A 71,227-nucleotide genomic window follows, 5' to 3' on the forward strand; every position below is an offset into this window, starting at 1 on the left:
GGAAAAAAAAGTGGGGAATACCCTTGAACTCATTGGCACAGGAGATAACTTCTTGAACAGAACACCACCGGCACAGTCTCTAAGAGCAACAATCAATAAATGGGACCCCATGAAACTGAAAAGCTTCTGTAAATCAAAGGTCACTGTAATAAAAACAAAACAACTGTTGAAAACTTTTACAATGAATTTTAACCTGGAGAAGAGATTCTCCTAATGGAGGGCCGAGTTTGAATTTGTAAGGCATGCTTTACAGAAACTCATTATGTAGCAGAGAATCTCAGCCATGACCTAGTGGTTACCCAGATACCTTGGACCTCATGAGCTCAGGTGGCAACCCTCAACAAGCAGTCCTGGCAGTAGCACTATGTTTGGAGGATTTGCCTAAAGAACCATTGAAGGATATACTTCTGTTTTTGTGTCCTAGGCATATAAGATGGATATATTTCTCTGTCGTGAAGGACTAGTTTGAATTGTAAACTGAGATAAGGAGAATTGCTCACTGATGACTGAGTAGGATGCAGCTCTCTTCAGCCAGGTCAGCAAAGGCAAAGCTGCACATAGAGGGTTGATAACCCTAGTGTAAAACAGCACCAGCTGTCAGAACGTTTATTGCCCATCAAGAATAATGATGTGGAATATGTATAAATGGATTAGATAAAGGCTTCTTGGGTGTCACAAGAGAATGTCACTTGTGTTAAAAGGATCAGAATTCTATACTGGAAACAGAGGTTTTTTTTTGTTTTTTTTTTTTTTTGTTTTTTTTTTTACTCAAATCCATAGAAACCTCTCTAGAAACCTCTCAGATGCTGATTGGCTGAGAGGGAGAATGATGTCATGAAACAGGTAAAAGCCAGTTAGAGTTTCAGGAGCCAGTAATTAAAAGGGCCAAGTGGACAATTTGCTTGCAAGAAAGTCTGAGTGGCCCTACATGCTTCAATCTGGTCAGCTGAAATCACACAACACAGAGATGACAGTTCCTGTGCCCAAGACTCTTAGTTTAGGAAAATGGTGACATACAGCTTTCAAGTATTCATTAATAAAAGTTTCCTGTCCTTGACATGTAACTTTCACATTATCAGATTCCTTATTATTTGTTAAATGAACAGATATGTCCTCAGTCAGTGTATTATTTACTGAGCAAATGCTCCCTGACCAAGGCCAATCTTTGAACAAAAAGTGTTTAATTGGGACCTTGCTTATATATTTACAGAGACCATCCAGAATATCAAGTTGGTAAGCAGCCATCTTGTTGTAGTTCTTCAGCAAAATTGTGAATGCTTCATATTGATCCACAAGTTGCAGGCAAAGAGAGGGTGACAGAATGAGAGACAGAGACAGAGAGAGACAGACAGAGAGAGAGAGAGAGAAAGAGAGAGAGCTAGAGACACCAATTCAGAAATAGAGAAACAGACATCAACAAAAACAAATATATAACGTGACAGAGACCTAGAGACAGAGAATCCATTCTGTCTGGTCACTTTTATTGGCATATCAACCATCAAGCACACCCTCCTATAACTTGAAAAGAAATTATTTTTTTAATATTTTTTCATTTTAATTTTTATTAATTACTTATTATTCACTTTATATCAACCCATATTCTCCTCCCTCTTCCTCTCCCAATCCCACCATCACTCCCCCTTGTCCACTCATGCCCTTCCCCAAGTCCAGTGAAAGGGGTGTTCTTTCTCTTCTTCCTTCTGATCCAGTCTATCAGATCTGATCAGGTGTGGCTGCATTGACTATGTCTGTGGCTGTTAAACCTGATCCCCCATCAAGGTGTGGTTTTCAAAGAGCAGGCCAATAATGTCAGAGGCAGACCCTATTCTCATTATTATGGAACCCCCTTGGACACTGAACTGCCATGGGCTATATCTGTGCAGGGTTTCTAGCTTATCTCCATTCATGGTACTTGGTTGAAGTATGAGTTTCAGGAAAGACCCTTGTACTCAGATTTTTTCATTCTGTTAATCTGCAGATCTTACTATTTCCCACTTCTTTCATAAGATTTCATGCACTCTGCCCAACAGCTGGCCATAAGTCTCAGCATCTGCTTTGATAGTATGCAGAGGCCCTCTGTGGCAGTCTCCTAACATGTTCCCTGTTTTCTCCTTCTGATGTCCATCCTCTTTCCCTTTCTGGATGGGGATTGAACATTTTAGCCAGAATCCTCCCTCCTGAACATTTTCTTTAGGTGTACAGATTTTAGTAGGTTTATCTTATGTTATATGTTTATATGAGTGTCTTTCTGCTTCTGGGATAGCTCACTTCCAGTTCCCACCATTTACCTGCAAATTTCATGATTTCCTTGTTTTTTATTTCTGAGTAATATTCCATTGTGTAGATGTACATCAATTTCTCTATCAATTTTTCAGTTGGGGAGCATCTGGGTTGTTTCCAGGTTCTGGCTACTATGCATAAATCTGCTGCAAACATGGTTGAGCAAATGTCCTTATTGTGTACTTGAGCCACTTTTGGATATATGCCTATGAGTGGTATAACTGGTTTTTGAGGAAGCACACTTCCTAATTGTATCATAAAGCACCATTGATTTCCAGAGTGGTTGTTCAAGTTTATATTCCCACCAGCAGTGGTAGAAGTTTACATTCCCACCAGCAATGTAGGAGGGTTCCCCTTCTCTACAACTTCTCTAGCATGAGTTGTCATTTGAGTTTTAATCTTGGCCATTCTGGTGGGTGTAAAGGGAAATCTCTGGGTCGTTTTGTTTTGCATTTCCCTGATGGCTAATGACATTGAGCATTTCTTGAAGAGTTTCTCTGCCATTCAATATTCCTATAGTGAGAATTCCCTGGTTAGCACTGTTCCCCATTTTTTAATTAGATTACAAAATTTGCTGCTTTTCAATTTCTTTTGTTTATATATGCTGGATATTAGCCCTCTCTCAGATTTTAAGGGTTAGTGAAGATTCTTTCGAAATCTGTATTCATTTTGTTTTGATGGCAGTGTCCTTTGCTTTACAGAAGATTTTCAGTTTCATGAGGTCCCATTTATTGACTATTGCTCTTAGAGCCTGTGCTGGTGGTGTTCTGTTCAGGAAGTTGTCTCCTGTACCAGTAAGTTCTAGGGTCTTACCCACTTTTTCTTCTAACTGATTTAATATGTCTGGTTTTATGTTGAATTATTTGATCCAGTTGGACTTAAGTTTTGTGCACGCTGATAAGTATGGATCTATTTGAATTTTTCTACATGTAGATATCCAGTTTGAATAGCACCATTCATTGAAAATGCTATCTTTTTTCCATTGTATGGTTTTGGCATCTTTGTACAAAGATCACCTGGATTTATTTGTGGGTCCTCTATTCAGATCCATTGATCCACCATTCTGTTTCTATGCCAGTACAATGCAGTTTTTATTACTGTTCCTCTATAGTACAGCTCGAGATCAGAGATGGTGATACCTCCAGAGGCTCTTTTATTATAGAGGATTGTTTTACCAATTCTGTGTTTCTTGTTTTTACATATGAAGATGACAATTTTTCTTTCAACTTCTGTAAAGAATTTTGTTGTGATTTGATGGGAATTGCATTGCATCTGTTTATTGCTTTTGGTAAGATGGCCATTTTTACTATGTTAACTCTGCTAAGCCATGAGCATGAGAGATTTTTCCATCTTCTGATATCTTGTTCTAATTCTTTGTTTAGAGTCTTGAAATGTTTTACATACAAGTTTTGACCTGCTTGGTTAGGGTCACACAAAGTTACCTTATGTCTCTGACCAAATACAAGAACATGTCAAAGATTTCATCCATTATGACCAAGTAGGATTCATTGCAGGTATTCAGGGATGGTTCAATATATGCCAATCCACCATATTAACAAACTGAAAGAAAAAAAAAAACATGATAATCTCCTTAGATGTGGAAAAAGCATTTGTCAAAGTCAAATATCCATTATTGATTAAAGTATTAGAGTGAACAGGGATACAAGGCTCATATCTAAACACAGTAAAGGGGAATATAAAGTTAGCCTTTAGCCATTAATTAACTGAACTGAGAGAAAGTTAAAGCAATCCCACTGAAATCAGAAACATTACAAGGCTGCCCACTCTCTCCATATCTCTTCAACATAGATCTGGAAGTCTTTGCTAGTACACAAAGTAATTTGAACAAGATAAAGTAGATAGAAATCAGAAAGGAAGGAGTCAAAGTATTAGTATTTGCAGACTTCATGATAGTGTATCTGAGTGACCCCAAAATTTTCACATGGGAAATCCTACAGCTGATAAACACTTTCATCAAAGTGGCTGGATACAAAATTAACTCAAAAAACAAAAACAAACAAACAAACAAAAAAAAAACAAACCAACAACAACAAAACAGTAGCCCTCTTTTATACAAAAGCCAAAAGAACTGAAAAAGAAATTAGAGATAAAAAAGATATCATCCAACAAGGACAGAACTCCTAACATTTCCCAGACATTTCTTCTCTGGGGACTCCAAATGTAAATAAATTAGCTATAAGTTGCATTGCAATTCAAATCACCAGGAAGTCAAATAAGATAGAGAGACTTCTGGCCTAAAATAACATAATTATTCTGATAGTTTGTAATTCAATACAATGATTAATTTCACAGCCACTTCTAAGGAAGAAATACCATGACTGACAATCACCTTTAGGGAAAATGTGGAATATTTTCATAATGGAGTATTATTCAGTGAGGATAATGACATCATGATATATATTCAGGCAAATGGATAGAATCAGAAAAAAAATTATCCAGGGTGAAGTAACTAAAATGCAGAAAGAGAAATATGGTATGTATTCACTTATTAGTAGGTCTCCTAATAGTGGGGGATAAAGTTCCCATAGGCCCTCTATTGTGAGCAAACCAGTGTACCAGGGGGTTTAGATGGAAGTTACTGGAGTTGTTGGGCAGGGCATCCTATGGAAATTTTCAAGCATGCCAGGCTGTTGTTATTAAAATATGTTTGCTTAAATGATAGATAACTGATAGATAGACAAGTTCATGGATGCACAGAAATGCTTCCTTCTTCATCAAATGGAATTGCATAAAGAGACTCACAGTCTGATACTATGCACAGAGAGATCTTAAAATATCCAGCTTTAAAAGGGATTTCCCTATGAAATTCACCATCCCCTCAGAGCTCTGGGAAGCCTGCAGGAGAAGAAGCAGGAAGAGTGTCATAAGTATACAGAATTGAGGACACAAGGAGAACAATGCCCTGAGATTCAGGCAACAGATGGAGATAATAAAGCCAGCCATGATGAGATCTGATAACTAGATTCAGAAGAAGGGTGGGGAGTACCTCTCCTATCAGGGAACTAGAGAAAAGGTATAGCTGTAGAAGAAGGAGGGTCGGTGGGACTGGACGGAGAAGAGAGAGGGGACAGCAGGTGGGATACAAAGTGAACATATATTAATGAGTACATAAGAAAAACTGTGATCAAGGTGATAAAGTATAGAACTATTAACGATTGATGGCTACTTCTTGGGGGTGATTCCAGAGTGCAGCAAGGATGAAGTCAGTTTTCTTTAAGGACTTGGCACTGAGACTCTAATCATGTTCCAATGAATACATATAATATTGACACAATATGTTGATAACTTTTACACTGAGTTTTAACATTGAGGAATTAATCTGCTAAAAGAGGTCAGAGTATAAATTTGTAAGGCAAACTTTCCAGGAACTTATTATAGAGCAGAGAATCCTAGTCATGAACTAGTGCTTACCCAGCTACCTCAGACCACATGAGCTCTGTTGGCACTTTTGCACAATCACACCTGGCACTAACACTACATTTTAAGTGTTTGTCTGAAGGACACAGTTGCTCTTGTGTCCTAGGCCTATTACACAGACTGATTTCTCTGTCCTGAAGGCCCAGGTTTAAGTATAAACCCCAACACCTCAGGAGGGTTTCTTACTGACCACTAAGTAGGACACAGCTGCTAATTCAGCCAAGTCACCCCAAGCAGCATTTCTGATAGAGGATTGGCAAAACTATTGTGGAATATCACCAGCTGTCAAATAATATCTTGAACCTCAGTTCTCCCTTTACAATCACCTATCATTCTCTTTTTCAGCCAAACCAGTCCCAGGAATTGTCTAGTTTCCTTCTCTTTTCCCTTCTCTTAAAGACTCAAATTCCAGGGAAACCTAGACTCTGCAAGCCTATGATATCAATAAGAGTGTGAAGGTAAATTTAGTGAGTACATGAGTAATTGCTCAGTTCAAAGTCACAACCTAGGGAATTTCAGATCCAAGGGTACATTAGTAAATCACCTTGCCATTCAGTACATTTCCCTTGATCCCACATCACATTGAAGCTTCTCTACTTAGGAACCTGTCCAATTAAATACACATTAAAGTTTCATTTCCTACCAGACATTGTAACAGAGGTAAACAGGGGAAATATATATGGGAAATGGATGAAGGCATTAGAAATAGGCTTGCTGAACGTTTCACAAGAAAAAGTCAAGTGTGCACAGGATCAGAGATACTGGATACTGAGGAAAGTTTGTTTTCATATCTTTATGGAAACCTCAAGATTCTCTCAGGTGCTGATTGGTTGAGAGGGATAATGATGTCAAGAAACATGTGAAAGCCAGTAAGAGTTTCAGGAGCAAGTTAATACAAGGGCCAAGTGGACAGATTGCTTGAGAGAAAGGCTGAGGAGCACTACATGCCTCAATCTGGGAAGCTGAAAGCACAAACTCAGAGATTACAGTTCCTGTGTCCAAGACTCTTTTTTCAGGAAAATTGTCACATATTTCTTTCAAGTGGTCATTACTGAAGTCACCTGTCATTGACATGGGACTTTCATGTTAGAACAGATTAAATGCACAGATATGTCCTAAATCACTGAATTATTTACTATGAAAATGCTCCCAGACAAAGATTACTCTTTGAGCAAAATCCATTCCATTGGCAGCTTCCTTACATTTTTACAGAGACCATCCAGGATGTCACATCAGCAAGCAATCATCTTGTTGTAGTCCTTCATTATTTCTGAGAGTGTTTCACAAGCCACAGTCAGAGAGAGGGAGACAGAGATACAGAGATAGAAAAAGCTAGATAGAGATTCAGATGGAGAGATCGAGAACAACTGAATCAAAGATAGAAAGTGATAGAGACCGGGAGACAAAGACTTCATTCTGTCTGGTCACTTTGATTTGGCATATCAACCTCAAAGCACACCCTCCTATAATATAACTCCAATAGGAATATTATTATCTAACAAGGTCATTACTCCTAACACTTCCCAGACGTTTGCTCAGTGGGGGCTAAACTTATAAACAGATGAGGTTAAAGAGGACATTACAATTCAAATCACTGTGAAGTGGAAGAAGATGGAGGTACTTCTAGGCTAAAAGAACATACTTATCCTGATACATTGTCATTCAATACAATGATTAAAGTCCCAGCAATTTCCAAGTTTGAAGAACAGGACAAACATTCTCCTGTGGGTTACCTGTGGAAAATTTCAATAATGGAGTAGGAATATTATTCTTCTAAGAAAATGATGTCAAGATATTTCAGGCAAATGGATCGAACCAGGAAAAATCATTCTGATTGAAGTAACTAAAATGAAGAAAAACAAATATAGTATGCATTCACTTATTAGGAGGTTTCCTAATAGTGGGGGATAATGTTCCAACAGACCTTATATTGTGACCGAACCAGTCTTTAACTAGGTTAATAGAGTGGCAGTAAATTGAGTTTTTGGCCCAGGTCATCCTATGGAGATTTTCAAGCAACCCAGAATGTTGTTAATTAAATATGTTGCTCTCTGCTGTCAATGGATAGATCAGTGCCATGTTCTTGTATCCAAAGAGATGCTTCCATCTGTATCAAATTGGATTGCATACAGAGACCCTCAGTCCAATATTATGCACAGAGAGACCTTAACTCACAGCTCTAAATGGAATTTTCTTATGAAATTCTCCCTCTTCTCAGAGCTCTGGGAAGCTTGCAGGAGAGGAGGCAGGAAGAGTGTCATAAGTAGAGAAAATTGAGGACACAAGGAGAGCAATACCCTGAGAATCAGTATCCTGAGGAAGATGATGCACCTGATTGATGCATCATTGATGACACCTGATAATCTAGGGTCAGATAAAAGGGGGATGGGGACCAACACCTTTCTGGGAATGAGAAGAGGGTATAGGGGTAGAAGAAGAGGGCTGGGTGGGACTGGAAAGAGAAGAGGGAGGGGGCAGACTAGGGAATACAAAGTAAACAAATCTTAATAAATGTGTACATAGAAAACCTGTGGTCAAGGTTATGAAGTATAGAGCTCTTCATTACTTATGGTGGTGCCAGGGTGTTGCGTGGATGAATTCAATTTTCCTTAAGGGACTTGGCACTGAGACTCTGATCATGTTTTAATGAGTATATGAACAACAAATACTTCAATTGATGTATTTTAAAGAAAAAATATATATGGGACACATGGGTAGGTATTTAAACCTGGAGGAATGGAAATGTAGTGTAATGTATATTGTATGAAATATCCATATACGAAAAATAATATGTTGCCAAATTTTACAATGCCTTTTAATATGGAGAAAAGATTCTGGTAAAGGAGGGCAGACTTTGATTTTGTAAGATATGCTTTCCAGGAACTCATTATGTAACAGAGAATGCTAGCCATGAACTAGTGTTTACCCAGCTGCCTGAGACCCAATGAGCTCTTGTGGCACCTCTGAACAAGCAGTCCTGGTACTAACACTACATTTAAAGGGTTTGTCTGGAGGACCACAACAGACAACCCTGCTGCTTTTGGGTCCTAGGCATATAACAAGGACCCATTTCTCTGTTTTTAAGGCTCGGTTTTAACTGTAAACCCCAGGACCAGGAGAGTTCCCAACTCACCACTCTTTGGGACAGCCCTAGCAGTCCAGCCAGGTCAGCCAAGGCAACCCTGTTCATAGAGGGTTGACAACACTAGTGTGGAATAGCGCCAGCTGTCAAAGAGTTTATTGCCACTCAGTTCTCCTTTTACTTACACAGATTTTCCTCTGTTTCAGCCAAACCAGTCCCAGGAGCTTTTTGCTTTTTTTCTCTTTTTCCTGCTCTTAAAGACTCAATAGACCAGGAAACCCTTGACCCTGCCAGCTTATTATATCACTAACATTGAGAAGGTACATTTACTGAGTATGCAAGTAACTGCTCAGTTTAAATCACAGCTAGAAAATTTCAGATCCAAGACCACAGTTGGAGATCATCATGTCTTTCGGTACATTCCCCTTAGCCCCACATCACCATCACCTGACATTGTCATAAAGGCAAGCAGGAGTAAAGGTAGGATCTGTATAAAAGTACAATGCTTAAGTTCCAGCAAATTCCAAGGTCTAATGAAAAGGTCTGACAATCTCCTTCTGGGAAATGTGGAATTTTTCCATAAATGAGTATTCCTTAACTAAGAAAATAATATCATGATATTTTCAGGCAAATGGATGGAACCAGAAAAATCATCCTTGCTGAAGCAACTATAACTCTGAAAGTCAAATATGGTATGTATTAACTTATTAGGAGGTCTCCTAATAGTGTGTGATAAAGTTCCAATAGCCCATCTATTGTGTACAAACCAGTATTTCACTAGGGCAATTGGGCAGTAGTGAATTGACTTTTTGGGCGAAGGAATCCTATGGAAATTTTCAAGCAACCCAAGTTATTGTTATTAAAATATGTTGCTCTGTGCAACTGATAGATAAGTGCCATGTTCATGGATCCACAGAAATGCTTCCTTCTGCATCAAATGGGATTGCATAAAGAGACCCACAGTCTGATATTATGCACAGAGAGAACTTAAAACAGCCAGTTTTAAATTGGATTTCCCTATGAAAGTCTCCCTCCCCTAAGAACTCTGGGAAGCCTGCAGTATAGGAGACAGGAGAATGTCATAAGTAGAGAGAATTGAGTACACAATAACCTGAGATTCAAGCCACAGAGGAAGATGATGAAGCCAGCCTTGGTGAGACCTGATAAGCTAGGGTCATATAGAAGGGCAAGGAGGACCTCTTCTATTAGGAAACTAGATGCAAGGCATAGGGGTAAGAAGGAGGAGGGTTGGTAGGACTGGAATAAGAAGAGGGAGATTGAAGCAGAGGAGATTCAAAGTGAACAAATCATAATAAATAAATATGGTAAGAAAAACTGTGATCAAGGTGATGAAATATAGAGCTCTTCAGGACAGATGGTTTATTCTTTAGGGTGGTTCCAGAGAGAAGCAAGGATAAAACTCAGTTTTCTTTTTCTTTTTTAATATTTAAATGCTTTATTAGTCTTTTCAGAATCTCATTTTTAACAATGCTATGGCATACTAAAATTTAAAACTGTAAACTTAGATTTAGCATGGACTCATTTTTAATGACTTTTTTTAGTAAACTTTTTTTTCTTCAATGCAGTTTATTCAGGAACCTTGAACAATCATCTGACCCTGGGGAAAGCCAGTCCACAGCTTAAATAGCCTCTGGGTAGCCAACCCCAGCGTGCCAAGTGGGCAATGCAGATAGCTCCACATACATGTAAGCAATCCTTTTCTTTAAGAGACTTGGCACTGAGACTCTGACTATGTTCCAATGAGCATATGAACAACACATTCTTCAACTGATGTATTTTAAAGGAAAGAATTTTTATCGTGACACTTGGGTAGGAATTTGAACCTCAGAGCAATGGAACAGGAATGTAATGCATAGTATATGATTTCCCCACATAATCAATAAAAATAATATGTTGACAACTTTTACAATAATTTTAACCTGGAGAACAGATTCTGCTAAAGGAGGGCAGAATTAGATTTTGTAAGGCATGCTTTTCAGGAATTCATTATGTAGCAGAGAATCCTAGATGAACTAGTGGTTATCCAGCTACCTTAGACCTGAAAAGCTCAAGTGGCACTTCTGAACAAGCAGTCCTGGCTCTAACACTACATTTAGCGAGTTTGTCTGGAGGGCCACTGAAGGAAAACACAGCTGCTCTTATGTTAAAGTTAAATAAAATGGAAAAATTTCTCTTTCCTGAAGTCCCAGGAATGCCAGGAACAGGAGTATTACACACTAACCACTGAGTAAGACACAGCTTGTGAACCAGCCAGCTCAGACAAGGCAACCTTGTTCATACAGGGTTGGCAACACTAGTGTGTAACAACACCATCTGTCAAAAAGTTTATGGCCCCTCAGTAATCCTTTTATGTATACCAATCTTCTCTTTTTCAGCCAAACCAGTACCAGAAATTGTCTGGTTTCCTTCTCTTTTCCCTGCTCTTAAAGACTCAATACTCCAAGGAATCATAAAACCTGCCAGCCTATTTTATCCACAAGAATGTGAAGGTACATTTAGGGAGTATGCAAGTAACTACTCAGTTCAAATTCACAATGTAGGAAATTTAAAATCTAAGACCACAGTATGAGAGCACCTTGTCATTTGGTCCATTCCCCTTATCCTACATCAATTTGAAGCTTCCCTACTTAGAAAGAACTCCAACTAAATAAATATGAAAGTTTCATTTCCAACCTGATATTGTCACAGAGGTAAACAGGAATAAAGTTGTGGGATCTGGATAAAGGGATGAGATAAAGGCTTGTTGGGTTTCACAAGAAAAAGTCATGTGTGCACAGGATCAGACATACTGGACACTGAGGAAAGTTTGTTTACTCATCTCCAGGGAAACCTCAAGATTCTCTCATGGGCTGATTGGCTTAGATGTAGAATGATGTCATGCAACAGGTAAAAGCCAGTAAGAGATTCAGGAGCCAGTTATTAAAAGAGCCAATTGGAAAGCCTTCCTGAGAGAAGGCCTGAACAGCTGTATATGCCTCAATCTGGGCTGCTGAAAGCACACAACCCAGAGATAACAATTCCTGTGTGCAATACTCTTAGTTCAGGAAAAGTCTCACATATTCCTTTTTGTATTTTAATTTTTATTTATTATACTTCATTTATTTTGTCACTACCAATGAACTCCTCCTTCCTCTCCTCCCAATCCCATCTTTCCTCCCCATCTCCATGCATGCCCCTCCTCAAGTCCATTGATGGGGGGGTCTTCCTCTCCTGCCTTCTGAACCTAGTCTATAAAATCTCAAATGGAGTGGCTGCATTGTCATCTTCTGTGGCCTTGTAAGGCTGTTCCCCTCTCAGGGGAAGGTTATAAAAGATCATGCTAATCAGTTCATGTTGAGGCAGTCCTTGTTCCCATTTCTATAGAACCAACTTTGCAACTTAAATGCCATGGGCAACATTTGTGCAGAGGTTCTAGATTATCTCCATGTGTGGTACTTGGTTGGAGTATGGGCCTCAGGAATAAACCCTGTGCTCAGATATTTTGGTTCTATTGCTTTTCTTTTGGAGCTCCTGTCCTCTCTAGATCTTAATATTTCCCACTTATTTTATTAGATTCCAGGCACTTTGCCCAACAGTTGGCCATAAATCTCAGCATCTGCTTTGATAGTCTGCAGGGCACAGCATTTCAGAGGCCCTTTGTGGCAGGCTCCTAATCTGTTCCCTGTCTTCTCCTTCTTCTGATGTCCATCCTCTTTGCCTTTCAGGATAGACATTGAGCATTTTAGCCAACATCCTTCCTCTCTTTAGTTTCTTTAGGTGTAGAGATTTTAGTAGGTTTAGCCTACTAAATTATATGTCTATATGAGTGAGTATATACCATGTGTCTTTCTGCTACTAAATTATATTATATGTCTATATGAGTGAGTATATAACATGTGTCTTTCTGCTTCTAGGAGAGCTCACTGAGGTTGATCTATTTCAGCTCCCACCATTTACCTGCTAATTTCATGATTTCCTTGTTGTTTTTTTTTTTATTGCTTAGTAATATTCCATTGTGTACATGTCACAATTTCTTTATCTATTTTTTTCATTTGGAAGGCATGTGTGTTGTTTTAAGGTTCTGTCTATTACATATAAAGCTGTTACAATCATGTTTGGGTAAATGACCTTATTCTGTACTTGAGCATATTTTGCATACATGCCTAGGAGTGGTATAGCTAGAACTTGAGAAATCACTATTCCTAGTTGTCTGATATAGCACCAGATTGATTTCTAGAGTGGTTCTACAACTTTACATTCTCACTAACAGGGGAGGAAGGTTCCCCTTTCTCCACAACTTCTCCAGCATGTGTTGTCACTTGAGTTTACACCCATCTTGGCCATTCTGATGGGTGTAAAGTGAAATCTCAGGGCCGTTTTGATTTGCATTTCCCTAATGGCAAATGACATTGAACATTTCTTTAAGTATTTGTTTGCCAATCAATCTTCCTATATGGAGAATTCTCTGTTTAACACTGTTCTCCATTTTTAAATGGATTACTTGATTTGTTGCTTTTAAAATTCTTTAATTCCTTATATATACTGGATGATAGCCCTATGTCACATAGAGGGTTGGTGAAGATTCTCTCTCAATCTGTAGGCAGTCTTTAGTTTTGACGACTGTGTGCTTTGCTTTACAAGAGCTTTTCAGTTTAATGAGGACCCATTTATTGATCGTGCTGTTGGTGTTCTGTTCAGGAAGTTGTCTCTTGTGCCAATGAGTTCTAGGGTCTTCCCCACTTTTTCATGCAGCTGATTTAATGTGTCTGGTTTTATGTTGAGTTCTTTGATCCGCTTGGAGTTTAGTTTTGTGCAGGCTGATAATTATGGATCTTTTTGAATTTTTCTACATGTAGACATCCAGGTAGACCAGCAACATTTGTTGAATGTGCTATCTGTTCTTTCCATTGTATGGTTTTGTCATCTTTGTCAAACCTCAGATGTCAATCCAATGTCAATAATTGTGTGGATTTATTTCTGGATCTTCTAACTGGATCCATTGATCCAAGTTATGGTTTTATGCCAGCATCATGAAGTTTTTATTACTGTTGCTTTAGAGTACACTTTGAGATCTGGGATGGTGATACCTCCAGAAGATCTTTTATTGTGGATGATTGTTTTAGCATCACTGTGTTTCTTGTTATTTGATATTGAGTTGAGAATTTTTCATTCAAAGTCTGTAAAGAATTGTGTTGGTAATTTCATGGAAATTTCATTGAATTGGTAGATTGCTTTTGGTAAGATGGCCATTTTTCCTATAGTAACCCTGCCAAGCCATGAGCATGGGAGATCTTTCCATCTTCTGATATCTTCTTCTAATTCTTTCTTCAGAATCTTCAAATTTCTTTTCATACAAATCTTTGATTTGCTTGTTTAGGGTCACACCATGGCACTTTATGTCTTTGACTGAATACAAGAACATATCAAAGATATAATCTACCATGACCAAGTAGGCTTCATCCCAGGTTTGCAGGGGTGACTCAATATACACAAATCCATCAATGTGATCCACCATATTAAAAAAATGAAAGAAAAAAGAAACACACGATAATGTCTTTAGATGCTGAAAAAGCATTTGACAAAATCCCACATCCATTCATGTTTAAAGTATTGGAGAGATCAGGAATACAAGTCACATATCTAAACATAATAAAGGCAATATACAGCAAGCCTTTAGCCAACAGCAAACTCAACAGAGAAAGTTAAAGCAATCCCACTGAAATCAGGGCCAAGGCAAAGCTGCCTATTCTCTCCATACCTATTCAACATAGTTCTGGATGTCCTTGCTAGAGCAATAAGACAATTGAATGAGATCATGAGGATAGAAATCTGAAAGGAAGAACTCTAAATATCACTATTTGCAGATGATATATGATAGTAAACCTGATTGACCCCAAAATTTCTATGTGGGAACTCCTATAGCTGATAAGCACCTTCAGCAAAGTGGCTGGTTACAAAATTAACTAAAAAGAAATCAGTAGCCCTCCTGTACAAAAAAAAAAAAAAAAAAAAAAAAAGACAAAAGGGCTGAAAAAGAAATTAGGGAAACAAAAGGAATTTTATTATCTAACAAGCCCAAACCTCCTAAAACTAACCAGACATTTCCTCCCTGGCAACTCCAAATGTAAATAGATGGTCTTTGAGGGACATTGCAATTCAAATCACCAGGAATTAGAAGATGATGGATGGAATTCTAGGGTAAAAGAACATTGTTATCCTGAAAGTTTGTTCATTTTATCACCACAAAGCAAGGCTCCAGAACCAGGTAGTTTAAATTGTTTTCCAGCATTACAGGTTGATCTGTGAACTTGTTTATAATATGAACTACAAATTCTAAGCAATTAAATTTCAATGAAAGTTTGGAATACCTATAACTTCTCAGATTGAAGATTACTTAAGTCATTTTATCCAGATCTGTTCTGTTAATAGTGGAAATGTACCTGTCATTGCCTTCATGAAGGGGAACATTTAGGATTACTGTATCTGTGGCAGAAAAGCACATGGGGAAACAGTCCTAGATTCTGCCTAATGCATCTTTCCAAATACTTTGTATAGACTACTGAGATATTCTATTTAAACATCTGGTCATATTATGTAAGGAAATCTTTTGAAGGGTCACAGCATTAGGAAGGTTGAGAACCACTACTCTAGATTGTGAGTACAATAGGACTGAGAAAGAAAATAGGGAAACAAATGAAATTATATTATCTGACAATGCCTTAACTCCTAACACTTCCCAGACATTTCCTCACTGGGCTACATGTAAATAGATGGGCTTCAAGGGGACATTGTAATTCAACTACCAGTAAGTGAAAGAAGATGGAGGTATTTCTAGGCAAAAAGAATATAGTTATCCCCAAAGTTTGTCATTAAATACAATGATTAAAGTCCCAAGAACTTGCAAAGACTAAAGAATAGCCCTCACATTCTTCTTTGGGAAAAATGTGGACTATTTCCATAATATAGTATTACTCAGCTAAGAAAATGACATCATGATATTTTCACGCAAATGGATGGAACAAGGAAAAATATTCCTGGGGGAAGTAAATAAAATACAGACAAAAATATGGTATGGATTCATTTATTATGAGCACCATCTGTCAAAAAGTTTATTGCCCCTTAGTTCTCCTTTCAAATACACCAATCTTTCTCTCTTTCAGCCAGACCAGTCCCAGGAATTGTCTGGTCTCCTTCTCTTTTCCCTGATCTTAAAGCCTCAGTAGCCAAGGGAACCCTAGACCCTGCCAGCCTATTATATCAATAATAGTATGAAGGTATATTTAGTGAGTATGCAAGTAACTGCTCAATTCAAAGTCTCAACATAGGAAATTTCAGATCTAAAAATCACAGTAGGAGACCACATTGTCATTGGGAACATTTCCCTTGATCCCACATCACTTTGAAGCTCCCTACATAGGAAGCTGTCCAGTTAAAAATTAAATTTTCATTTCCTACCTGACATTGTCACAGTGGTAAACAGGAGTAAAGGTGTGGGATCTGAATAAAAGGTTGAGAGAAAGGCTTGCTGGTTTTCACAAGAAAATGTCACATATACTCAGGATCAGAGGTCCAGGACACTGCAGAAAGTTTGTTTACTCATCTCCATGGAAAGCTCAAGATTCTCTTTGATGCTGATTGGCTGAGAGGGAGAATGATATCATGAAACAAGCCAGTAAGAGTTTTAGGAGCCAGTTATTAAAAGGGCAAAGTTGACGGCCTGCTGGAGTGAAAGTGTAGTCAGACCTACAGACCTCAATTTCAACAGCTAAAGAACACAAACCAGAGGTGACAGTTTCTGTGTCCAAGACTCTAGTGAGAGAGAAATATCCATAAATAGAGATACCAAGACAGGTGGAAGCAAAAATATGATGTGACAGATACCGAGAGACAGATTACATTCTGTCTCGTCACATTCATTGTCATTATCAACCTCAAAGCATATATCCAATACTATAACTCCAATAGGAATTATCTAAAAAGGCCATATCATCTAATCTTTTCCATACATTTCCTCACTGTGGACTAATCTTGTAAATAGATGAGCTTCAAGGAGACATTGAAATTTAAATCAAAGGAAGTAGAATAAGATGGAAGGCCTTCTAGGTTAAAAGAACATAGTTATCCTTATAGTTTTTAATTCAATACAATTATTAAACTCCCAGCAATTTGAAAGATTTAAAGAACATGACTGACAATCTCCTTTGGTAAAAATGTAGATTATTTCCATAAAGGAGTATTATTGAGCTAAGAAAATGACATCATGATACTTTTAGACAAATGGATGAATCCACAAAAATTATCCTGGCTGAACTAATTAAAACACAGAAAACCAAATCAGGTATGTATTCACTTATTAGACGGTCTCCTAATAGTGGGGATAAAGTTCCAACAGGCCATCTATTGTGTCCAAGCCAATATTCCACTAGTGGAATTGGGTGGCAGTCAATTGAATTGTTAGACCAGAGAATTCTACAGAATTTTTTAAGCAACCCATTCCCTTGTTATTAAAATATGTTGTTCTCTGCCCTCAACTGATAGAATAGTGTCATGTCCTTGTATCCATAGAGATACTTCCTTCTCCATCAAATGGGTATGCATAAGAGACCCACATTCTGATATTATGCAGAGAGAGAAAATCTAAAAAACCCAGCTCTAAATGGGATTTCCATATGAAATTCTCCCTCCCCTCAGAGCTCTGGGAAGTATTCAGGAGAGGTGGCAGGAAAAGTGTCATAAGTAGAGGGTATTGAGGACACAAGAAGAACAATGCCTGATAAGCTAGGGTCAGATAAAAAGGGGAGGAGGCCCGGCCCTATCAAAGAACTTGAGAAATGTCATAGGGATAGAAGAAAGGGTCTGAGTGAAATTGGACAAAAAAAAAAAAAAAAAAACGAGGGAGTAGGTAGCAGAGAAAAAAAAAGTGAAAAAATTGTAATAAGGAAATACATGAGAAAATCAGTGATCAAGGTGATGAAGTATAGAGCTCTTCAGGACTGAGGGCTTCTTCTTGGGGGTGGTGCCAGGGTGGGGCAAGGATGGACACTTTTCTCTAAGGGACTTGGCACTGAGACTCTATTCATGTTCCAATGAGTAGATGAAAAACACATGCTTCAATTGATGTATTTTAATAAAAAATAATTTTTATTGTGACACATGGGTAGAAATTTGAACCTGGGAACAACGGAAAAGGAATGTAATATATGTCATATGAAACTCAAACATAATAAATAAAAATTATATGTTGACAACATTTACAATGACTTTTAACATGGAGAAAAGATTCTTCTATAGGATAGCAGAGTTTGTCTTTCCAGGAACTTATTATGTAGCAGAGAATCCTAGCCATGAACTAGTGGTTATCCAGCAATTTCAGACCCCATGAGCTCAGGTAGCACCCCTGAACAAGCAGTCCTGTCACTAACACTACTTTTAGATATTTTCTCTGGAGGACACAGCTGCACTTTTGTCCTAGGGATATAACACAGACCCATTTCTCTGTCCTGAATGAACAGTTTTAACTCTAAACCCCAGGAACAGGAGGGTGCCTCACTGATCCAAGAGTAGGACACAGCTGCCAATACAGCCAGGTCACCCAAGGTAACCCCACTCATAGAATATTGGAAACACTAGTGTGGAACAACACCAGCTGACAAATAGTTTCTTTCCCCTCAGTTCTTCTTTCACATATATCAAACTTTCTTTGTTACAGCTAAACCAGTCCCAGGAACTGTCTGGATTCCTTCTCTTTTCTCTGCTCTTAAGAACTCAATATCCCAAGGAACCCTAGACCATACAAGCCTATTTTATATCAATAAGAATGTGAAGATAAACTTAGTGAGGTCATGAGTACGAGTAATTGCTCAGTTCAAAGTCACTACCTAGGAAATTTCAGATGGAAGAAACAGTAGGAGGCCACCTTTTCATTCTGTATATTTCCATAATCCCACATGACTTTGAAGTTCCCTACTTAGGAAGCTTTCCAATTAAATAAACATTAGAGTTTCATTTCCTAACTGACATTTTTACAGAAGTAAAGAGGAGTAAAAGTGTGGGATCTGGATAAAAGGATGGATAAAGACTTGTGTTTCACAAGAAAAAGTCACATGTGCACAGGATTAGAGATACTGGACATTGAGGAAAGTTTGTTTAGTCATCTTCATGGAAATTTCAAGATTATCTGAGGTGCTGATTGGCTGAGAGGGAGAATGATGTCATGAAACAGGTGAAAGCCATTAAGAGTTTCAGGAGCCAGTATTTAAAAGGGCCAAGTGGACAGCCTGCTTAAGAGAAAAGCCAAGCTATGTACCTCCATCAGAAAGCACATAAAGCAGCTGAAAGCACACAGCATAGAGATGACATTTCCTCTGTACAAGACTCTTAGTTCAGGAAATGTGTCACATATTGCTTTCCCGTGGTCATTAATAAATCATGTGTTCTTGACATGTGAGTTTCAGATTATGGCAGATTCCATTATTATTTAATTGCAAAGATATGAAAACAACCAGTGAATTACTTGCTGTCAAATGCTCCCTGACCAAGGCAAATCTTTGAAGAGAAAGTGTTAAGTTGGGACCTTCCTTACATTTTTACAGACACCATCCAGCATTTACATGTCAGCAAACAGTCATCTTGTTTTAATCCTTCACCAGAACTGAGAGCTTTATATACTGAATCATAAGTGGCAGGCAGAGAGAGGGAGATTGACAGAGAAAGATCTAGACAGACATATTCACAAATAAAGAGACAGAGACTGAAACAAAGGTATAATGTTATGGAGACCATGAGACAGAGACTCAATTCTGTCTGGTCTCTTTCATTGGCATATCACCTCAAAAGCACACCATCCTATAATATAATTCCAGTAGGAATTACATTATTTGACAAGGCCATGCGATCTTCTTGCCCACACATTTCCTCAATATGGACTAAGCTTGTAAATAGATGAGGTGCAAGGGGACATTGCAATTCAAAACCCAGGAAGTGGAAAATGATGGAAGGACTTCTAGGCTAAAAGAATACAGTTATCCTGAAAGTTTCTCATTCAATACAATGATTAAAGGCCCAGCAATTTCCAAAAACCAAAGAGCAGAATGGACAATCTCCTTTTAGGAAAATATTTAATATTTCCATAACAAAATTTTATTCAGCTAGAAAATGATATCATGATATTTTCAGGCAAATGGATGGAACGAGGAAAAATCATCCTGGGTGAAGTAACTAAACTGCAGAAAGGCAAATGTGTTTTGTATTCAATTATTAAGAGGTCTATTAATTGTGGGGGGATAAAGTTCCAATAAGCCATCTATTGTGATCACGCCAGTCTTCCACTAGAGGTTTTGGTTGGCAGTTAATTGAGTTGTGGGGCTAGGGTATTGTAAGGAAATTTTCAAGCAACCCAAGCTGATGTTATTAAAATATATTGTTCTCTGCCTTCAACTGATAAATCAGTGCCATGTCCATAGATCTACAGAGATGCTTCCTTTTGCCTCCAGTGGAATTGCATACAGAGAACCTTAGTATGATATTATGCAGAGAGAGAGAGACCTTGAAACACCCAGCTCTAAATGGGATTTCCCTATGAAATTCTCCCTCCCCTCAGAGCTCTGGAAAGCCTTCAGGAGAGCAGTCAGCGAGAGTGTCATAAGTAGAGGGAATAGAGGACACAAGGAGAATCAGGGCACAGAGAAAGATGATGCAACCAGCCTTGATAAGACCTGATTAGCTAAGGTCAGATAAAAGGAGGAAGAGAACCTCTCCTACCAGGGAACTAGAAAAAGAACAAAGAGGTAGAAGAACTAGGGTGGTTGGGACTGGAGGGAGAAGGAGAGGGTGCACCAGAGGGGATACAAAGTGAACAAATCATAATAAATAAATACGTAAGAAAAGTTGTGATTAAGTTGATAAAGTGATGAGCTCTTCAGGACTGATAGCTATTTCTTGGGGGTTGAGCCAGGATACTGCAAGGATGAACTCAGTTTTCTTTAAGGGATTGACAGTGAGAATCTAATCATATTCCAATGATTACATGAACAACACATAGTTCAATTGATGCATTTTAATGAGAAGAAGTTTTTTAGAGTGACACATTGGTAGGAATTTGAACATGGAGTAATGAAGATGGAGTGTAATATATGATATATGAAATTCCCACATAATCAATAAAAATATTTTGACAACTTTTACAATGACTTTTAACATGGAGAAAAGATTCCTCTAAATGAAGTCACAGTTTTTCTTTGTAAGGCATGCTTTCCAGGAATTCATTATGTAGCTGAGAATACTAGCCATGAACTAGTGGTTACCAAGCTACCTCAGACAACATGAGCTCAGGTGGAACCTCTGAACAAGCTGTCCTGGCAATAACACTACCTTTAGAAGGTTTGCTGGAGGACACAATACTCTTGGGTCCATGTCATACATGGACCCTTTATTCTTTCCTATAGGCCAAGTTTTAGCTCTAAACTCCAGCACCAATTGGGTTCCTCACTGACCACTGAAAAGGACACAGCTGCAGTTTCAGCCAGGTCAGCCAAGACAACCCTGCTCATAGAGCTTTGGCAATACTAGTGTGGAACAGCACTAGCTGTTAAATAGTTTATCGCCTCCTAGTTCTCCTTTTACACTCACCGATCTTTCTCTGTTTCACCCATACCAGTCCCAGGAATTACCCAGTTTCCTTTTATTTTCCCTACTGTTAAAAGACTCAATATCCCAGTGAAGCCTAGACACTGCCAGCCTATTACATCAATAAGAATGTGACGGTGCTTTTAATGAGTGTATGAGTATCCGCTCAGCTGAAAATCACAAAAATTTCAGATCCGGAAGGAGACCATCTTGTCATTCAATACATTCCCATTAATCACATATCATGATGAAACTTTTTCCTAGGACTCTCTCCAATTAAATAAACATTAAATTTTCATTTCTTACCTGACATTGTCACAGAGACAAACGGGAGGAAAAATGTGGGATCTGGATAAAGGGATGAGATAAAGGCTTGAAATTTACAAGAAAAAGTCACGTGTGCACAGGATCAGAGACACTGAGGAAAGTTTGTTTATTCATCTCCAAGGAAATCTCAAGATTCTCTGAGGTGCTGATTGGCTGAGAGAGAGACTCATGTCATAGAACATGTGAAAGCCAGTAAGAATTTCACAAGCAACTTCTTAAAAAGGCCAAGTAGACAGAATGCTGTGGAGAAAGAGCGGTCAGCCCTACATACCTCAATTTGGAAAGCTGAAAGTACACAACTGAAAGATGATAGTTTCTGTATCCAAGACACTCTTAGTTCAGGAAAAGAGTCTTATATTTCTTTCATATGGTAATAAAGTCACATGTTCTTGACATTTGGATTTTCACATTATCACAGATTCCATTACTATTTGTTAAATACACAGATATGTCCTCATTCAGTGAATTACTTTTTGAACAGAAAGGATTTCATTGGGACCTTGCTTGTGTTTTTAGAGAGACTATCCACAATGTCACATAAGCAAGCAGACAACTTGTTGTAGTTCTTCAGCAGAACTGAGAGCTTTTCATACTGAAAAAGAAGGCAGAGATAGAGAGGCTGAGTGAGACAGAAAAAAGAACAAGAGAGACAGATTCAGAAATAGAGAGAACGAGACCCATTCTATCTTGTCACTTTCATTGGCACATCAACCTCAAAGCACACCCTCCTACAATATAAATCCCATAGAAATTATATTATCTAACAAGGGCCAGATGAGCTTCAGGAGGACATTGCAATTGAAATCACCAAAAAGTGGAAGAAGATGGAGGGACTTCGAGGCTGAAAGAATATAGTTAATCTGATATTATGTCATTCAAGACAATGATTAACATCCCAACAAATTCCAAGTTCTAAAGAGCAGGACTGGCAATATCCTTTGGGAAAAATGTGGAATATTTCCATAATGGAATATTATTCATCTAAGAAGATGACATCATGATATTTTCAGGCAAATAGATGAAATCAGAAAAAAATCATCCTGGATAAAGTAACTAAAATGCAGAAGGGGGTCTCTTAATTGTAGGGGATAAAGTTCAATAGGCTATCTAACTTTGACCAAACAAGTCTTCTACTAGAGGAATTCTACGGCAGTGAATTGAGCTTTTGGGCCAGAGAATCATTCAGAAATTTTCAAATAACCAAAGCTGTTATTATTAAAAATATGCTGCTCTCTGCCCTCAACTGAACATTGTCATGTTCTTAGATTCACAGAGATGCTTCCATCTGCATCAAATTGGATTGCATACAGAGACCCACAGTCTGATATTATTCAGAGAGAGACATTAAAACACCCACTGCTAAATGAGATTTCCCTATGAAATTCTCCTGCCCCTCAGGGCTCTGGGAAGCCTGCAGGAGAGAAGGCAGGAAGTTTGTCATAAGTAGAGCAAATTGAGGATGAAAAGAGAACAATTACCAGAGAAGAAGATGATGCAGCCAGCCTGGATGAGATCTGATAAGTTGCATTCAGATAGAAGTACATAGAGTATCTCCCATATCAGGGAACTAGAGAAAGGTCATAGGAATAGATGAAGGAGGTTGGGTGGAACTGCAAGGAGAAAGGGAGGAGGCAGCAGAGGAGATAGATAATAAACAATATATAATAAAGAAATATATAAGAAAAATTTTGATCAAGTTGATGAATTATAAAGCTCTTCAGGACTGATGGCTTTTTCTTGGGGGTGGTGCCAGCATGCATGAAGGACGAACTTAGTTTTCTTTAAGGAACTTGGCATTGAGACTGATCATATTTCAATGAGTTTATGAACAACCCATACTTGAATTGGTGTATTTAAAAGAAAAAAAATACTGTGACACAAGGATAGGATTTTGAACCTGGGAGCAATAGAACAGTAGTGTAATGTATAGTATATGAATTTCCCACATAATCAATAAAAATGATATCTTGAAAACTTTTACAATGAATTTTCACCTGGAAAACAGATTTCACTAAAGAAACACAGAGTTTGTCTTTGTAAGACATGCTTTCCAGGAACTCATTATGTAGCAGAAAATCCTAGCCATGAACTTGTGTTTACCCAGCTACTTCAGACCTCATGAGCTCAGGCAGCACTTCCACACAAGCAGTCCTGGCATTAACACAATATTTGGAGGGTTTGTTTGGAGGACCGCTGCAGGAAACACTTCTGCTCTTGGGGCCTAGGCATATAACACAGAAATATTTCTCTATCCTGAAGGACTAGATTGAACTGTAAACCAATACTAGACGATTTGCTCACTGAACACTGAGTAGGACCCAGCTGTCAATCCAGCCAGGTCAGCCAAGGCAACACTGCTCATAGAGGTTTGGCAATACTAGTGTGGAATAGCACCGGCTGTCAAATCTTCATTGCCCTTCAGTTCTTCATTTAAGCTCACAGATCTTTCTCTGTTTGAGCCAAACCAGTCCCAGGAATTATCTGGCTTCCTTCTCTTTTCCCTGCTCTAAAGACTCAATACCCTAGGGTACCCCAGGCCAATCCAGCCCATTTTAACAATAAGAAGCTACATTTATTGAATATGCCAGTAAAAGCTCAGTTCAAAATCACAACCTAGGAAATTTCATATCCAAGACCACAGTAGGAGATAACCACTTACTATTTGGTACATTCCACTTAATTCCACATCACTTTGAAGCTTTCCTTTTTAGGAAGGTGTCCAATTTAATAAGCAATAAAGCTTCATTTTCTACCTGACACTGTCATAGAGCTAAACAGAAGTAAAGGTGTGGGATCTGGATAAATGGATGAGATAAAGGCTTGTTGGGTTTCAAAAGAAAATGCATGTGTGCACATGAGAGGTACTGGACACTGAGGAAAGTGTGTTTATTCATCTCCATGGAAACCTAAAGATTATCTTTAGTGCTGATTGGCTGAGAGGTAGAATGATGTCATGAAACAGGTGAAAGCCAGCAAGAGTTTCAGGAGCCAATTAGTAAGAGGCCAAGTGGACAGCCTGCTTGAGAGAAAGTCTGAGCAGTCCTACATGCTTCAGTCTTGGCAGCTGAAAGCACACAACCAGGAGATGTCACTTCCTGTGTCCAAGATCTTAGTTCAGGAAAAGTGTCATATTTCTTTCAAGCGGTCATGAATAAAGTCAGGTGTTCTTGACATGTGAATTTCACATCATCACAGATTCCATTATTATTTGTTAAATGAATAGATATGTCCTCACTCAGTGAATTAGTTACAGGGGAAATGCTCCTTGACCAAGGCAAATCTTTGAACAAAAAGCATTTAATTGGAACCTTGCTTATATTTTTACAGAGACCATCCAGGATGTCACATAGGCAAGCAGTCATCTTGTTGTAGTTCTTCAGCAAAACTGAGAGCTTTCATACTGAACCACAGGCAGGCAGGCAGATAAAGGGTGACACAGAGAAGGGAAGAGCTAGAGAAACAGATTAAAAAATATTATGACTGAGACCAACAAAAAATAATATAAATTGATCTAGACCTAGAGACAGAGACTCCATTCTGTCTGATCACTTTTATTGGCATATCAACCTCAAAGCAAACCCTCCTATAATATAACTCCAAAGGAATTGCATTTTTAAAATATTTTTTCATTTTAATTTTTATTATTTACACCTTATTCAGTATGTATGCTCCCATCAAACCCTCCTTACTCCCCTTCCAATCCCACTATCCCTACCCTTGTCCACTCATGCCCTTCCCCAAGTCCACTGATAGGGGAGGCCTTCCTCTCCTTTCTTCTGATCTTACCAGGAGTGGCTCCATTATCTTCATCTATGGCCTGATAAGGCTGCTCCCATATCATAGTGTGGTTTTTCAAAGAGCAGGCCAATCACTTCATGTCTGAAGCAGTGCCTGTTTCCATTACTATGGAAACCCCTCAAACACTGAACTGCCATGGGCTACATCACTGCAGAGGTTCTAGGTTATCTCCATGCATGGTCCTTGGTTGGAGTACGAGTCTCAGGAAAGACACTTATGCTCATTTTTTTTTTGGTTCTGTTATACTCCTTGTGTAGCTCCTGTTCTCTCCAGATCTTACTATTTCCCACTTCTATCATTAGTTCCATGAACTTTGCCAAACAGTTGGCTATAATTCTCAGCATCTGCTTTGATAATTTGCAGAGCAGAGCCATTCAGAAGCCCTCTGTGGCAGGCTCCTAACTTGTTTCTTGTTTTTTCCTTCTTTTGATGTCCATCCTCTTTTCTTTCTGAATAGGGTTTGAGCATTTTAGCCAGAGTCTTCCCTCTTGATTAATTTCTTTAGGTGTACAAATTTTAGTAGGTTTATCTTATATTATATGTCCTTTAGTGAGTATATACCATTTGTCTTTCTTTTTCTGGATAAGCTTACTCAAGATGATCATTTCATTTCACACCATTTACCTCCAAATTTCATGATTTCTTTGTTTTTTATTGCTGAGTAATATTCCATTGTTGAGATGTACAACAATTTCTGTACATATTCTTAGATTGGGAGTCATCAGGGTTGTGTCCAGGTCTGGCTATTACAAATAAAGGGGCTACAAACATGGTTGAGCCAATGTCCTTATTGTGTACTTGAGCCTCTTTTGGGTATATCCCTAGTAGTGGTAAAACTGGATCTTGAGGAAGCACTATTCCTAGTTGTCTGTTAAAGCACCAGACTGATTTCCAGAATGGTTGTAAAAGTATGTAGCCCATGGTACTTCGGTGTCCAGGTGGGTTCATTAGTAATGGGACGGATGAGGGAATGCCTTGACATTAACTGATTGCCCTGCTCTTTGAATACCTTCCCCTGAGGGAGGAGCAGCCTTACCAGGCCACAGAAGATGACAGTGCAGCCACTCCTGATGATATATGATAGACTAAGATCAAAAGGAAGGAGAGGGGGACCTGCCCTATCAGTGGATTGGGGAGGGGTTTGTGTGAAGAAGTTGGAGTTAGGAAGGGAGGGGGAAGAATTTTATCCGGTATACAAAGTGAATAAAGTTCAATTAATAAAAAAAATTAAAAATTTACATTACCACCAACAGTGGTAAAAGTTTACATTTCCACTAGAAGTGGAGGAGGGTTCCTCTTCAGCACAACTTCTCAAACATGTGTTGTCACTTAAAGCTTTTCAGTTTCGTGAGGTCCCATTTACTAATTGTTGCTCTTAGAACCTGTGCTGTTGGTGTTTGTGCAGGGTGATAAGTATGGATCTATTTGCATTTTTCTATATGTAGACATCAAGTTGACCAGCACAATTTGTTGAAGATGCTGTCTGTTTTGTATTCTTTTGTCATCTTTGACAAAGATCAGGTGTCCATAGTGAGTGGGCTTATTTCTGGATCTTCTATTTGTTTCCATTGATCCTCCATTCTGTTCTATGACAGTATCATGCAGTTTTTATTATTGTTGCTCTATAATGCACCTTGATCAGGGATGGAGATACCTCCAAAAGATATTTTATTGTAGAGGATTGTTTTAACAATTCTGGGTTTCTTGTTTTTCCATATGAAGTTGATAATTTTTCTTTCAAGGTCTGTAAAGAATTGTGTTTGTAATTTGATGGGAATTGCATTGAATCTGTACATTGCTTTTGGTAAGATGGCCATTTTCCCAATGTTAAGCCTGCCTAGCCATGAGTATGGGAGATTTTTCCTTCATCTGATATTTTCTTATAATTCTTTTTTCAGTCTTGCAATATTTTACATACATGTCTTTGATTTTCTTGGTTAGGTTCACACGAAGTTACATTATGTCTTTGAGCAAATACAAGACCACATCAAATATACCATCCACTATGACCACGTAGGCTATATCCCAGGTATTCAGGTGTGGTTTAATATATGCAAATCCATCAGGGTGATCCATCATATTAACAAACAACCAAGAAAACAACAAAATCATGATAATTATTTTAGCTGCAGAAAAAGCATTTGACAAAGTCAAACCTCCACTTATTTTTGAAGTACTGGAGAGATCTGGGTTAAAATGCACATATCTAAATATAGTGAAGGCAATATACAACAAGCCTATAGCCAACATCAAACTAAACTGAGAGAAACTTCAAGCAATCCCACTGAAATCAGGAAAAAGCATGGCTGCCCACTCTCTCCATATCTCTTAATCATAGTTCTGGAAGTCCTTGCTAGTACAATAAGATATTTGAAGAAGATAGAGGGAATAGAAATCAGAAAGGGAGAAGTCAAAGTATCACTATTTGCAGATTTTTGACAGAATATCTGGTTAACCCAAGAATTCTACATGGGAAATCCTAACAGCTGATAAACACCTTCAGTAAAGTGGCTGAATATAAAATTAACTAAAAAAAAATCAGTACACCTCCTGCATACAAAAGCAAAAAGCCCTGAGAAAGAAATTAGGGAAACAAAAGTATTATATTATCTAACAAGGCCATAACTCCTAACACTCCCAGACATTTCCTCACTGGGAACTCCACATGTAAATAGATGAGCTTCAAGGGGCCATTGCAATTCAAACCACCAAAAAGTGGAAAAAGATAGAGGAACTTCATAATTATCCTGATAATTTGTCATTAAATACAATTAATATCCCAGAAACTTCCAAACACTAAAGAACAGTACTGACAATGCCCTTTAGGAAAATGTGGAATATTTCAATAATAGAGTATTATTCAGCTAAGAAAATGTCATCATGATATATATTCAGGCAAATGGATGAAATCAGGAAAAAAAATCATCCTGGGTGAAGTAATTAAAATGCAGAAAGACAAATACGGTATGTATTCACTTATTGGAGGTCTCCTAATAGTGGGGGATAAAGTTATAATAAACCCTCTATTGTATCTTGACCAGTGTACCACTAGGGGTTTTGGGTGGCAGTTAATTGACTTGTTGGTCCAAAGCATCCTATGGAAATTGTCAACCAACCCAGGCTGTTATTATTAAAATATATTGCTGTTGCCCTCTAGCTCCTCCCCTCTTTCCTGTCCTTTGGCTCATTCCAGCTCAATATTTTGTCTAGTTGCTTTATTTGGAAATTTACACCAAGCTGGGACAGGATGCTTAGAATGAGTATCACAATGCAATATCTAGATTGAAACAAGAGAGTTGGGGAGTAGAAATCAACATCTGAGTGAACAATGGTAAGGTATATACATTTTAAAAGAACATTATACCAACATTTCCCCCTTTAAGTCCAATAAAAGGCTCCTTTTCTTTCAATCCAATAATAATTATGAAATTATGAAAACTGTTAGGTAAAATCTACATGTGCAATGTCTAGTCCATGTGTATTTAGCAACTTAGGAAAAAGTAGCTAATTATCCTATATATCTTAACAAGTTAACAGTTTTATACCTAAATTAACTTTAATCCTTATTGGTATTACCTATATGAAAAAATTACTTAACTTTTACACAGCTTAAGCTTAAATGTGGCCCTCTATTTGATCTTCAACCCCATCAGAGACTTGAGAAAGAATAAAATTACTTGAGTAAATAGGAGAATGTTAGCAGCTTCCAAAAAATAAAATAGTGACAGAAATATTTTGCTGCCTGAACAGTCACCCTTAAGTCTCTGTAAAGTTGGAGCATCATCTTCAGCCTTCAGAATATTTGACAGACATATATGTGAAGCAGGAACTATTTAGGACTTGTTTAACCTTTCTTGGCAGAGTTTGGCAGTCGATTTGTCCTGCATTTAAGTTTGCCCATTTTTGTCAGAAGTTGTCTGTTGTGAACCTAGGGTATTTTCTTTACCCGAATGGCTTGTTTGTCACATTTGAAGCCATCTCCAAATGGAGGTTCTTTGATGCTCATTATCTTCTTTCAGGTAGGCAGGGTGATGCCAGGAAATGACTTGTCTCATTGTCAAAGAATCTTTAAAATAATAAAAACATTTTAAATGCCATATTCTGTAGGTCTCTGATGTTTTTGAAGACTGTCTTTATATTTTCAATCTGTCTCCAAAATCATATCTATCTGTTAAACCTAGGATGTATAGTCCTGTGATAAATTATAATAGTGTCTGACATAACTATGAGTTGAATAACTAGCAATTAACTTGCATACCTAATATCCTAAGCACTCTTTAATAGTAGTGTAAAAGTATTCGAAGTAACCTTGGATTTGTATCAACATACTAAAGCTTATACCAATGTATTAAAAATACTTACTTTTGCATCAATATGCAAAATCCTATACCAGAGTTAAAATTAAATTTATTTAATAATAACAAATAAAACCTTAAGTTGAGTAGATTCAATAATCTACCTTTTTTTTAATAAAATATGCCTGTATATTCCTTGTTTCACTTTGAGTGAGACCATTAATAATAAACATCTACCAATGACAATAAAACTTCAAAGCCATAGTAAACAACCAAAAACTTACCCAACCCCCTTTAAGGAAAATTGGACTCTGTTCTCTTGGATTTCTTCCAGCTGAGAGTTTGGACATATAGAAATCCTGTAGGGTGCCCAAATAAAAATGGTTAATTAAGCAAGCAATAACATTTATAGTTCAGTGTTGAGAAATTTCAGGCTTAATAAACCTCTTCTTTGGAACAGTTTAAAATGCTGAACCAATTAAAATTAATAGCTTTCTTCAAAGTTCATTTGGGAGCAGTCTTTGATGAGAAAACAGCAATTGAGGCAGTTGAGGCAGGAACAATGAGAATGCTAGAACATGCAAGATGATGAAACAGATGTGTCAATGTCTCAGCATGCTGAAAAATGATGCTGTTAGGTTTGATCCAGCATCTCTGGTGTCCAGTTATTTTGTTCTGCAAACATATAACTTCTCACAAGCATTATAGAGTTCCAAAATTATGAATGCATGAGATGTGCAGAATGAAACTAAAGTGTAAGCCAATTTTATCTATGCTAATTAAATGGTTAGCATAATACATTTTGAGAATATTATAGCCAAGGATTTATTGGCCAAGTATTGTTTAAGTTTTCTCTGGAGACATATTTTGATGTCTCAGTCAGTTTTCAAGTTGTTCCCATGTAAAGGCATCAGCAATATAAGTTACCATTATTATTGAACATACAATCATTTTCATATTGAAATAAAAACAAGGTTGGATAGATTAAAATATCTTTTTGAGCTCTTAAGTGCCTGTTGTATTAGGCAAAGTTGATACCTATTTCCCTAGAGAAGCCTCCCATTACATAGACAAGCTGTTTGCCTTGAGCAATAGAAAAGGCATGTTTTAAACAAGCTTTATAGAAACTCATTTTTAAAGTAGAATATAAGCATACGTATGTATAAGTATGTATCTTGTACCTGTTCTGAGATTTAGTCCTAGATTTTTATATATGTTGTAGCTATTTGTCCTATCCCCATTTATATATAGAATGGGTAGTTATGGCTTTATAGCCAAACTTTATTTAAACTTCCTCTAACCTTTAGCATTTAAGCATACCCTAGGCATCTTGTACCTGGGTTTTACATTGATTGTGGATATTTCTTTGTTTGCCCCTTATTTATACAGGATGGGCAGTTATGCCTTTATAACCGAAATTCATATAAACTCTCTTAGCATTAGCATATAAAATCTCTTAACCTTAGCGTTTAAATATATCCTAGGCATATTGTACCTAGACTTTACATTGATAGTGGCTATTTTTTGGCTTGCCCCTTTTTTATACAGGATGGGCAGTTATGCTTTTACCCCCTTTTTGCTATGGGAGGGACAATTTTGTTTTTTAAACATATGAATATAATTTTTGAGTTTTTAGGACTAAACTAGGTTGGCAAGTACTTTGCCAACTGTAAGTAAGCCTCTTGTGTCTAGGTACTACCAACATATTTACAGCATGAAAATGTCTCACGTTTAAAAGGATAAGACAGTTTTCAGAGCAGTGTGACATTACCTCTCTTTACATAAACAAAATCTATGTGAATCCAACCTTTAGAGCAGGAAGAATATAATATTTATTATTAAGAAAAAATAATTTACATGGTAACCTTAAGTAAAATGTTGTCATTTTGAATATTAGACTATCTCTGCAAGTGGCTAAACAGCAACAGCTACCATCTTGGCTTTTATTAGGTAAATAAGCTTGATCCAGAACTCAGAGATCTGCCTGTTTCTTTTCACATTGTGTTGGGAAGAAAGGCCAACACACCAACTTTTTAAAATATATTTTTCTCAAATTAACATCATTGTAACTCAAAGCCTATAAATGAAAATCAAGCAAAAAGACAAGAAAATTTTAAGTTTGGAGTCAGTTGTGCCAATTTATGCCATAACAAAGAAAGCCTAGTGGGTTATTTTAGTTGATGTTTCAGTATATTGGAGGACCCTTACCAGAAAGAGCTGACAAATACCTTGCAGCCAGAGAGCTTTAAATTTTAGCCATTATTAACCTAATACATTGGATAAGTATTATTGTCTGTAACTTAGTACCCCCATCCTTGGCTTTTCCACCATTTTCTCCTTGAATTTTTCTTGGAGAAGGCATGGAGAAGAACCAACACCATTAAATATATTGCAACCAGATCCATGAATATGACAGCCAAAATGAAGCCAAACGGTATTTTAAAAAACCCTCTGCCATGGCAATCAATTTTTTTTTTTAGATGCAGTTTAGGCCAAACTCTGTCAAGAGGTCTGTCTGCCTCCAGTTTCTTTCTTTCCCACCATGGCTGTGGAGCTGAGCCAGCTACAATATAAAAGAGCTATGCTTGTTTACTCCTCAGTTAAACTGCAGCAGGAGACAGTTTTGTTATGGAAGTCTCAGGTCTGCCTCACAGGAGCCTGTCTTTTGCTACTGGGCAGGTTTAGGTGTCTCTCTTAAAGAGACAGTGATTTATCTGGGAGTTTTTAGGTTTTAAGTTTGGGTTTTATCACTAGGGGCTTATTCCCCCTACAAATTATGATATAGTATGATTTAAAGGGTGTGGGTTCTTATATTAGTTGAGCGCCATTTGTTGTAAGTTGTGATTAATATTTTCTAGTGGTTAATCATTTATTATCAAAGAAAGGTCATGAAAGGAGAGAAAGGAGAAGGGGCAAAAGGAGAGCTTAGAGGAGAGCTGGAGGAGGCAGATCTTGGGACTATGTGGAGAGATGGATTGGACCTAAGATATCACAAAAAGCAAGTGTAATAAAGGAAATCTAAATTTTAGGAAACTATGAGGGCTTGAAGTAGCTATTGTGCCGTACTGTGTTGTAGGTTAAAAAAATAACTAAATAACTGTATAGTGATTTGGTTATACAGCTGCTTAGGATTAACAGCAGCATTACAAGAAAATAAATCAATAGTAAATTTTAACAACTTACAACACATAGGGATACAAGAAGGAGGGTGAGTGGGACTGGAAAGAGAAGAGGGAGGCTCGGGGCAGCAGAGTGCATATGAAGAAAACATATCGTAATAAATAATACATAAGAAAAAGTGTAATCAAGGTGATTAAGTATAGAGCTCTTCAGAATTGATGGCTTCTTTTCAGGGGTGGTACCAGGGTTGCAGCAAGGATTAACTCAGTTTTATTTAAGTGAGTTAGCAGTGAGATTTTAATCATGTTCTAATGAGTATATGCACAGAACATACTTCACTTGATGTATTTTACAGAAAAAGGATTTCTATTGTGACACATGGGTAGGAATTTGAACCTGGGATCAATAGAAGAGTGTAATGTGTAATATATGAAATTCCCAAATAAGCAATTAAAATAATACATTTGCAACCATTTACACTGAATTTTAATATGGAAAAATAAATCTGCTAAAGGAGGGCAGAGTTTGACTTTGTAAGGCATGCTTTCCAGGAACTCATTATGTAGCAGAGAAACCTAGCAATGAACTACTGGTTACCCAGATACCTCAAACCACAAGAGCTCAGGTGACACCTCTAAAAAAGCACTCCTGGTATTAACATTATATTCAGACTGTTTGTCTGGAAAACCAAAGAAGAGAAAACAGCTGCTCCTGTATTCTAGGAACATAACACAGACACATTTATCTGTCCAGTTTTAACTCTAAATAACAAAGACCAGGAGGGTTCTTCACTGACCACTGAGGAGGACACAGCTGCCAATCCAGCCAGGACAGACTTGGAATCCTACTCATAGAGGGTTAGCAACACTAGTGTGGAATAGCATCAGCTGTTAAATAGTTAATTTCCCCTCAGTTCTCCTTTTACATAATCCAATCTTTATCTGTTTCAGCCAAACCAGTTCCAGAAATTGTTGGGTCTCCATCTATTTTACAGCTCTTTAATTCTCTTAAATGACAGAGGGAATCCTTGACCCTGACAGCATACTATATCACTAACAATGTGAAGGCATGTTTAGTGAATATGTGAGTAACTGCTCAATTCAAAGTCACAACCTAGGAAATTTCAGATCCAACACCACAGGAGGAGTCCACCTTGTCATTTGGTAAAATCCCCTTAATCCCACATTACTTTGAAGCTTTCCTACTAAGGAAGCTGTCCAGTTAAATAAACAGTAAAGTTTCATTTCCTACATGATACATGTCTCAGAAAGTTATCAGGAGAAAAGGTTAGGGATCTGGATAAAGGGATAAGATAAAGGCTTGTTGAGTTTCACAAGAAAAAGTCACAAGTGCACAGTATTAGAGATACTGGACACTGAGGAAAGTTTGTTTAATCATCTCCACGGAAACATCAAGATTCTTTCAGTTGTTGATTGGCTGAGAGGGAGAATGATGTCATGAAACAGCTGAAAGCCAGTAAGAGTTTCAGGAGCCAGTTATTAAAGGGGCCAAGTGGACAGCCAGCTTGAGAGAAAGCCTGAGCAACTCTACATGCCTCAATCTGGTCAGCTGAAAGCACAAACCCATAGATGATAGTTCCTGTGTCCAAGACTCTTATTTCAGGAATATTGTCACATATTTCTTTCAAATGGTCATTACTGAAGTCAGCTGTCCTTCACATGTGACTTTCACTTTATCACAGGTTCCATTACTATTTGTTAAATGAAGAGATATGTCCTCAGTCAGTGAATTACTTATTGTGGAAATGCTGCCTGACAAAGGCAACTCTTTGAACAAAAAGGGTTTAATTATCAGCTTGCTTATATTTTTGCAGGATATCATGTCACCAAGCAGTCAACTAGTTATAGTCCTTCAGCCGAACTTAGAGTGTTTCATAAGCCACAGTCAGAGAGAAGGAGACAGAGAGAGAAAGAGATAGACAGAATCAGATAGAGATAGATAATGATCGAATCAAAGATATGATGTGACAGAGAGTCGACTTTTCTGGTCACTTTCATTGGCACATCAACCTCAAAGCACACTCTCCTATAATATAACTCCAGTAGGAATTACATTATCTAACAAGGCCATTACTCCTAACACTTCACAGGTATTTCCTTACTGGGGAATCAACATTTAAATTAATTAGCTTCAAGTGGACATTGCAATTCAAATCATGAGGAAGTGGAAGAAGATGGAGGGACTAAAATACATTGATATCCTGATAGTTTGTCATTCAAAACAATTATTAAAGTCCAGCAACTTCCAAGTTCTAAAGAAAAGGACTGACAATATTCTTAGGAAAAATGTGGTATATTTCCATAATGGAATATTAATCTGCTAAGAAAATGACATCACGACATTTCAGGCAAATGGATCGATCCAGGAAAAATCATCCTGGTTGAACCAACTAAAATGCAGAAAGACAAATATGATATGTATTTACTTATTAGGAGGGTTCCTAATAGTGGGGGATAAAGTGCCAATAATACCAAATCAGTCTTACACTAGTGGAATAGGTTGGCAGTTAATTGAGTTGTTATGCCAGGTCATCCTATGGAAATTTTCAATCGACCCAGGCTGTTGTTATTTAAATATGTCACTCTCAGCCCTCAACTGATAGATCAGTACCATGTTCTTAAATCCACAGAGATGCTTCCATCTGCACCAAATCAGATTGCATGCAGAGACCCACAGACCTATACTAGGCACAGAGAGCTTAAAACATCCACCTCTAACTGGAATTTCCCTATGAAATTCTCCCTCCCCTAAGAGCTATAACAAGTCTGAAGCAGAGGAAGCAGGAAGAGTGTCATTAAGTAGAAAAAAAATTGAAGACACAAGGAGAACAATGCCCTGAGAATCAGGCCCCTGAGGAAGTTGATGCAGCCAGACTCATTGAGATTTGATAAGATAGATGGGGAAAAGGACAGACACCTATCTGGGAAATAGAACAATGGCACAGGGGTAGAAGAAGGAGGCTGGGTAGGACAGGAAGGAGAAGAGGGAGGAGGCAGAATCGGGGATACAAAGTAAAAAAAAATCTTCATAAATAATTACATAAGAAAAACTGTGATTAGTTGATGAAGTATAGACCTCTTCAGGGCTGAAGGTCTTGTTGCCATGGTGCCAGGATATGGCAAGGAAGAACTTTTTAAGTAACTTGGCACTGAGATTGTGATCATGTTTTAATGAGTATATAAAAAAACAAATACTTTCATTGATGTTTTTTAAAGAAGAAAATTTATGTGTGACCCATGGGTAGGTTTTTTAACCTGGAATAATGAAAAAGTAGTGTAATGTATAACATATAAATTTCCCACATAACCAATAAAGTTAATAACTTGACAACTTTTATGATGGCTTTTAACATAGAGAAAAGATTCTGCTAAAAGAGTTTGTAAGGCATGCTTTCCAGGAACTCATTATGTAGTAGAGAATACTAGCCATAGACTAGTTCTTATCCATCTACCTAAGACCCAGTGAGCTCAGGTGGCACCTCGAAATAAGCAGTCCTGGCACTAACACTATTTTTAGAGGGTTTGTCTGGAGGACCACAACAGAAAACAAAGCTGCTTTTGTGTCCTAGGCATATAACAAAGATCCATTTCATTGTCCTTAAGGCTAAGTATTAATTGTGAATCCCAGGACCCGGAGAGTTCTGGACTCACAACTGAATAGGACATAACTGCCAATCCAGCCAGGTCAGACAACGCAATTCTTCTCATAGATGTTTAGCAACAGCATCAGCTGTTAAATAGTTCATTTCTCCTCAGTTCTCCTTTTAAATAAGCAGATCCTTCTCTGTTTCAGACAAACCAGTCCTAGGAGTTGTCTAGTTTCCTTCTTTTTTTCCTGCTCCTAAGATTCAATACTACAGAGAACACTAGACCTGCCAGCCTATTATATCATTAAGAATGTGAAGTTACATTTATTGAGTACACAACTAACCACTCAGTTCAAAGTCACAACCTAGGAAACTTCATATCTAAGACCACATTAGGAGACCACCTTGTCATTAGGTACATTCCCCTAATCCCAAATCACTTTGAAGCTTTCCTACATAGGAAGAACTCCAACTAAATAAACATTAAAGTTTCATTTCCTACCTGACATTGTCACAGAGGCAAACAGGGTAAAGGGGATCTGGATAAAGGGATGAGATAAAGGCTTGTTGAGTTTCACAAGAAAAAGTCACATATGCATAGGATTAGAGATACTGGACACTGAGGAACGTTTGTCTACTCATATCCTTGGAATCCTCACGATTCTTTCAGGCACAGATTGGCTGAGAGGGAGAATGATATCATGAAACAGGTGAAAGCCAGTAAGGGTTATTAAGCCAGTTATTAAGGGGGCCAAGTGGACAGTGTGTAGAAAGGCTGAGCAGCCCTACATGCCTCAATCTGTTCAGCTGAAAGCATAAACCTGTGGACAGTTCCTGTGTCCAAGATTCTTATTTCATGAAAAGGGTCACATATTTCTTTTATATATATATATGTATATATATATATATATATACATTATTGATTACACTTTATTCACTGTGTCTACCCCCATAAACACCTAAACACCTCCCTCCTCCACTCCCAATCCCAACTTCCCTCACCCCATCTCCATGCCTGCCCCTCCTCAAATCCAGTGATAAGGGATGTCTTCCTCTCCTTTCTTCTGAACCTAGTTTATCAGATCTTATCCTAATGCTGCTCCCCTATTAGGAGGAGCTGAGCAAAGGCTAATCACTTCATGTCAGAGGCAGTCCCTTTTTCCATTACTATGGAACCCACTTGGATACTGAACTGCCATGGGCTACATCTGTGCAGGGGTTCTACTTTATCTCCAGATATTTTACTTGGTTGGAGTATGGGACTCAGTAATGAATCCTTTCCTCAAATATTTGGGTTCTGTTGTTGTTCTTTTGGAGCTCCTGTCCTCTCCAGATCTTACTTTTTACTACTTATTTCATTAGAATCTGTGCTCTCTGCCCAACAGATGGCCATAAGTCTCAGCATCTGTTTTGATAGTCTGCGGGGCAAAGCCTTTCAGAGGCCCACTGTAGCAGGCTCCTAACTTGTTTCCTCTTTTTTCATTTGCCTGATGTCCATCCTCTTTGTCTTTTGGGATAGGAATTGAGCATTTTAGTCAGAGTCCTCCTTCTTGATTTGTTTCTTTAGGTGTAGAGATTTTAGTAGGTTTATTCTATTTATTCTATTCTATTCTATTCTATTAATTTATTTATTATATTTATTATTATATATCTCTATGAGTGAGTATATACCATGTGTGTCTTTCTGCTTCTGGGATAGCTCAATCAGGATGATCCTTTTCAGTTTCCACAATTTACCTACAAATTCATGATATCCTTGTTTTTTATTGCTGAGTAATATTTCATTGTGTAGATGTATCAAATTTTCTGTATCCATTCTTCATTTGGGAGGTATCTAGGTTGTTTCCAGTTCCTGCCTTTTACAAATGAAGCTGCTACAATCATAGTGAACAATTGTTTTTGTTGTAATCAGAGATTAATATTTACTATTTGTTTATCTTCTGGTAATGCTGCTGTTCGGCCTAAACACCACACACAGAAATGGGGTTTATTTAGTTATCCTAGAATACAATGCTGAGCAATAGTTACTGCATCCTAAACCTCCAAGCCCTCATAGTTTCCTAATGTTTAGGTATCCCACATTATACTTGCTTTTTGTGAAATCTTAGGTCTGGTTCATGCTCTACATCCTCCAATGACTCTCCTCTAGCTCCATCTCTCAGCCCTCCTCTTGCCCCTTCTCCTCCCATTCATTTCCTGAACTTTTGCTCCTCCCAAACATTTCTTGTCCTCTAGTTCCTACCCTCTTTACTGTCCTTTGGCTCCTCCCAGCTCAACATTGTGTCTTGTTGCGTTATTTGGAAGTTTACACCAAGTTGAGACTGGATGCTTAGGATGAGTATCACAATGCAATATCTGGATTGAAGCTAGAGAGCGGTTGCGGGGGGGAGAAATCAGGATTTGAATGAATAAGGGTAAGGGGTATATATTTCCAAAGAACATTATAACAACATTTCCCCCTTTAAATTTCAATAAAAGTCTTTTCTTTCAATACAATAATAATTATGAAAACTGTTAGGTAAAATCTACATGTGCAATGTCTTGTCCATGTGTATTTGGCAACTTAGGAGAAAGTATCTGATTATCCTATCTACCTAGATAAGTTAAAAGTTCTATACCTAAATCAACTTTTATCCTTATTGGTATTACCTATACAAAAGGATCCATTAACTTCTAAACTACTCAAGATTAATTTTGGCACTATAAATATTTGGTCTTCAATCCCATCAGAGACTTGAGAAGGAATCAAATTAGTTATTAGAGTAAATAGAAAATGAATGTTAGCAGCTTCCAAAAGATATAAAATTGACAGAGACAGTTTGCTGCCTGAATAGTCACCCATAACTCTCTGTAACACTGGAGCATCATCTTCATCCTTCAGGCTGAGAATAACTGACAGATAAATATGTGAAGCAGGAACTATTTAGGACTTTCTTACCCTGTCTTGTCAGAGTTTGGCAGTTGACTTGTCCTGCATTTAAGTTTGCCCATTTTTGTCAGAAGTTGTCTATTGTGAAGCAAAGGTATTTTCTTTACCCAAGTGGCTTGTTTGCCACATTTGAAGCCATCTCCATATGGAGATTCTTCGATGCTCATTATCTTCTTTTAGGTAAGCAGAGTGCTGTCAGGAAATGATCTGTCTCATTGTTAAAGAATCTTTAAAATAATAAAAACATTTTAAATGCCATATTCTGTAGGTCTCTGATGTTTCTGAAGGCTACCTAACTTTATGTAATCGATCCATCTACAAAATTTTATCTATCTGTTAAACCTAGGATGTATATTCCTGTGATGGTTTAGACGAGTGTCTGCCATGATTATGAGTTCAATAAGTAGCAAAATAAACTGCATTTCTTTAATATCTTAACCTGATTTTAATAACTATTTAAAAGTATTGGAATTAACCTGGGTTTTCTATTAATATACTAAAGCTTATATCAATGTATTAAAAATAGACTTATTTTTGTATCAATATGCAAAATCCTATACCAGAGTTAAAATTAACCTTATTTGGAAATAAAAAACAAAACCCTAGTTGAATAGATTTTGATAATATACCTTCTTTTTTCTTTTCCTATAAGATATCCCTATATATTCATTGTTTCACTTTGAATAAGACCATTAATAATAAACATCTACCAATGACAATAAAATTTCATAGCCAGAGCAAACCACCAAAAACATACCCAACCCAGAGGCTATTTAAGCTGTGGGCTGGCTTTCCCCCCTGGGTCAGATGATTGTTCAAGGTTACTGAATAAACTGCATTGAAAAAAAAAACAAAACACCCAACCACATTTAAGGAAAATTGGACACCATTCTCTTGGATTTCTTCTAGCTGACAGTTTGGACATATAGAAATCCTGTAGGGGGCCCAAATAAAAATGATTAATTAAGCAAGCAATAACATTTGTGGTCCAGTCTTTGAGTGTTGAGAAATTTCATGTTTAATAAAAGTCCTCTTTGAAACAGTGTAAAATGCTGGATCAATTAAGATTAGTAGCTTTCTTGAAAGTTCTTTGGGTCATGCTTTGAAGATCAAACAGCAATTGAGGCAGGAACAATGAGGAACAATGCAAGATGCTGGAACAGATGTTTCAATGTCTCAGCATGCTGAAGAATGATTCTGTCAGGTTTGATCCAGCATCTCTGGTGTCCAGTTATTTTGTTCTGCAAACATATAACTTCTCACAAACATTATACATTTTTAAAATTATAAATGTATGAGATGTGCAGGATGAAACTAAACTGTATGTCAATTTTATCTATGCAATTAAAAGATTAGCATAATACATTTTGAGGATATTATAGCCAAGGATTTATTGGCTAAGTATTGGTGGAGTTCTGGCTGTAGATATTTTTTTATGTCTCAGTCAATTTTAGAAAATTTCCAGGTAAAGGGATTATCAACTTACGTTACCAGTTCTGTTTGATCTTGATTCCTCTCTTCTTTTAAGTGGCTAAGGTCTTCCACTGCTCTTCATCTGTCATCTCTGATTTTTACTAGTTTTGAAAGAAACCATAATTTCTCTTCACCTGCACGATCATAAGCAAAACCTCTTCCCAATGTAACACATTCCCCACTCTCCATTGTGAAATAGGGTATCCTTGAAATATATAGGCTGAAATAACTCAGCAGTTTTTTTTTTCTATAACCCAGTGTCTCTCCACAACTGTTGTTTGCTACTCATTAACATTTAAGAAATTTAAGGTCAATAAAGCATTATTTAATCTATCTCTGGGGGCTTTTAATACCCCTCTCTTTTTTGTTAAGCATGTCCTTTAAAGTACGATTGGATCTTTTAATGACTGTTTGACCAGTAGGATTGTAAGTTATACCTGTTAAATTTTATCTTATAATATGTAAAAAAAAAATTGCTCCATTTTATTAAAGATGTATGCTGTAGCATTATCAGTCTTAATTTGTTCAGGTATGCCCATCACTTGTAATAAATGCATAATAACTGAATCAGCCTTTTCAGAGCTTGAGGCTGTTGTGCATTGAAACCCTGAATATGTGTCTATAGTATGGTGCACATATTTCAGTTTACCAAACTCTTTTAAATAAAGCACGTCCATTTGCCAAATCTTATTTTTTTGGTTACCTTTAGGGTTACTTCCTGCAGATAGTGGAGTCTGGCTATGTAAAGAACAAGTGGGGCATTTTCTCACAAGTTCTTTGGCTTGTTGCCAAGTGATAGAAAACTCTCTTTTTAAAAGTTTGCTGTTAACATGGTATTTTAAATGAAATTTTGAGGCCTCTAACATGCTTCCTATCAATAGTTGATCAATTTCCTCATTTCCTTGTGCTAGAGGACCTGGTAGACTTGTATGAGATCTGATATGTGTTATATACAGGAGATTATTTTTATTTCTGATTACTTGTTGTAAGTGAAGGAACAGTGAAGTTAAGTCTGAATTATCCTGAATTAGATCAGCAGTTTCTATAGGCAGAACAACTCTTTTGGCACAATGAGAGTCAGTGACCATATTAAGAGATTCCTGAAAATCTGATAATACCAAGAGGATTGCATATAATTTTGATTTTTTGAACTGAATCATAAGGAAACTCTACAACTTTACTCAGACTTTCTGACTTGTAACCTGCCCTTTCTGATTTATTGGCATCCATATAAAATGTGGGAGTTCCAGAAATTGGAGCTTCTTTTACTATATGGGGCAGAATCCAATTAGTTCTTTTTATAGCCTGAAGTCACTTACTTTTGGAGCATCTGTTGTTGATTTCTCCCAAAAATGCACAACAAGCTCTTTGCCAATATTCATTGTCTGCCCATAATGACACAATATGAATTGGTAAAGGTTATTAAAATTTCAGCTGGATCTATTCCAGTAAGTTGACGAAGTCTCATTTTCTCTTTTAGGATCAATTCAGAAAACTTTTCCATATAGGTTTTTAGTTTTTTATTTTGTTTGTGTGCCAAAAATATCCCTTCTAAAATACAGTCCTCCTTTTTCTTAAGAATTCCTGTGGGAGAATGAGTGGAGTGCAAAATAACCAAAATATAGGCCCTTTTTGGATCAAAACAAGTTTATACAAGTATCTTATAATTTTATTTTTACCAGAGCCAATTCTTTTTCAGCTTCAGTTGATAACGTTCTTGGACTATTTAAGTCCTTATCACCCTTTAAGATTTAAAATAAGTTACTTAGTTCTTGTGTAGCTAAACCAAGGGTAGGCCATAGCCAGTTAATATCTCCCAGCAATTTTTGAAAATCATTAAGAGTTCTTAACTGTTTTTTTTCCAATTTGTACTTTTTGTTGTTGAATTTTCTGTAGACGTATTTTGTATCCTAGATAATTAATATTATCTCCACTTTGTATTTTTTCAGGAGGTATCTGTAATCCCCAAAAAGACAAAGTTGTATTTATTTCATCAAAAATATTCTCTAATGTGTTCATATCTGAATCAGCTAATAAGATATCATCCATATAGTAGTAAATTATGGGTTGAAGAACCTGCTTAAGAATTACCTCCAGTGGTTGCTGTACAAAATATTGCCACAAAGTAGGACTGTTTAACATTCCATTTGGTAAGGGTACTGAGAAAACAAAGCTTTCCCTATCATGTTCATGTAAAGGAATTGTGAAAAAGCAATCATTTAAATCAATCATAATAATAGTCCATTTTTTAGGTAACAAGAAAGGCAATGGGATTCTGGATTCTAACAATCCCATTGGCTGAATAATTTTGTTAATTGCTTTTAGATCTGTTAAGATCCTCCATTTGTCAGATTTCATTTTTATGACAAATACCGGAGAATTCCAAGGGCTGTTGGACTCCTCTTTATGTTGAGCCTCCAGGTGTTCCAGAATTAGCTGTTCTAGTGCCAGTAATTTTTCTTTACTCATAACCATTGTTCAATCTAAATAGGTTGGTTTGCCAGACATCTTAATGGTAATGCTGTGGGAATTTTATTAGCAGTGGTTTCCCAACATGAAGTTGAAAAGATGGCCTCCTATGTATTTTGTTATGGACTGCCTGGACAGTCTGAAACTGTTTTTGATGACATTTTTAATAATTTTATCTTGTTTATCAGGAGTATTACCTGTTTTTTGGCTTGTCTCAGAACTTGGGGGATGTTAATCTGGGTCTTCCATTGTTGTAACAGATCTCTTCCCCATAAGTTTATGGCTATCTCAGCCACATAGGGTCTTAGTTTTCCTATTTGACTTTCTGGGACTGTAAATTTAAGCCATCTAACACTTTGTTTAACTTTAGATAAAGTTCCAACTCCTTGGAATTGAATATCCACTTCTTGAAGTGGCAGGTTTTGCAGCCAGGATTTAGAAGTAATAATTGTGACATCAGCTCCAGTATCTACCATGCCTTCAATGTCGTTAGTAATAAAATTATCTTTTACTTTGGCCTTTGATCATTTATAGAAGTTTGCCAATACAGTTTGGTTTTTTGTTTGTTTATTTGATTGTTTGTTATCTCTTCCTGGTTTTTTGATGTTTCTATAAATTCTGTTTTGGCCTCTCTATCCAAGTTTTTAATGTTTATTCCCAGAGCAGCTTGTGGAGGAGTATCTCTCTTCTGTTTTGGGGCCTGCGAGAGGCTCCCTCAGGTGTTTTTTGATAAAGGATTACCCCATTTATCTGTGACTGTTCTACATTTACTAATCCAATGTAGAACCTTACCACATCTTCCACATATTCTAGAAAGCATAGACTCTCTTCATGAATTATTTTGTTTTTCCTGGTAATTTCTTTTGTAGTTATCTTGCCCATCACAATTACAACATTTCCCATTGTCTTTTGTGATAGCTTCTCCTATCACAGGTCAAAATTGGGTGAATGATGTCTAATATCAATCATATTTCTTAACCATTCATCTATTAGTGCAGATTTTGCTCTTAATGGCCTTACTGCCTCTTTGCATTCAGTATTAGCATTTTCAAAAGCTAAAGATTATATTAGTGCTTTTCTAGCTAGTGGATCAGATATACTTCTATCCACAGCTGAAGTCAATCTTTGCAAAAAGTTAGTAAATGTTTCACTTGGACCTTGTATGACCTGGGGGAATGGCTCAAGTTTTTTTCCTCATTCATCAACCTTGTCCCAAGCATTTAAGGCTGCTAGGTTAATAATGCTAAGGTTTCTTCACTATATACAGCTTGTATCTCTGTGTCAGCATACTGGCCGACACCAAGCAGCTGTTCCTTAGAACACATCTGGATCTGTTTTTGTGTGTTATCTCTCTAGCTTCTTCTCTCCACCATGAAAGCCATTGTAAATATTGCCCAGATTCTATTATTGCCTTTACCATATCCTACCAGTCCTTGGAGAATTACTCTACTTTTGATTGACCAGGAAGTCAGCATTTGTTTTACAAATGGTGAATGCATTCCAAAATTAGTGACAATTTCCTTAAATTTCCTCAGATCTAGCACTTTCACAGGGCACCATTCAGCTTAATCATAATTCAGTGGATGATCATCATCTGCTAGTCTCTGCTGTATACTGACTGGATAAGCCAATGTTTGTTTTCTAAACCACCTTTGGTTGGCTTTATTTTTGTCTTTTGCCTCTACTTGAGTATTTTCTTTACTTAGTATTCTAAACTCTTTTCTTAAGGTCTGCACCCATATTTCATACCTATCTCCCTGTTGTTTGTTTTGTTCAATAAGTTTTTGTATCTCTTGTTTTATGCCTCTCTTCCAACTTTTAACTTTTATCTTTATATTGTTCTAGTTGTCTTTGTGCTGTTCCAGTATCTTTTCTAAAACCTCTCCTCTGTCTTCATATTGTTTATTGAGTTCTGTAAGTTTTTGAATCTCCTGTTTTATGTCTTGTTTCCAAACTTCATTTTTTCTTTTATATTGTTCTAGTATCTTTTCTAAAGCCTTTTCCTTAAAACTCTAATGCAATGATTATAGTTAAATTGATGACTATGAATGTAAGCATAGTCACAATTTCTAGACTTTCCTTTATTTCACTCTTAATTCCATAGAATTGATTATGAGCCAATCTCCAAGAAGACTGTTTTATTGTTTCTTCCATCCTGTTAGACTGTAGTGGCAGTCAGTTTTGTTATGTTAAGTCTGAGGTCTGCCCACAGTAGGCTGCCATGCTCCAAGGCCTCTTTAAGAGTCTCTCTTAAAGAAACAGTAATTGACCTGAGACTTTTTAGGCTTTAAGTTTGGGTTGTATCACTGCAAGGTTATCCCCCCACCTCCAAATTATGTTTAAGTATGATTTAAAGGGTGTGGATAGTTAGATTAGTTGGGCGCATTTATTATAATGAGAGATTAATATGTACTATTGATTTATCTTACAGTAATGCTGCTGTTAAGCCCACCTGTACAACCAAATAAGCACACAGAGACTGGGTTTACCTAATTAACCTAGAACAAAATGCTGAGCAACACTTACTCCATCTTAAACCTCCAAACTCATGGTTTCCTAACATTTAGATTTCCCACATCATACTTGCTTTTTGTGAAATCTTGGGTTTGGTTCATGCTCCACATCCTCCAATATTTCTCCTCTAGCTCCATCTCTCAGCTCTCCTCTTGCCCCTTTCCATCCCACATATTTCCAGCCCTCTAGCTACTCCCTTTTTCTTGGCTCCTCCCAGCTCAGCATTGTGTCTTGTTGCTGTATTTGGAAGTTTTCATCAAGTTAAGACAGGATGCTTAGAATGGGTATCACAATGCAATATCCAGATTGAAACCAGGAATTGGGGGGGGGGGGGGCAGGGAGGGGCAGGGGGATCAGAATTTGAATCAACAAGGGTAAGGGTACATTTCAAAAGAATATTATAACAATAATCTTTATTGTGTACTTGAGGTTTTTTGGATATATGTCTACAAGTATATGTCTACTGGATCTTGAGGAAGCCATATTCCTAGTTGTCTGATAAAGCACCATATTGATTTCCAGAGTGGTTGTACAAGTTTACATTCCCACCAGCAGTGGAGGAGGGTTCCCCTTTCTCCACAATGTTTTCAGCATTTGTTGTCACTTGAGTTTTTGATCTTGGCCATTCTGATAGGTGTAAGGTGAAATCTCAGGGTTGTTTTGGTTAGCATTTCCCTCATGGCTAATGATGTTGAGCATTTGCTTAAGTGTTTGTCTGCCATTTGATATTCCTCTATCGAGAATTCTGTTCCTCTGTTCCCCATATTTTATTTGCTTTGATTTGTTGATTTTCAACTTCTTTTATTCTTTATGTATACTGGATATTATCCCTATGTCACATAGAAGGTTCGTGAAGATTCTTTTCCAATCTGTAGGAATTCCTTTTGTTTTTATGACTGTGTCCTTTGCTTTACAGAAGCTTTTCAGTTTCATGAGATCCCATTTACTGATTTTTACTCTTAGAGCCTGTGCTGTTGGTTTTCTGTTCAGGAAGTTGTCTCCTGTGCCAATGAATTCAAGACTCTTCCCCACAGTATCTTCTAACCGATATAATGTTTCGGTTTTATGTTGAGGTCTTTGATTCACTTGGACTTTAGTTTTTTGCAGGCTGATGAGTATAGATCTATTTTCATTTTTCTACATCTAGACATCCAGTTAGACCAGCACCATTTGTTGAAGATGCTATCATTTTTCGATTGTATGGTTTTGGCATCTTTGTCAAAACTCAGGTGTTCATAAAGCGTGGGTTTATTTCTGGGTCTTCTATTTGGTTCAATTGAGCCAACATTTTGTTTCTCTGAAAGTACCATGCAGTTTTTATTCCTGTTGCTCTGTGGTACAGCTTGAGATCAAAGATGGAGATATCTCCAGAAGACCTTTTATTGTTGAGCATTGTTTTAGCAATTCTGGTTTTCATCATTTTCCATTTGAAGTTGAGAATTTTTCTTTCAAATCTTCTGTAAATAACTGTGTTGGTAATTTGATGAGAATTTCATTGAATCTGTAGATTGCTTTTGGTAAGGTGGCCATTTTTACTATGTTAATCCTGCCAAGCTATGAGTATGGGAGATCTTTCCATTTTCTGATATCTTCTTCTAATTCTTTCTTCAGAGTCTTGGAATTTTTTATGTACAGGTATTTGACTTGCTTGGTTAGCATTACAGCAAGGTACTTTACGTTTCTTGTAACTTTTGTGAAGGGTATTGTTTCCCTAATTTCTAAAACAGCACTTTTGACCTTTGTATACAAAATGGTACTGACTTTTTTTTTAGTTAATTTTGTATCATGAAATTTTGCTGAAGAGTTTATTAGCTGTAGGAGTCCCTGGTAGAATTTTTGGGTCAATCAGGTATACTATCACATCATCTGCAAATAGTGATAATTTGACTTCTTCCTTTCTGATTTAAATCCACTTGATCTCCTTCAATTGTTTTGTTGCTAAAGCAAGGACTTCCAGAACTATGTTGAAGAGATATGGAGAGAGTGGGCAGCCTTGTCTTGTCCCTGATTTCAGTGGGATTGCTTTAAGTTTCTCTCCGTTCAGTTTGATGTTGGCTATAGGCTTGCTGTATATCACATTTACTATGTTTAGAATGTGCCTGTATCCCTGATCTCTCCAATACTTAAAACATGAATGGATGTTGGATTTTGTCAAATGCTTTTTCAGCATCGAGGGAGATTATCATGTGTTTTTTTTTCTTTCAGTTCGTTAATATGGTGGATCACATTGATGGATTTCCGTATATTGAACCTCCCCTGCATACCTGGGATGAAGCCTACTTGGTCATGGTGGATGATATCTTTGATGTGTTCTTGTATTCAGTTTGCAAGTGTTTGGTTGAATATTTTTGCATCAATGTTCATGAAGGAGATTGGCCTGACATTCTCTTTCTTTTTTGGGTCTTTGTGAGGTTCAGGTTCTAAGGTGACTGTGACTTCATAGAATGAGTTTGGTAGTGTTCCTTCTGTTTCTATTTTGTTGAATAGTTTGAAGAGAATTGGAGTTAGCTCTTCTCTGAAGAAGCCTTATAGAATTCTGTGTTGAAATCATCTGGTCCTTGGCTTTTTTTGGATGGAAGATTTTGATTACCACTTTTATTTCCTTAGGGCATATAGGATTATTTAATTGATTTACTTGGACTTGATTCCGGTTTGATAAGTAGAATCAATGAAGAAAATTGTCCCTTTCTTTTAGATTTTCAAATTTTTGCATGTAGAATTTTGAAGTAAGTCCTAATGATTATTTGGATTTCCTCAATATCTGTAGTTGTGTCCCACTTTTCCATTTCTGACTTTGTTGATTTTGATGTTGTCTCTCTGCCTTTTAGTTAGCTTGGTTAAGGGTTTGTCTATCTTGTTGATTTTCTCAAAGAACCAGCTCTTGCTTACATTGATTCCTGGAATTGTTTCATTTGTTTCTACTTGATTGCTTTCAGCCCTGAGTTGGATTATTTCTAGCTGTCTACTCCTTTTTGTTTTGTCTGCTTATTTTTTTTTCTACAGTTTTTAGGTAAGCCATGAAGTTGCTTGAATGAGATATCTCAAATTTCTTCTTGAAGGCATTTGGTGCTATGAACTTTTCTATTAGCACTGCTTTCATTGTGTCCCACAAGTTTGGATATGCTGTACTTTCATTTTCATTGACGTCTAGGAAGACTTTAATTTCTCTCTTTATTTCTTACCTTACCAAGCTGTCATTCAGTAGCAAATTGTTCAGTTTCCAAGTTTGTGCAGGCTTTTTGTTATTTCTGTTGTTGTTAAAGTCCAGCTTTATCCCATGGTGATCAGGTAAGATACAAGGGAGTATTTCAATCTTGTTGTTTCTGTTGAGATTAGCTTTATGATGAACCATATAGTCTATTTTGGAGAAGGTTCCATGAGTTGCTGAGAAGAAGGTGAATTTTTTTGTGTGTTTGGGTGTAAGGTTTAGAAATGTTGTTTAGGTCCATTTGATTCATGACCTCTGTTAGAGACATTGTTTCTTTGTTTAATTTCTGTTTTGTTGACCTGTGCTTCTTTGAGAGTGGGGTGTTGAACTTTCCCACTATTAACATGTGGGGATCTATATGTTTTTTTAAGTTTTATCAATGTTTCTTTTACATATGTTGGTGCCCTCATGTGTGGGGCATAGATGTTTAGGATTGTGATGTCTTCCTGATGGAATTTTCCCTTGATGAGTATGAAATGTTGTTCTTCATCTCTTTTTATTAATTTTGGTTGAAAATCTATTTTATCAGATATTAGAATTGCTACTCCTGCTTGCTTTTTGGGTTCATTTGCTTGAAAAGTCATCTTCCAGGCCTTTAACCTCAGGTATGTCTATCTTTGTAACTTAGGTCACAACAGATTCCTGGGTCTTGTTTAAGCGTCCATTCTGTTAGTCTGTGTCTTTTTATTGGAGAATTGAATCCATTGATGTTGAGAGAGATTAATGATCATTGGCTGTTAGATCCTTTGATTTTGATGTTGGATACGGTCATAAGGTTGTGTGCTTGGTTGCTTTTTGTTTTACTATAGTGAGGCTAATTTTTTCCTGTGTTTTCTTGAAAGTAGCTAGTTTTCTTGGCTTGAATTTTTCCTTCTAGTGTTTTCTGTAATGCTGGATTTGTGTGTAGGTATTGTTGAAATTTGTTTTTCTCATTGAATACCTTGTTTTCTCCATCTATGAGAATGTAGAGTTTTTCTAGGTATAGTAGCCTTGGCTAACATCTATGTTCTCTTAGGGTCTGCATTGTGTTCGTTAAGGCCCTTTGGGATTTCCTAGTCTCTGTTGAGAAGTCAAATGTGATTCTGATGGGTTTACGATTAGATGCTACTTGATCTTTTTCCCTTGCAACTTTTAGTATTTTTTTCTTTGTTCTCTATACTTACTCTTTTGATTATTTTGAGATGGGAAGATTTTCTTTTCTGGACTAATTTATTGGGTGTTCTGTAGACTTCTATATACTTATTGGCCTCTCCTTTAAGTTGGGGAAATTTTCTTCAATGATTTTGTTGAAAATATTTTCTGGGCCTTAGAGGAGGGAAACTTCTTTTTCCTCTATTACTATTATTCTTAGGTTTTGTATTTTTATAGTGTCTTGAATTTCTTGGAAGTCTGCGTCAGTTCTTTTTTAGATTTAACATTTTCTTTGTCAGATGCATCTATTTCTTCCATTGTATCTTCCATACCTGAAATTCTTTCTTTCATATCTTATAGTCTGTTGGTTATGTTTACCTCTGTAGTTCCTGTTTTCTTCCCTAAGTTCTTTCTCTATACAGTTTCATGTATTTGTGCTTTTTTCAATTTCTTCAAAAATATATGGAATGTTTCACAAATTTGCTTGTCATCCTTATGCAGGGGCCATGCTAATCTTCTCTGTACTTTTTCCAAATTTAGAATATGTGCTGCTGAAGTGAGGCCACATATTTCTTTCAGGTGGTCATTAATAAATGACATGTCCTTGACTTGTGAGTTTTACATTATCACACACTCAATTATTATTTGTTAAAGGACAGATATGGCCTCAGTTAGTGAATAATTTTCTTTGAAAATGCTCCCTGATCAAGGCAAACTTTGAATAAAAATTGTTTAATGGGGACACTGCTTATATTTTTACAGTAACCTCCCATGTGGTCACCTTGTCAAACAATCATCTTGTTGTAGTCCTTCACCAAAACTGAGAGCTTTTCATATTGAATAGCAAGCAACAGGCAGAGAGAGGGAGACTGAAAGAGACACAGAGAGAGAAAGAGAGAGCTTGAGAGACATATTCAGAAATAGAGAGACTGAGACCAACAGAAACAAAGATATGAAGTGACAGAGAGACAGCGACTCTTTCTGTCTGGTCACTTTAATTGGCATATCAACCTCAAAGCACACTTTTCTATAGTATATATCCAAAAGGAATTATATTTTTTAATATTTTTTTATTTTAAATACTATTTATTACACTTTATTCACTTTGTATCCACCCTTAACTCCTGGTCTCCTCCCAATCTCACCTTCACTCACACATGCCTCTATGCAAGTCCACTTATAGGAGAGTACTTCCTCTCCTTTCTTCTAATCCGAGTCTATCAGATCTTATTAGGAGTGGCTGCATTGTCTTCTTCTGTGGCCTGTTAAGGCTAATGTACCATCAGGAAGAGGTAATCAAAGAGAAGACCAATCACGTAATGTCAGAGGCAGTCCCTGTTCCAATTACTGTGAAAACCACTTGGACACTGAACTGCCATGGGCTAAGTCTGTGTAGGGGTTCCAGGTTATCTCCAAGTATGGTACTAGTTTAGAGTATGAGACTCAGGAAAGAACCTGTGCTTAAATTTTTGGTTCTGTTGCTCTCCTTGTAGAGATCTTGGCCTCTCCATATCTTACTATTTCACACTTCTTTCATGAGATTCCATGCTCTCTGCCCAACAGTTGGACATAAATCTTAGCATCTGCTTTGATACTCTGCAGGACAAAACCTTTCGGAGGCCTTCTGTGGCATCCTCCTAACTTGTTCCCTGTTATTTTATCCTTCTTCTAATGTCCATCCTCTTTGCCTTTCAGGATGCGGATTGAGAATTTTAGCCAGAATCCTCCCTCTTGATTACTTTTTTTTAGATGAACAGATTTTAGTAGGTTTATCCTATATTATATGTCTGTCTATATGTTTGAGTATGTACCTTGTGTGTCTTTCTGTTTCTGGGATAGATCACTCAGGATCATCTTTCCAGTTCCAATTATTTACCTGCAAATTTCATTATTTCTGTGTTTTTATTTTTGAGTAATATTCTCCTGTGTAGATGTATCACAATTTCTGTATCTATTTTTCAGTTTCAAGGGATCTGATTGTTTCCAGGTTCTGACTATTAAAAAAAAAAAAAGCTGCTACAAACATGGTTGAGCAAGTGATCTTATTGTGCATTTGAACCTCTTTTGGATATATGCCTAGGAATAGTATAGCTGGATCTTGAGGATGTGCTCCTCAGAGTTGTCTGAGAAAGTGCCAGATTGATTTCTAGACTGGTTATACAAGTTTACATTCCCACCAGCAAAGGGGGAACCCTTTTCTGCACAACCACTCCAGCATGTATTTTCACTCGTGTTTTTTATCTTGGCCACTCTGATGAGTGTAAGGTGAAATCTCAGTGTTGTTTTGATTTACACTTCCTTGATGTCTAATGTTATTGAGCATACCTTTGAGTGTGTCTCTGCCATTTGATATTCTTCGATCGAGAATTCTTTGTTTAGCTCTATACCTCACTTTTTAATTGGATTACTTGATTTGTTGCTTTTCAACTCCTTTTGTTCTTTATATGTACTGCATAGTAGCCACCAGTCACATTGGTTGATGAAGAGCCTTTCACAATCTGTAGGAATTTGTTTTGTTTCTATGACTGTGTCCTTTGCTTTACAGAAGCTTTTCAATTTTAAAAAGTCCCATTTATTGATTGTTATTTTCTGAGACTGTGCTGCTAGTGTTCTGTTCAGGAAGTTGTCTCCTGTGCCAATTGATTAAAGTCTCTTCCCCACTTTTTCTTCTAACCTATTTAATGTGTCTGGTTTTATGTTGAGGTCTTTGATCCACTTGGACTTTAGTTTTATGCAGGCAGATAAGTATAGGTTTATTTACATTTTTCTACATGTAGACAGACAGTTAGACCAACACCATTTGTGGAAAATGCTGTCTTTTTTTCCATTGTATGTTTTGGCATCTTTGTCAAAACTCAGGTGTCCATAAGTGTTGCTTTCTTTCTGTTTCTTCTATTAATTTCCATTGACCAACATTTTGTTTCTATGAAAGTACCATGCATTTTTTTTTATTACTGTTGCTGTATAATACAGCTTGAGATCAGGGATGGAGATAACTCCAGAAGACCTTTTGTTGTTTCACTTTGTTTTACCAATTCTGGGTTTGTTTGATTTTACATATAAAGTTGAAAATTTTTCTTTCAAGGTTTGTAAAGAAATCTGTTGGTAACTTGATGGGTATTGCATTGAATCTGTAGATTGCTTTTGGTAAAATGGCCATTTTTACTATGTAAATCCTGCCAACCCATGAGCATGGGGGATCTCTCCATCTTCTGATATCTTCTTCTAATTCTTTGTTCAGAGTCTTGAAATTTTTTTCATACAAGACTTTCACTAGCTTTGTTAGGGTCAAATCTCGGTACTTTATGACTTTGCCCAAACACAAGAACACATCAAAGATATAATTTATTATGATCAAGTAGGCTTCAATCCAGGTTTGCAGGGGTGTTTCAATATACAGAAATACATCAATGTGATTAGACATATTAACAAACTGAAAGAAAAAAATCATGATGATCTCCTTAGAAGCTGAAAAAGCATTTGACAAAATCCTACCTCCATTCATATCTGAATTATTTGAGAGTTAAGGAGTACAAGGCACATATCTCAAAATATTAAAGGCAATATAGAACAAGGCTATAGGCATCATCAAACTAAACTGAGAAAAACTTGAAGCAATCCCACTGAAATCAGGAACAAGGCTGCCCACTCTCTCCACATATCTTCAACATAGTTCTGGAAGTCCTTGCTAGTAGTATAAGACAATTGAAGGAGATCAAGCAGATATAAATTGGAAAAGAAGAAGTTAAATTATCACTATTTGCAGATGATACAATACTATGCCTCAGTGACCCCCAACATTCTACATGGGAACTCTTACAGCTTGCTGATTAACAAATTTGGCAAATTTACTGGATACAAAATTAACTCAAAAAAACAAACAAACAAACAAAAAAAAAACAACCCCCCCAAAAAAAACAGAGTTATTTTTGTATACAAAGGACAAAATGGCTGAAAAAGAAATTAGGGAAACAAAAGGAATTATATTATCAAACAAGACCATACTTCCTAATACTTCCCATACATTTCAACACTGGAGACTAAACATGTAAATAGACATACTTCTAGGAAATTTACAATTCAAATCACCAAGAAGTAGAAGGAGATGGAGGGACTTTTAGGCTAAAAGAACATAGTTATCATGATAGTTTTTCATTTAATACAATGATTAAAGTCTCAACAACTCCCAAGGACTAAAGAACAGGACTGACAATCTCCTTTAGGGAAAATGTGCAATAATTCCATAATAGAATATTATTCATCTAAGAACATGACATTATGATATTTTCAGGCAAATGATTGGAAAAGGAAAATTAATCCTGGTTGAATCTATTAAAAAGCAAAATTGCAAATATAGTTTCTATTCACTTATTAGGAGTTCTCCTAACTGTGTGGGGAAAAGTTCCAAAAGATCATCTATTGTGAACAAATCAGGCTTCCACTAGGCAGATTGGGATGCAGTTGATTGAGTTGTTGGGCCAGGGCATCCTATGGAAATTGTCAAGCAACCCAGGCTGTTGTTACTAAAATATGTTTTTCTTTGCCCTCAGCTGATAGATCTTTGACATGTCCTTGTATCCACAGAGATTGTAACTTCTGCATCAAATTGGATTGCATACAGAAATCCACATTACTATAATATGCAGAGATAGACCTTATAATACCTTTATAAATGGGATTTATAAAAGGAATTCTCCCTCCCCTCAGAGTTCTGGGAAGCCTGCAGAAGATGAGGCAGGAAGTGTCCTAATTAGAAAAAATTGAGGACACAAGGAGAACAATGCCCTGAGAATTAGGTCACAGTGGAAGATCTTTCAGATAACCTTGATAAGACCTGATATGCTAGGGTCAGAGAGAATGGGAAGGAGGACCTCCCCTATCAGGGAAATAGAGAAAGGGCATATGGGTAGCAGGATGAGGGTGGGTGGGACTAAGACTCTGATCATGTGCCAGTGATTAGATGAATAACACATACTTCAATTGAAGTATTTTAAAGAAAAAAAATTAGATTGGCACATGAGTAGGAATTTGAAACTGAAAGCAATGGAAAAGGAGTGTAATGTATATTATATGAAATTTCCACATAACCAATAAAAATAATACTTTAACAACTTTAACAATGATTTTAACATGGAAAAAAATTCTACTAAAGTTGGGCAGAGTTTGACATTTTAAGGCACACTTTCCAGGAACTCATTATTTAAAAGAGAATCCTAGCAATGAACTAGTCCTTCTCAAGCTACCTCAGACCTTATGAGCTCAGGTGGCATAGTTGAACAAGCAGTCCTGGCACTAACACTACATTTAGAAGTTTTGACTGGAGGACCACAGCAGGAAACACATTTGCTCTTGCTTCCTAGGCATATAACACATTTCACTGTCCTTATGACCCAATTTTAAATGTAAACACCTGGACCAGGAGGGTTCCTCACTGACCACTCAGTAGGACATAGCTGCCCATCCAGCCAGGTCAGCCAAGGCAATCCTGTTCATAGAGGTTTGGCACCACTAGTTTGGAAGAAAACTAGCTATCAAATAGTTTATTTCTCCTCATTTCTCCTTTTACAATTACAGCTTTTCTCTGTTTCAGCCAAACTAGTTTCAGGAATTGTCTGGTTTCTGAAGGAGTCTGGTAATTGGAATTCTGACTCATGGCTTTGGCAGATGTGGCTCTTTTTTAAGTTCTATGTCTCAGAGACTTTCCTTGGTGGTCTTTGCATTGCGGTTTTCTGAGCATGAGAAGTATAGAAGAATAGATCAGGCCTCCTGCAACCTTTGGAACCAGGCAGCAAATTTCTGCAACATTGAGGTAATTTCTGGATGCCTTGCAAGTTGGCACAGATGTGTTGCTACTATGAATAAAAAGTGTACTCTTTGCTTTATAAGCGTTCTTTGGATGTTCAGTAAACTAAGACTTGATCAGGAATCTGTCTTGTCTCCTTTTTCACCACTCTGTCCCCAATTTACACTCCCTCTTTCATTAGGACCCTTTTCGACTAGCCTGAAGGAGTTGATACCCAAACAAGGCACCTTGAAAATGAGGGGCAACATGAGAAAAGCTGCTTTTTGGAGATCCAGATGCCTAAGAAAAAAAAATGTGCTTCATGATGACTGCCTATCACAGGGAGAAAGACAAGTTGCTTTCCCTGCCACAATGCAGGAGATATGGGACAACTGTAGGAGGATATTACTGTTTTCTCTGAGATCTTCCAATTAGGAAGAGAACAAGTTTAGTTATAAAGAGAACTAAATAAATTAAAATTACATAATAATAATAATAGTAATAAATAATAATTATAATAATAAAATTGAATTTATTGTACTGATAAATTTTAAAGTCAGGTTTTAACTTTTGAAATTATAAATGTGCTTTATGGTTTCACTCCTAAAGATGATGCTTGGTTTTAATATTACAAAAACAGGTTTTAAACAATATTTAAATATTTAAAAAGCAGATGCCGTGTTTTTTTTTTTTTATTTGCCTCTGGCTTTTTTGTTTGTTTGTTTGCTTGTTTGTTTGTTTTGGTCTGCTGGCTTGGCTTCTCTTTGTGTTTCTGGTTTTGGTTAGCTTGCAAGGTCTGGTATACTTGGAGAGTATCCAGTCTGGTCCAGGAAATCTGGAGGATGCTCCAGTTCCCAGGGAAGAGGCCCCTAATGGTTTTACTCTTTTTGGGACCAAAGGAAAGGGTCACTGTACCCTATCTGTGTTATAATAGCGCTGCTGGCCCTAGCTCTCAATCTGGAAGCTGTGGAAAGGGCTATGGGGATTCTGTTCCTTCTGGAATCTGTAGAAATTGTGTCTCATAGCTTCACAAAGTCATGGTATTTGGGTATTCTAAGGTGACAATGTTACCTTTCTATGTTCCTTATGTATGTGTGTGTGTGTGTGTGTGTGTGTGTGTGTGTTTATCTGTAGACTTGGATATTTTTAGACATGTGACAATTTGAATCAACAACTCTGAGTTTGTTTCTGGATCATCAGAGTTAAATTATATAAACATTTTTTTTTTTAATTTATCAGGTATTGTAAAATAGTAATCCTTGGGCACTCTAACAAAGAACTTAAAACCATTTCTCAACACTTTGAGGGAAATTAAAAATCCTTGGTGTTAATTTTTTGAATTTACAAAGTAAAACCAAGCCATGCTATTAAAGCCAATTAAACAAAAAACTGCATTTATTACAATCTATCATGTATAAAGAAACCATAAAATATATTGTTCTTCATTTAAAAAGGATGGAGATTCTTCAATGCAAAATGATTGCTTATGCTCTTTTAAAGGAAAAAAAAGGACTACAGTTCCATGCTAGTCTAGGTTTATTCAGGGTTATATTCACATCATTGTAAATTATTATATAAAATATATGCCTGGCTGAGAGTACTTAAATAAATGATTTAATGCTGTTTCTTTTTGGCCTATAGATTTGGTACAGCCAGAATAGTCCATTTTTGCTGTGGGCTTCATGCTAAACTTAGTTATCTGTTTAACTCTAAATAAAACTTTGTCCTTTTTTAGCTCTTAAGTTTTAATGCAATATGATAGGATAAGATTTGCTAACCCCTATATAAATTGTTTAATTAAAAGTTTTCCTTGATTTTAGTTTAAAAAGAACAGATTTAAAGTTAAGCTAAGGATTATAGTTTAGTACAAGACTGAGTTTTACCTAGACTCTTTGTTTAGTTTTTTTAAAAGTTAAATCTAAATTTAGTTAACATGAAGTTTACCTATACAGATTTAGAAAAAAAAAATGGTTCTAAAACATATATTTGAATGATACCAAAATTGAGATTATAATATCTTGTTTTATAGGATGAAGTTTAGAGCAGTTGATAAGGGTAGACAAAGAGTAACTCAAATATGCTGGCCCTCAGACTTGTCAGAGATCTGATATATATGGCATTTTAACATATGTAAGCTTATTATGACGGAGTCCAATCACACAATCACACAAAAACAAAAACAAAAAATAAATTAATTCAGTTTTTATAGGTGCAACCTATAGTTTTTTTTTTTCATTTATAACAAAAGTTAGCCCAATTGTTGATACTTTAACAGTATTTACTGATGGTTCATTATCAAGTGTTGCTGCCTATGCTTATTAAAATATAATAGTTTTATGTGTCTAACTCATCTTAACAAATAGCACAGTTATAAGTAAAATGCCTGTGTTTCAAATTTTAATAAGCAGGCTTTGAACATTTTTACAGATAGTACATATATAGCAGTCTTTCCCTAGAATAAAGACTGCAGGTAAAATTCAGACATCTCCTGCTGGAATTTTACTTTTAAAATTTATATTTTGATACAAAAAAACTTTCCATTTTTATTGGACATTTGAGGGCTGATTTGCCAGGATCCCTGTCTAAAGGAAATGCATTGGCAGAGAAAGTCATCAAAGTTTGTTGTTCACAGTTAAAAAGAACCTTGGATGCCAATAATATGCATCATTTTAATAATCAAACATTGAAACATAAATATGGACTGACTAAGAAATAGGCCCATGGTGTAGTCAAGGCTTCTAGTACTTGTCCTCAGTTACAGCCTATTCCTCATTTGGGAATGAAACTTAAAGGATTTGCTCCTAATCAGATTTGGCAAATGAATATTACTCATATCTCTGAATTTAAACAATTAAAATATGTAAATATTTGCATAGATATTTATTCTGGATTTATTTTTGCCACCAGGTAAAACAAATTGCAAAAAAATGTTTACTCATTGTCTACATGCTTTTAATGTTCTAGGAGTTCCTAAGCAATTTAAAACTGACAATGGAACAGGGTATACTAGCAAATCTTTTAAAATATTTTGTTAACAATTTCAAGTTTCTCATATGACTAAAGTTTCTTACAATCCTCAAGGACAAGGCATGGTAGAGCATGCCCACTAAACAATTAAGATTAATTTGAAAAAACAAAAGGTGGAGCTGCTCCCCTGGACACCTGAGAATCATCATTATTATGTTATTTTTATTCTCATTTTTTTTCAATTTGGATAAGCATAGTAAATCTGCAGCAGATAAATTTTGGCATAGAGAAACCAAGAAAACTTTTGCTAAAATAAAATGGAGGGATAATTTAACAAATCAATGGCATGGACCCAACCCTGTACTCATTTGGGGGTGAGGATCTGTCTATGTTTTTTAGCAGGTTACCAGAATGTCTGGTGCATGAAGTGGATGAGGAATTTTCTCCTGACAATGATGATGATGTCAATGAAAACACTTCTTTTCAAGTCAAGATGACTGTTTATTGGGTGTATGTTCCTAATCTACCTCTACTACATGCTGTTTCCTGGGATGATTCAGAAGTCTTTGTTTATGTCAACAAGACTTGGTTGCTGGGTTTTCTTGCTTTTGAAGCAACACAAGTAAAACAGACTGATTTTCAGGACTAGGAAGAGGTCATCCTCTTTGCTTTACCAGAGAGAGTATTCATCAGGACAGCTTACAAGTCTACCCTGTCCAGAGCATACGTCTGGATGCCTACTACTCTAAAATTGGTGGGGCAGCTCATGCCTCTCTTTGCAAGCAGACAAAGTGGATCATTGGAGGGATATTATTGTCCCTTTCTACAGGAGTTAAGAATGACAGTCTTACATCTCAAATGACTTACACACTCTGTGAGAAAAGGGATAAACACTTTTGTCTCCAAAAGATGGTTCCTTGAAAAAGATGCATTGAGAAACTCCCACCATCTGCTCCTGGGACAATGGCCCTGCATTTATAGTCGTGGACTGGACTGGTCTATTGTTAAGGGTATTAAGAACTTCACTTCTGGTAAAGGGAGTCATATTTCCTTTGTTTTAGGAAACACTGTTGTTGCTAGACTTTGGAGGACTTCAAATAAAAATTGGCAAACCTATGTATGGAAATTGTGGGCTGCATTGGGATATAAAGGCATTCTCTGTAGGAATTCAAGTAGCTTTGCTAAATTAATCAAGGATTCTTCTATTTTGGCTTGTGTTAATCCTCCATATTTACTGCTAATTGGAAATATTGTAGTAAGACATTTTAAGAACAATGATACCTATTCAATTGAATATGTATATTACAATCTTATTAATTATATTAGTGCTGATAATAATGCTCTTTCAGTATTAGTTGTTAAACAACCTGCCTTTTGGTATGATTCTTGTTAGGGTTATTGGTTCTTTGTATAATGAAATAGAATTTAATTGGACTCAGGTTCAGTATCACCTTGCTGGTATTTTCAGGCAACAAAGGCTGTTGTTATTATAATCTGTTAATCTCTGACCTCAAGGATAGATCAGTGAAATGTTTTTGGATCCACAGAGATGCTTCCTTCTGCATCAAACAGGACTGCATACAGAGACACACAGTCTGATATTTTGGAGAGAGAGACCTTAAAACACCCAGCCTAAATGTGATTACACTATGAAATTCTCCCTTCCCTCAGATCTCTGCAAGCCTGCAGGAGAGAACAAGGAAGAGTGTCATAAGTAGAGGAAATTGAGGACACAAGGAGAACAAAACCCTGAAAGTCTGAACAGAGAGGAAGATGATGTAGCCACCCATGTTGACAGCTGATAAATTAGGGTCAGAAGTGGGAGGAGGACCTCCCCTATCACAGAACTATTGAAAGGGCCTAAGGCTAGGAGAAGGACGGTGGGTGGGACTGGGAGGAGAATAGCAGAAACAAAGTGAACAAATCATATTAAATAAATATATAAGAAAAATTACGATCATGGTGATGAAGGACAGAGCTCTTCATGAATGATGGCTTCTTCTTGTGGGTAGTGCCAGTGTGCAGTAAGGATGAACTCAGTTTTATTTAAGGAACTTGGCACTGAGGCTCTGATTATGTTCCAATGAGTATATGAATAACACATACTAGAACTGATGTATTTTAAAGAAAAAAAAATATTTTAATGTGACACATTGGTAGGAATTTAAAGCTGGGAAAATGGAAAAGGAGTGTAATGTATATTCTATGAAATTCCCACATGAGCAATAAAAATTTAAATCAGCTGGATGTAGATGATAGAGGGAATTTTAGTGTAAAAGAACATAGTTATCCTGATAGTTTGTCATTCAATACAATGTTTAAAAACCCAATAACTTCCAAGTTCTAAAGAATAGGACTGATAACCTTCTTTGGGGAAAATGTGGAATATTTCCATAACAGAATATTATTCAGCTAAGAAAATGACATCATGATATTTTCAGGCAAATGGATGAAACCAGGTAAAACCATTCTAGGTGAAAATGGTTTGTATTCAGTTATTAAGATGTATCCTAATATTGAGGTATAAAGTTCCATTTGGCCATTGTTTGTGACCTCACCAGTCTTTCACTAGAGGGATTGGGTGGCAGTTAATTATTTTGGGGCCAGGCCATCCTACAGAAATTTTAAAGCAACCCAGGCTGTTGTTATTAAAATATGTTGCTCTCTGCCCTCAACTGATAGATCATTGCCGTGTGTTGGAAATACACAGATGCATCCTTGTGCATCAAATGGAATTGCAACAGACACCCACATTCCAATATTATACAGAGATAGACCTTAAAACTCCCAGCTCATGGCTAATGCCCTGGTGGTAGTTCCAACAGCCGCCAATGAGATGGCCAGGGCATTAGCCATGAGTCATACTGGGCAGACTGCTCAGACCCTGAATAATCATTTAGCCAATGTAGCTCATGCCTTAGTTGTACATAAAGGAATTAATGCTCAACTAAAAGGAAGCTTGATTGTGGTCAATCAGAGGATTGACCTCTTGCAGGAGCAAATTGATACCCTATGGCAAATAGCTCAACCTGGCTGTCAATGAAAGTATGCTGGACTTCGTGTCACTAGCATACAACATGAGAATTTTTCCTGTGCTGCAAATCTGTCTAAACAATTGTCGAGCTATATTTTAGGTAATTGGACTGGAGAATTCGATACTACGATGGAGCAGCTGAGAGTGGCCATTGTCACAGTAAATTCTACCAGAGTGGACGCAGGACTAGCCACAGGATTATCAACACGGATTGCTGCAGCCATGAATCATCTGAAGGAATGGGCGGGCATGGGAGCATTAGCAGGCCTTCTGATGTTGGTCTCCTTGGTTTGCCTGTGGTATATATGCAAGATTAGAGTCTCACAACAGTGTGATGCAGCCATGATCATTCAGGCCTTTACAGCCATTGAAGCAAGACATTCTCCCCAAGCATGGTTGGATACCATAAAAAGCTAAAATGATACGCTCAGGATGCGAGGCTAAGCACTGCACTCAGGGTCAGCAGCTTTCGACCCAGAGAAGAGCATGTCTGATTGCATGCGGGTTGATGCCCCAGGTCCCGCCTCTGAGAAAAAGGTATCAGACGGGTCTGATGCTCTTTGCGTGGATGACACCTAAATGAACATTAGTACAAAGTCCCAATTTATTTCTAATATCAGAGATCAGACCTCTACTCTTGCCTGATGCATCTAAAACAAAAAGGGGGAACTGTAGAGAGCTGCGGAATGCTATGCCTTAAAGATGGAGCTGGTTTCCGCCTTCCACCTTCCTGATGGTGAGTGCTCTCTGTCACGAACAATTCCACATTTGGCTAAGGCTGAGGATCTGGCTTGCTTCCATGTATGTGGACCTATCTGCATTGCACACGTGGCACACCTGGGTTGGCTACCCAGAGGCTATTTAAGCTGTGGGCTGGCTTTCCCCAGGGTCCGAGGATTGTTCAAGGTTCCTGAATAAACTGCATTGAAAAAAAAAAAAAAAAAAAAACTCCCAGCTCTAAATGGGATTTCAGAGCTCTGGGAAGCTGGCAAAAGAGGCAGTAACAGTGAAATTAGTAGATTCCATTATTATGTGTTAAATGCACAGATATGTCCTCATTCAGTCAACTTCTTAGTGGGAAAATGCTCCCTGACAAAGGCAAATCTTTGAACCCAAAGGGTTTAATTGGGACCTTGCTTATATTTTTAAAGAGACAATCTAGGTACATGTCTGCAAGCAGTCATCTTTTTGTGGTACAAAGGAGAACTGAGAGCTTTTCATACTGTAGCACAAGCAGTAGGCAGAGAGAGGTAGTCAGATAGAGAAAGAGAGAAAAAGAGAGACAAATTCAGATAGAGAAAGCAGGAATGACACACACAAATATAGAGTGACAAAAATTGAGAGAAAGATTCCATTCTTTCTGGTCACTTTCATTGGCATATCAACCTCAAAGCATACACTCCTATATTATACCTCCAACAGGAATTATATTATCTAATAAGGCCAACATCTGAAAACTTCCCAGATATTTCCTCACTGGGTACTCAACATGTAAAAAATGAGCTTCAATGGGACTTTGCAACTTAAATCACAGGGAAGTGGAAGAAGATGGAGGGACTTCTAGGCTAAAAGAACATACTTATCCTCACAGTTTGTCATTCAATACAATGATTAAAGAAATTACAAGGAGTAATGAAGAAGTTTTACAATCTCCTTTGGGAAAATGTGCAATATTTCCTTACGGGAGTATTCTTCAGCAAAGAAAATGACAACATATTTTCATGCAAAAGGATGGAACCAAGAAAAATCATTCTGGCTGAAGTAACTAAAATGCAGAAAGACAAATATGGTATGTATTCACTTATGAAGAGGTCTCCTAATAGTGGGTGATAAAGTTTTAATAGACAATCAATTGTTAACAAAACGACTGGCCACTAGTGCAAATGGGTGGCAGTTAAATGAGGTGCTGGTTCAGGGTATCCTACAGAAATTTTCAAGCAACCCAGGCTGTTGTTATTAAAATATGTTGCTCTCCACCCTCAAATGTTAGATCAGTGCCTTGTTCTTGCATCAACAGAGATGCTTCCTCGGGCATTAAGTAGGATTGCATACAGAAACCCACACTCCGATATTATGCAGAGAGAGACCTTAAATCACCCAGCTCTAAATGGGATTCAATATGAAATTCTCCCTCCCCTCAGAGCTCTGGGAAGCCTGCCAAAGAAAAACAGAAAAAGTGTCATAAGTAGAGGGAATTGAAGATGCATGGAGAAAAATATCGAGAGATTCAGGTCAGAGAAGAAGATGATGCAGCCAAGCCTTGATGGGACCTGACAAGCTAGGGTCAGATATAAGGGGGAGGAGAACCTCCGCTATCAGGGAACTAGAGAAAGGGCATAGGGGTTGAAGATTAAGGGTGAGTGGGACTAGAGGGAGAAGAGAGAGGGGGCAGCAGAGGGAATACATAGTGAATAAACCATAATAATTACAAAAGAATAACTGTGATCAAGGTGATGAGGTATAGAATACTTCAGAACTGATGGCTTCTTCTTGGTGGTGGTGCCAGGGTGCAAGCAAAGATGAACTAAGCTTTCTTTAAGGGACTTGGCTCTGAGACTCTGATCATGTTCCAATGAGTAGATGAACAATGTGTACTTGAATTGATGTATTTTAAGTAAAATACATCAATAAAATACCCATCAATAAATTTCAGGTCTATGACCACAGTAGGAAAACACCTTGTCATTTGGTTCATTCCCTTTAATCCTACATTACTTTGAAGCTTCCCTATTTAGAAAAATGTCCAATTAAATAAATATTAAAGTTTCATTCCCTACATGACATTGTCACAGAGGTATACAGGAGTAAAGGTGTGAGATCTGGATAAAGAGATGAGATAAAGGCTTGCTGTGTTTTACCATCAGTAAATTTTACAATGCTATTTTGACATCACAATGGTATTATGACATCACAATGCCATGTCAGCATCACAATTCAATGATGACATCATAATTGTATTATGAGTTCACAATGCTACTATAATATCACAATGCTTTGATGACATCACAATGGTATAACATCTCAATGCTTTATGAGAACACAATGTTAGGACATCACAATGTATTATGACATCACAATTCTATTATTAATTCACAATGGTATGACTACACAATGTTTTTTAGGACATCACAATGATATATGATATTACAGTGCTACTATGACATCATAATGTTATCAGTTCACAATGGTATTAGGACACCACAATGATATGACATCTCAATTCTATGATGACATTAGAATGCTATTATGAATTCACAAAGGTATTATAACATCACAACAGTGTTAAGATGTCACAATGCTATGATGACATTAAATTAATCTCATGACAGCCAAATAGTATTATGACAAAGCAATGCTATTATAACATCACAATGCAATTATGACTTCACAACTGGATGACTTCACAAAGGTATTATGACATCACAATGCTCTTATGGCATCACAGTACTTTATGTCTTAACAATGATATGACATCACAATGCTATGATGACATCACAGTGGTATCACATCCTAATTGTATTATGATTTCACAATCTTGTCATGACAAGTAAGTGCTATTATGACTTCACAATGCTATTTTGACATCATAATGCTTTTATGACATCTCAATGCTAGTATGACAGCATAAAGGTATTATGACTTTACAATGGTATTTTGACATCACAATGCTATTATGACATAACAATGCTATTTCATCACAATGGTATGTTATCTCTGTTGTATGTGTCAATTAACATTTACTATTGATATATCTTCTGGTAAAGCTGTTGTTAATCCTATAGAGCTGTATAACCAAATCACCACAGCAGTTTTATGTAGTTAACCTAGAACACAATGCAGGTGAATATTTACTCCTTAATAAACCTCCAAGCCCTTATAGTTTTCTAACATTTAGCTTTTATCCATTTTATTTACTTTTTTGGGGGGAGGGGAATCTTTAGTCTGGTTCATTCTTCACCTAGTTCCTAGTTCCCCTCCCAGCTCATCTCTCCTAGCTCTTTCCTCAAACTTTTTTCCTCCCACTAATTTCCTGCATGCAGGCTCCTCTCCTCTTTCCTGTCCTCTGGTTCATCTCCTCTCCTTGCTCAACATTGTGGCTACTTGCTTTATTTTGGCCTGTTTACACAAAGTTGAAATAAGATACATAGAATAAGTATCACAATGAGATATCTGTATTGGAAGCAGAGATTGAGGGTTGGGGAGGAGAAGGAGAAATCAGTATTTGAAAGAACAAGGGTAAGGTATATACATTTCAAAAGAACATTTTACCAATATTTCCACTTTAAGTCCACTAAAAGCCTCCTTTTATTTCAACACAATAATAATTATGAAATTATGAAAACTATTAGGTAAAATCTACATATGCAATATGTAGTCCATGCATATTTAGCAACTTAGGAGAAAGTATCCAATTATCCTATCTATCTTGACAAGTTTATAGTTCTATACCTAAATCAACTTTTACCCTCATTAGTATTACCTATGTGAAAGTATTTCTTAACTTCTAAACAACTTAAGTTTCTTTGTGGCACTGTACTTATTTGATCTTCAACTCCATTAGAGATTTGAGAAGGAATAAAATTAGTTAATAGAGTAAATAAGAAATGCATGTTAGCAGCTTCCAAAAAATAAAAAAAAATTGAGAGAAACAATTTGTTACTTAAACAGTCACCCATAACTGTAATGTTGGAGAGCATCATCTTCAGTCTTCTGGCTAAGAATATTTGACAGACATATATGTGAAGGAGGAACTATTTAGGACTTGCTTATCTTGTCTTGGCAGAATCTGTCAGAGGCATCACATATCAATGCTATGATGACATCCCAATGTTATGACATGACAATACTATTATGACATAATTGTATGACACCTCAATGCTATTATGACAAGATTATGGTATGATATCAAAATGAAATTTTGACATCACAATGCTATAATAATATCACAATATTATTACGATAAGATAGTTTCATGACTTCACAAAGAAATTATGAAATCACAATACTATTATGACACAACAATGCTCTTATGCCATCACAAAGGTATGACATCTCAATGTTATTATGACATCAAAATGATGTTATGACTCCACAATGCTATGATGACAATAAAATGGCATCGTGAACAAAAAGTTATATTATGATATCACAACGCTATTATGATATCACAATGGTATTACATATCATGATGCTTTTGTGACTTCATACTAGTATTATGACATAACAATGATAAAAGGACGTTATATTGTTATTATGATGTTATAACAATACTAAGATCACATCACAATGATTTTATGACCTCACAATCATATTATGACATGATTGTGGTGTGATATCACAATGGATTTTTGATATCAAAATGGTATTATGACTTCACAAGTCTATGATGACATTGCAAAGCTATTATGACATTACAATGATGTTATATCTTCACAATGGTACTATAACATCCCAATGCTATTATAACATCACAGTGCTATTATGACATCACAAAGCTTTCATGAAATGACAATGCTAATATGACCTCACAATACTATTATGATGTGGCAATGGTATGATAGCTCAATGCTTTTATGAGAGCACAATGCTAATATGACAACACAATAGTGTTATGACTTCACAATGATATGAAATTGAGTGCTATTAAGACATCTCAATGGTGTTATAACATCACAAGGATATGATGACATCACAATGATATGACATCACAATGCTATTATGACATCACAATGGTATGAAATCTGAATAGTATAATGACTTCATAATGCTATTACGACATGATTGTAAAATGACATAACAATGGAATTTTGACAGCGCGATTGTATTCTGACATCACAATGTCTTGATAGCCTAATGTTATTATAACTTCACAATGTTATGACATCACAATGCTATTATGACATCACAATGCTATAATGCTGCCATAACGGTATTGTGACTTTACAATGTTATTATGACATCAACATGCTATTATAACATCACAATGGTATTATGACATGATTGTTGTATGACATCACAATGGAATTTTGACATTACAATGCTATTAAGTTCACAGAGGTATAACTTCACAATGATATTAGGACATCTCAATGCTAGGATGACATGACAATAGCAACATGATATCATAATGACAACATGACATCAAAATTAATCATAACATCCCAATGATGTTATGACATCACAATGGTATTATGACTTCCCAATGGTATTATGATATTGGCATGCTGTTATAACATCACAATGGTATTATGACATGATTGTGGTATGACATACAATGGAACTTTAACATTAAAATGCTATCATTACTTCACAATGCTATTATGACATCACAATTCTATTATGACATCACACTGCTCTTATGATATCAGAATGCTATGATGACTTCACAACAGGATGACTTTACATTGGTATTAGGACATCGAATGTTTTTTGATATTACAATGCTATGAAGATATCATAATGCTCTTATGACATCACAATGGTATGATATCAAAGTACTCAGATGATATCATAGTGGTATGACTTCCCAATTATATGAAAACACAATGGTGTTATAATATCACCATGTTATGATGCAGTCACAATGCTATTATGACATCACAATGCTATTAAAATGATTGTGTTATGATATCACAAGGGAATTATGACATCATAATGCTTTGATGACAAAATAATGCTATCATGACATCACAATGAAATGATGAAATCTTAATACTAGTAAGACATCACAATGCTAATATGACATCACAATGGGGTTCTGACCTCAATATGCTATTATGACATCACAATGATATTATGACTTCACAAAGATATTAGAATATGACAATGTTATGATGACATCAGAATGGTATGTTGATATCACAATGCTTTGATGATATCACAAAGCTTTTATCACATCAAAATGATATTAGGACATCACAATGCTATGATGACATCTAAATGTTTTCAAGACCTCCAAATGGTATTATGATATCCCAATCCTATTATTAAATCACAAAGGTATTATCAAATATCAATGCTATTATGACATCACAAAGAAATATGATATATGTTTCAACATGATTGTGTTTCAACATCACAATAGAAATATGATATAACAATGGTCTTTTGACATGGCAATGGTATGATGTCCCAATGCTATTATAACATCACAATGATATGAGATCACAATGTTATTATAACTTCACAATTCTGTCATGACATCACAGTGGTATTATGACTTCATAATGCTTTTATGACACCACAATGCTATTTTGATACCACAATGGTATTATGACATCAAAATGCTATGATAACAGCACAATGCTATTATGACATCAAAATGATACTACATCACATTGCTATGATTACATCACAATGGGTTTATGATATTAGAATGATATGATGACATAAAAAGGTTTTGGTGTTATCACAATGACATTATGACCTCAAAATTCATTATGACATCCCAATGTTATTATGACATCCCAATTCTATGATGACATCACAGTGCTATTATACTATCACAATGGTGAATGACTTGAGAATGCTATTATTACAATACAATGCTATTATGGAAATACAAGGGTATTGCAAGAGAGTGAGTGAGCCTTGTAGGGAGAGTTTGCCCCAGACCCAGGGCCTCTCCACAGAAGCAACCAGATGAGATTCCTGCCACCCACACCCCTAGTGTGGGCATAATAGGGATTCTTGGGATAGTGACACCAACATTGAAGCCTCTGCCTTGCGGGTCCACCATTGTAATCCAGGCAAACAATCCCTGGATCTCAGACAGAACTGCGTAATAGTGGCTTGCAAGCCACTGCAATAGTCAGAGAATCTGCACATGCACACTGCGCCTGCTAAAAGTGCACTCGAATAGCGCCAGGGTCACATTCATTACTTAGGCAAAACTGAAACCACAGTGCACACTCCCAAACCAGTGAACCTCTCTCATCTTCCTGAAAAAACAGTCCAGAAAACAGAAAGAGAGGATCATAGCCCGAACTACAATCTGGAGGAACAAACAGTGAGGATTATAAATAACCAGATGGCTAGAGGCAGACATAAGAACACTCCCAACAAAAATCAGGACATAATAACCTCACCAGCAACCCCACAAAACAATGGACACTTCAGTTCACTAGATATACAAGAAAACAACCTCAAAACTATTTTTCTCCAGCTATTAGAGGCCCATAAAGATGAAATGAACAGGGCCCTCAGAGAAATAACCAAAGAAATCAAGACAAACCAAGAGGAAACAAACAGAGCTCTCAGAGAAATAACCACAAAAATTGAGGTAAACAAAGAAGAAATGCACAAAGCTCTCAAAGAAATGTCCACACAAATCAAGGCAAATAAAGAAGAAATAAACAAAGCTCTCAAAGAAATATAGGCAATTATACCCAAAGAAGTAGAGGCACAATTAGTGATACATAAAGAGGAAACAGACTAAAAAATAGATGCTCTCATTGAAATGCAGGACTCCACATTCAAAGAGATGAAGAAAATGGTGCAAGACATGAAAACAAAATTAGAATCAATAAAGGAAACACAAATAGAGAAAAACCAGGAGCTGGAGAACACAGAGAAAATATCAGGAACTACAAAGGTAAACATCACCAACAGAATACAAGAGATGGAAGAAAGAATCTCAGGAGTCGAAGATACACTTGCGGAAATTGACACATCTCTCAAAGAAAAAATGAAATCATAAAAGTTCCAAACACAAAACATCCAAGAAATCAAGGACACCATGAAAAGTCAAAACCTAAGAATAATAGGAGTAGAAGAGAAAGAAGACATCAGGCTCAAAGGTCCAGAAAATATTTTCAAGAAAATTATACAAGAAAACTTTCCCAACTTAAAGAAGGAGATGGCCATAAATATACAAGAGGCCTACAGAACACCAGGTAGACTAGACCAGAAAAGAAATTGTTCACATCACATCATAGTCAAAACACTGAACTTACAGAAAAAAAAATTCTAAAAGCAGCAAGGGAAAAAGGTCAAGTAACATATGAAGGTAGACCTATCAGAATCACACCAGATTTCTCAACAGAAACTATGAAAGCCAGAAGGGCCTGGACAGAAATCATACAGTCCTTAAGAGACCACAGATTCCAACCAAGACTACTATACCCAGCAAAACTTTCAATCAACATAGA

The 71,227-nt window shown here is 36.8% G+C and overlaps 1 non-coding gene across 1 annotated transcript; it reads right to left on the reverse strand.

The window, feature by feature from the left end:
* Positions 1-50,751: 50,751 nt before the first annotated feature.
* Positions 50,752-50,861, reverse strand: LOC132651692 (U6 spliceosomal RNA). Its single transcript, XR_009589274.1, has one exon. It is a non-coding gene; the product is annotated as a U6 spliceosomal RNA (small nuclear RNA).
* Between the last annotated feature and the right edge of the window lie 20,366 nt (positions 50,862-71,227).

The sequence above is a fragment of the Meriones unguiculatus genome, assembly GCF_030254825.1.
Source record: "Meriones unguiculatus strain TT.TT164.6M chromosome Y unlocalized genomic scaffold, Bangor_MerUng_6.1 ChrY_unordered_Scaffold_23, whole genome shotgun sequence".
NCBI classification, from domain to species: Eukaryota; Metazoa; Chordata; class Mammalia; order Rodentia; family Muridae; genus Meriones; species Meriones unguiculatus.